Here is a 72,089-nt window from a genome sequence, read left to right as displayed (position 1 = left end):
GTTTCTCTCAAATCTACTGCCAATCAATTTCATTGGTTTCCCCTGAATTCTAGTATTTTGTAAGAGAGATAAAAAGTTTTCCCTCTGTTTCTGCCTCAAGGATAATTATATAAACCTAATGTCCCCCTGGTTGTCTCATTTCTAAACTGAAACATACTCTTTAGCCTTTCCTCATGGGAAATTTGCTCCAACAGTTTAAGCAGCTTAATTTGCTCCAACAGCTTAAGCAGCTGAGCCCTTTGGGGGAGGGAGGTCTATAAACCCAATAAATAATAATAATAAAAATAATAAATTAATTGCCCTCTTTTGTATTTTGTCTATATCTGCAATGTCCTTTTTGATACACAGTGCCCAGAACTGAGCACTGTATTCCAAGTTAGACCACACCAGAGACCTGACCAGAACATTATAATATTGGCTGTTTTATTCTCAGTTCCTCTTCCTAATAATCCAGCATAGAGTTGGCCTTTGCTCATCGCGTTAGTTTAATCTAGTTGTTTTCAAGTAAGAAGGTAGCCAGTTTGCTCCAGAAGGCCTATAGGAATCTCAATGCTTACAATGCTTACAATTTTAAAGCAGTGGTCCTTCCAGTAAAACTCATTGATATTCTAGCACTAAAAACTAGATTTCACAGGGACAAACCTACGGATTATGATCTTCCACAGGTTGGCTCTCGTCTGGGTTCCCTGACCTGCCTTTACTGGAGGCCAAATCATGCTTTATACGAATTCACCATGCAGATTTTTAAACATGCTGCAGATATGCATCCCTAATTCCAACTCCAGTGTAAAAGGACAGAAGGGACCTGATTCAGATTGGGGCCAAGAACCATGATGAATGGAAAGGAGGGGCTCCTTTCTCCCCCCTACACACACCATTTTTGGAAGCCAAAGTAGGCTGGAGGGGAAGCCATGAACCCTTCCTCCCACAAGCCATGGTCTCAATTCAAATCAACCCCCTGACACACTTTTACACAGGAGTTGCCACCAGGAATTTGCAGCTTCAGTACAGCTACCAGTCCTCATTTGGCAGCTCAGTTTGGCCCTCAATCAGTCATAGGCAAGCAGTGAATTTCCTGCTGGGTACTCAGTTTCCAACCAGCAGGAGCCCCATTTAGATTCGGACTGTGGCATGTGGAGTGGTGCATAGACACCACAACATATAGTGGCATGGTGGAAAGAATGACTAGAACAGGGGTAGGGAACCTGCGGCTCTCCAGATGTTCAGGAACTACAATTCCCATCAGCCCCTACCAGCATGGCCAATTGGCCATGCTGACAGAGGCTGATGGGAATTGTAGTTCCTGAACATCTGGAGAGCCGCAGGTTCCCTACCCCTGGACTAGAATATTGAAAACCACTTTTAACAACACATAGCTCAGAAAACAAATTTGAAAAATCCAGACACTTGTGCATTTGGGTTATGCCACAGGGAAAACTGAAGCTCAGCCACTGGCATAATGCCCATTGGGCAAGGTGGGCAGCTGCCCAGGGCATCACCTTGTGGGGGGCATCAAAATGCTGGGTTCGTTTTTGGGTATTTTAATGGTTTTCCATTTTTGGCCTGCAGGGGGCGCAGTTTGTAGGCTAGCGGCACCAAATTTTCAGTGTATCATCAAGAGACTGTCCTTATGCTACCCCCCAAGTTTGGTGAGGTTTGGTTCAGGGAGTTCAAAGTTATGGACTCCCAAAGGGGGTGCCCCTATCCCCCATTGTTTCCAATGGGAGCTAATAGGAGATGGGGGCTACAGTTTTGAGGGCCCATAAATTTGGCTCCCCTGAACCAAACTGCACTAAACCTGGGGGGGTATCATTAGGGCAATCTCCTGATGAGACCCTGAAAGTTTTGAGAATGTGCCTTTAGAAATGTGCCCCCCCCCCCCCAGCCTGCAACCCCCATTGACAGCAATGCAGAAAACTCAATGCAGAACAAAGTTTCTTGGAAAAATTTCGGGATGTTCTTGCAGGGAGGGCATTCTTGGATGTATCAGCACCAAAATTTCAGGGTATCATCTGGAGACTGTCATGATGACAACCCCAAGGTTTGGTGCAGTTTGGTTCAGGGGAGCCAAAGTTATGGACCCTCAAAAGGGTAGCCCCCATCTCCTTAGCAAAGAATATGGAATGGGGTACCCCATTTGAGGGTCCATAACTTTGGACCCCCTAAACCAAACTGCACCAAACTTGGGGGAGTCCCATTAGGATAGTTTCCAGATGATACCCTGACATTTTGGTGCTGATACATCCAAAAATGCACCCCCTTCAGGAACATCCTAGAAATTTGCCCAAGAATCTTTGGTGATATGTCTAAAAATGCACCCCCTGCAGGCACCAATGTCCTGGTGCAAAAAAATTTTTGCTCGTGGGGGAGTGGCCGCCCATGGGGGGGGCATCCAACTCAGGTTTTGCCCAGGGCTACAGTTTGCCCAGGGCTGCCTCGTTACGCCCCTGAGCTCAGCCCATTCGAGGCTTTATATGGGAGGCCCTTCCCTGTGTCAAAGTCTCTCTAGGGCCGATTTTTCTGGGATTGTGCCTGTTGCGGGGCTTTTTGCTCTGCTGTTGACTGTGCACTGATCCCCGGTTCTTCGTGGGATTTGTGGCAGGGCTGGCACATTATGTCCCAAATGTTTCTTCATGACCCCGGTGCTTCTCCATTTGCACCGTGAGCTCTACTGCAATGTCTTTCACGAGTGTGCGGACAACCTGATTCCTGCATTCTGATTGGCTGAATCTCCACCCGTTTCCCCCACTCACTTTCATGATTCTAGTTTTAAATGACTCTGAACTCAAAACAGGCACTGAGGATTGGCACCCCCAGGCCCCCCATCTAAAATCCTTGTGTGAGCAACGGAACCGCCATCCCACACACACCCTGTGTCTAAAATCTGAATCTAAAATCCTTGCATGTGCGAGAAAACCACCGCCATCTCGTTTGTGGCATCTGCACACGCCGCTTTTCTGTCCAAGGTTTCTCCCTCCTTTCTAAACACCAATATTTCTCCCTTTGTTTTTTTCCCACTGCAAGGGGGGGGGCACCGATTCTCAGCACCTGTCCATTGATGGGGCAGGCCAGAGTGGCAAGGCTGAAAAAATGGCCCCGGTTCTGCTACCAAGGAATTTTGCACAGCGGTGGAAGCCACCGGAGCAACAAAGGGGCATTCCAAAAGAACCTCAACCTTTGCGGTTCTGGAAATTCATGGAGCAAAGCCAATGCCGCAGGGTGGCACCAGGGCAAAAATGTAGTAGACACAATGCAGCACTGGGGGCTGTGTAGAACTCCCAATTGTATCAGGGCAGTCATCGTGCCAACAGAGGAGCAATTTTGCCATGCAAAATTGTCCTGGGAGAACCCTTTGGTCCTGGTAAACTAGGTCACCACTCAATATTTGCAGCAGCTATCTGTCACAGTGTCCTCTCTTCACAAAGATTGTAAGGACTCATGGCACCGCCTATCCTTTCTCTCCTGATGATTTGGAACTTCTGAAGGCATATAAAAAGTTCCTGCTCCAACCCTGCTGAAAAGATTCTTATCAAGTGCTTCTCATCTATGAAGCTTGAGGGAGTGTGTCTGTGGATTCATTACACTCATTTGAAGGTGTAGTCGTGACCGCGAGGTCAGCGCAAGAACGAGACGAGACGCGGTGATAACATCTGGTGGAGAGTGCCAGCAGCGGGAGCGCGGGTGTCCGTGTTCCTAGCGACTCTGCCGCGTGCTGGTTCCTGGCACCTTTTATTATGATTCTAATGGGGGCGTGTAGAAGGGCGGAACGGGGGGAATTCCGGGAGAGCGGGAGAGCGGGAGACTGAGAGATCATCATGTGATGCATGATCTCATCTGGCTGCTACGTGCGGAGAGGAGCATCAGCGTCTGGGCCTAATCCTCACCTGGGGGCAAGACCATTGTCCCTTTGTCCGGGAACACCGGTGGTTGTGAGCCAGGTAGTTCATGACCCGTGACTCATTGGGGATGAGGGTGGGGAGCGGTGCGACCAGACGGCCGTAGGAGCGCCGGTGTGCCAGCGCTCTACTTACCGTGCTGCTGCGTCAGCAGTGCATCCCTACATCTCCTCCTTTTTTACATTTAGAAGGGAGGCCGAAATGTTAGGGGGCGATTTAAGGGGACGTTCTTCTCCTCCGCCGTCTGGCCAAGCTGGCCGAGCTGCTTGTGCAACATTAGAACTTGGTTGCGATGTAAGGGAAAGTCGAGGGGTTTCTTACACATGTTACAGGCAATATTAGATATACATTGAATGAAACAAGCTCCGACGATGAGGGACACAATCAAGCCAATGCAGAGCTGTACAATAGCATAACCATCCCCGGTAGCCAGCTCCAGAGGGCTGACCACCAGTGGGGTAAAACGTCATACTTCAGATTAGATACAACATCTTGCAGTTCACGCACTTTCATATGAATCAAATGGGAATTATCAGAAAGATTAAAACAACACATATCATGTACATTCTCACAACCTTGGTGATGCAATAACAACAAATAATCAATAGCTGCACGATTATCTAAAAGTAAACAGCCGAAGTTCCTGCTGCTCGGCCTGGGCATCCAGAGCAATGGAGGTGGAGTTGATGGACTTCGCAAGGGCACAGGCCAGCCCGGCCAATGGTCTTAAGCGTTGTAAGAAGCGAGTCCGGGGACTCCCACTAGGAAGTCGCGAGGGAGGCTAACTCCGCCGGAGAGGGCAACCGCGTCGCTCCGGCAAGAGGGGTCGAGGGCAGAGTGGAGCGGCGGCGACGGCGTCCGGGCTCCCGGGGTGGAGCCTGAGGCAGGACGATGGTGAGGCGGCTAAGGCAACAGAGAGTCCCGGCAGAAAGCCGAGCAGGGATGTAGTTGAAAGTTCTCTCCCCGCAAGTCCAGAACCAACCCTTGGGGAGCAAGATATTTCCATACGCGGGGGGAATGTCCTCCGTGCGCGTGCAGTTCCAATTGGCCGAGCCGGTGAATGGGCCCGGGTCGGTCTTCGTCTTGCAGCCGCTACCGGCAATGCGGGCGCAAGTATTGGACTTGTGATTGGCGACAGTCTTGGTGACAAGGGAGAGAGCGCCGGCCGGGAGGGTTTGGACGACGGGTCCCCAGTCAGCGCTCATAGAGTACTTGATGGATGAAGCATTCATAAAGGGGCTTAAACCAGACTCCGCTAGGAAGTCTCCAGGGGCTTTGCAAACGGGGAGCAGGCAGGAGCTTAGCAGGCTCCCGACTCCTAGGTACTGGCCCAGGCAGAAGGACGAAACGTTGGCAGCAGCAGCAAATTGCTTCCAGATGTTGGTTTGGTCAAAGCTCGTCAGGGGGTGGCTGACTGCCACTGGCAGGAGGCAGCAGAGCAGGCAAAGGATGGTGGTCGCCGAGTTGGCAGTGATGATTGCAAAGAGGGCGGCACAGAGGTTCTCGGGCGTCTCAGGGTGGCCTTGCTGGCGCAGCAGTTCTTGAGCTTGGCTGGCGGTTGCTTTGACATTCCCCCAGGTCATCCGGGTCCTTGGACCGTCTGGGCGTCGGTGGCGGCGTTCCCGTTGGGGCCGCTGGGCGGGATCTTCCAGAGAGATCCGTTCCATCTCCGGGATGGGATTGGTTTCCTCCTGGCGCCATTCCATGGGCTGGCCGGTCATGGCTGGTCGGGATCCACAGGGGACCTGTAGGAAGAGGGACTGAAACACACCCCCTTCCCCAGGTTATAGGAGGGGGCCGGGTCCTGCCAGGCTCAGAGAGCGGATGGCGGGAGGTCAAAATCAAGTTTTGTTTGATTTAGTGTTTGATATAAAAAGGCTATATAAGAAGGCTTATTTTGCAGCCTGCGTAGGGGTTGCTTTTAATGCAATCTGTTGGGGGCCGCCCACTCCTCTTTCTTTAAATTGTTTGACAGGAAGGGCAGAGGGTAGGCGATCCTGATGGAAGCTGGCTTCAGAGCGTCATCAGGGTGCGTCAAAGCGAGGGTCCGAGCCTCGGGGGAGGAGGGGGCAAGCGGACCCTGGGGGAATTGTGGGTATGCATGCTAAATTTGCAACACAAAAGAGGGCTTGGATGCGCTTTTGGGTGGTGGATGCATCCAGGAGACAAAGCAATCAGGCGGTTAGGGGTAAACTCCACACACACAAAGGGGGAGGGGTCCTTTCTTTGCAGGGAAAATGTACTTACCGTGACCTTGGTGGTTAATGCCGAGAGGCTGGAAATGGTGCTGAATTTGTAATCGAATTATCTTGGGGAATTGCCGCCCGCTGAAACCGCTCCTTAAGGGGCGGTTTCAGCTAAGCGCCTGGCTTTGGACGTGGTATTGGTAAAGTTGCCAGGCGCTAGGCAGCCATAACCCAAGCAGGTTTGGGTATTAGGGGCATAATGGTGGCAGCCCCTTTTTAACCTGGGGCCTGTCCTGGCAGTGCTGCGGTACCAGGACTGGCCCAGATTTTAATCCAGGGAGGGCCAGTCAGCCAATTGGCCCTCCCGCCTTTGCTGGTTGAAAAATAGAGGGAAGAGAAAAGGAAAAGAAAAGGGGGAATAGTTTCCTTGCAGAAGTTCGAGAATGAGTTCAGAAGGCACAATTAGGATCAATAATCTGTGTGATGGGTTTATCCATCCCAGACTAGGGTCGTTTTGACCTGGCTCATGAGGTCCCTTCCCCAGAGATTGACATGGATGTCCAGAATGATGGGGCGGACTGTGAGCTGCCGCTCGAGCCCTGGGCTGTGGACCATGAGCGGGTGGATGCTCCGTCTCGCGGTTTGTTTTCCCCCCACCCCCCAGATGTGCGGACAGGTCTCGGTTGGCCACTGGTCAGGCCACTCGGCTGCTCTGATGACAGTCACATCAGCGACGGTGTCCACCAGGCCCTTGAACAGACACCCCTCCACGGTGAGCTCCAGATACGGGCGGGAGCTTCCGATGGGTGTCTCCACCGCTGCGATGGTAGTACTGGCTGCACCCTGATGGCTGCCGGGGCTCGCGGCCTTTATTGCGTTGATGGCGGGCAGCGCATGGGGCAGGAGGATCAGCTGTGCGCAGCTGGTTCCGCTGGGCAACCCCTGCGGGATGTTCGTCCAGACTTGGAGATGGATGGGTCCCTGGTGCGTGGAGTCAATTACTCCGGGGACGATGAACAATCCCTGTTCAGCGGCGGAAGCCTTTGGCAGCACCAGTCCAATGGTCCCGGTAGGGATGGGGTCGCCATACTGGGTTGGGGCGACGAGGACCTCGTGGGGGAACTTGAAGGAGATGGGCTGGGTGCACGTGAGCGAGATGCCACGAGAGGGGGGTGGTTTGGGTGTGGGTCTTGGCGTTTGGGCCTGTTCTAGTACTCTCCTCCTTGGTCCTGGGCTGGGGAGATGCCCGGGCGCGAGTTTCCCAACGGGCAGTCGCTTCTCCAGTGGAAGCCTTTCTGGCACTGGGGGCATCGGGTTTTTGGCGGTCTCGGGGGCCTTCGTCTCTTGGGGGAAGACCCTCCTCCATCGGGATTGTAGGCCCCCCCGCCGGGCTGCCTACATTCCCTCCAGAAGTGTCCTGACCTGCCGCAATTAAAGCAATCATCCTGGGGCTGTCCCCTGGCGGTGGAGAGTGCTGCGGCGAGGAGGCTAGCTTGGTGGGCGGAGGATCCGATGTCCTGGCAAGCCTTAAGCATGTCGGCCAGTTCAGGATCCTTGCCTAGGCCCGTGATTGCTCTGCGGCACTCAGTGGAGGCGTTCTCCTTGGCGAGGCGCATGAGGAGCTCGTTTTGGGCCTCCTCGCTATCTACCTGCCTCTTGAGAGCCTCCTGGAGCCTGTTCACAAATTCAGCGTAGGGCTCTTGGGGTTTTTGCCGGACGGCGGAGAAACTTTAGGTTGGCTGGCCGGCATTGGGAACCTTGATAAACGCCTTGTAGGCGCACTCAGAGGCGACCGTAAGGGTGGCCTCTGGCAGGACAATCTGATCGTTGGGGTTGGCGAAGGCATCGAAGCCGTAAAGTTGCGCGGCGGTGTAGGCGCTGCCCGAGGCGGCTCCCCTAGCAAGACATTGCTGGCGGAACTCGCTTTCCCAGATCACATATTGTGCAGGGCTCAAAAGCATGCGAAAGGTGGTCTTCCAGTCATCCGGAACCATTAGGTGATTCCTTGCGACTGCTTCCAGCATGCCTCTCACATAGGGGCTGGTGACTCACGTCTCCGCGACGCTTATGAGCTTCGGTGAGGATGTTATAGCCTAAAGGGCGGTACTCGACAACCCGCCGAATAACGCCATCCTCCCCCTCGGTATCCGTGAAGTGAACGGGGCATAGAGCGAGGATATCGGCATCGTCTTCCGTCAGAGTTTCCTTTTTTCACAGGTTGTGGCTAATACGTTCTGCGAGGGTTTTGAAACCCGTGCCATTACGTGGCGCTGACGGAGGTGCTATGGCTTCAGAAAATGAAGGCGGAGCAAGGGGAGGGGGCGGCCGAGCCGTGGGAGAATTTGAAGGAGGCAGGGGAGCAAGGGGGGCAGAAGGAGGACAGGCGTCCAATTTAGAGGATAGAGAAAATTCCGGGGGTGAAACTGAAGTTGAAAGATCGAAAGGAGGGCGGCCTACAGCAAGGGAGCCATAGGTCTGCAGGCTGATGGCGACATAGCATTGTCTTACCGCCAGTAGCAGTGACACCGCGGCGAGGCTCTGCAGCGCTAAGAGTGCTCTATGTTTTCCCAATCCTTAAGATTCAATGTCCCTCCGGGTACCATGGACATTGAGCTTCAATCTCCTCAACCAATTTGCGCAGCTCCCCTCTCTTTACGGGGACCCTGCCGCGTTTCGCTAATGCTTTTAGCTCGTTAACGTGCTTGTCATAAGCCCTGCTTTTGCAAGCTCCCATACTTACCGTGTTCCGGCCGGACGAGAGTGTCCTAGGACTCGGGTCCCTGGATGCGCCGATCCAGCGGACGGGCGATACCGAAGGTGGGTCCCTGGATGCGCCGATCCAGCGGACGTCGGTACCGCAGCCCTTTCCCAGGCGACGGTAAGTAGGGTGGAGGTTCGAGGATTCCCGGGTTTCGGCACCAGCTTGTAGTCGTGACCGCAAGGTCAGCGCAAGAACGAGACGAGACGCGGTGATAACATCTGGTGGAGAGTGCCAGCAGCGGGAGCGCGGGTGTCCGTGTTCCTAGCGACTCTGCCGCGTGCTGGTTCCTGGCACCTTTTATTATGATTCTAACGGGGGCGTGTAGAAGGGCGGAACGGGGGGAATTCCGGGAGAGTGGGAGAGCGGGAGACTGAGAGATCATCATGTGATGCATGATCTCATCTGGCTGCTACGTGCGGAGAGGAGCATCAGCGTCTGGGCCTAATCCTCACCTGGGGGCAAGACCATTGTCCCTTTGTCCGGGACACCCGGTGGTTGTGAGCCAGGTAGTTCATGACCCGTGACTCATCGGGGGATGAGGGGTGGGGGAGCGGTGCGACCAGAAGGCCGTAGGAGCGCCGGTGTGCCAGCGCTCTACTTACGGTGCTGCTGGGTCAGCAGTGCATCCCTACAGAAGGTCACAACAGCACCTTCTCCAGTGAACTTGCAGAATGAGTCAGTACAGTGGTTGAAGATCTTATGTTCCTGTTCAAAAGGCATCCAGTAAAGAAAAAGCCCACATGAGCTGAAGAGCAGCCCTAATTGCCCATCTTCCCCAGAAAGATGGTGAGACAGCTCGACAGGCACACATCACACAAATGGATTGATACCAAGGGCTCACATATTTCTCCTACTTTCACTCTTTTAATCTTTCTCTCCTTTCTCTCTTTTCACCTATCCCTCCTATCTCTCTTTTCACTGTTCTTTCTGTTTTTGCTTTTCTCTCTGTTTATCTCTCCTTTCTCTGTTCATCTGTCTCTCCTTCTTCCTCTCTTTTCAACTGTTCCTCTTTCTTTTTATCTTTCTTCATCTTACTCTCCTTTCTCTCTTTTCAACTTTCTCTCATTCTCTCTTTCCATCTATCTCTATATCTCTATTTTTTCTTTCCCCCTTTTCCTTCCCTTTCCAGAACTGCAGATCCTATCTTTTCTCAGAACATCATGGCATCATTACCAATATTATTAGATCTCAAGAGCGCAAAATAAAGTTCCTCACCTGCCCACAATCTTAGCCTTCACAGACTTTTCTCTTGCAATAATGGGGGAGAATTATGAGAACTGTTTTCTTGGGGGGAGGGTGGGAGAGAAGAATTATAACAAGGAGATGATCGATAATTGAAAATTTCCTAGGAGTAGAGATGGTCTTTTGATTGATTGATTGATTGATTGATTGATTGATTGATTGATTGATTGATTGATTGATTGTATTTGTATACCGCCCTCCCCGAAGGCTCAGGGCGGTTTCCAACAAAATAAAAATTTAAAACATCATATATATATAAGTTAATTAAAATACATAGAATACATAAAATATTAAACTAGAGATGGCTTCAGCTATTCTATTCCCCCTTTTATGAACCCACGGGAGGCCAGATGTTTGCTTTTTATCGCGGTTGATATCATCCCAGCTGGCCAAACGCCTGGCGGAACAGGTCCGTTTTACAGGCCCTGCGGAAACTTTGTAAATCCCGCAGGGCCCTGATCTCACCTGGAAGCCTGTTCCACCAGGTAGGGGCCAGAGCCGTAAAAGCCCTGGCCCTTGTAGAGGCCAGCCGGATCACCTTGGGGCCAGGGATTACCAGTAGGTCCACCTCTGATGAACGGAGGGGCCTAGAAGGGCGATATAGGGAGAGACGGTCCCTTAGATATGCAGGGCCAAGGCCGCAAATGGCTTTAAAGGTCAAAACCAAAACTTTAAACATGACCCGGTACTCGATCGGCAGCCAGTGCAGTTGGTATAGGACCGGAGTAATCCGGTCCCTCGCTGTTGCTCCGGAAAGGAGTCTGGCTGCCGCATTCTGTACAAGTTTCAGTTTCCGGATCATGGCCAAAGGTAAGCCCGCGTAGAGCGAGTTACAGTAGTCTAATCTAGAGGTGACCGTGGCATGGATCACAGCATATGCAGCATATGAATGAAGACACGTGTGTGAAAGTATTTCAGGGAACAGGAAATGTTGTTTTGATACAGTTATCTAAAAAGTGGATGTCTGATTTGGGGGAGGAAGTGCAATTTTAGTTCTTGCCCCAGTGCCATTTTCTGTAGCTACCCCCTGCCCTGAAAGCTTTGTCTCAGACATCTTCAAATGCTACATGTTGGACTAGATGCTGTCAAATTGATTTTGCTGCAATAACCCAAACCAGTTGATGCATTAGGGTACACATCTGAATTATTATGGGTACACATAGGCAAAAAAATATACTTAGCCATTTTTGTAGCTAATTAAGGTCCTCAAAGCAAAACACAGTTTTAAAAGTACAATAATTTTAAAAACAATATGTATGAATAAAAGCAAGAATTAAAGATTTGGCTTTTGAAATTTGTTGAGGATTAAATTCTTCTTCTTCCTAGCATTGTCCCACTAATGCAGGGTCCGCTGCTTGGAATTTTAAACACCACTTCTCTCGATCTGGTTGTAGGCCTGTAACTTTCAGATCCACATTGATGGTATCTTGCCATCGTTGCTTTGGCCGTCCATGTGGCCACCAACCAGTAACCTCAATGTGATCGGTGATGCTGGCGACAGTATCTGGGACTGTTTGTCAGACATGGTCAAACCAGCACAGGCATTGTTGAGGATTAAATTATCAGCCTGAAAAAAGATGTTAACAGCTGAATTTTGGGAATGATGGAGGGTCACACCAATGCATTTGACCCACTCCACTGGTTATACTGGCATCTGAATGAATGCTGGCACAGGAGAAAGGGTAGGCCAGGGCATTCCCTGGGGTGGAGCTGACTGTAGTCAGCTTCCACCAGCATTCCAGACTGGGAATGCTGCCCTCAGAACCTGCTGACTTGTGCCACACTTTTGTGCAGTCTAAACCTGTTTGAACCATGGGGCAATTCAGGTGGCAGGAGGGTTTTTGAATTACCCTCCTTTCTCTACTGCCCAAAGCCCTGTGGAGGCAGTGCGGTGATGCCCTTGCTGCACTGTCCCTGGTTGCCTCAGTACTCCCTCCACATCTGGATTGCATTGTAAATCTTGGGTTAATAAACTGTGTTATGCATTTCTCAATATTAAAAAATATGTTTTTTCTTATATTAGCTATGGCTCCTTTGATCCTATATTGATTGATAGAATTAAGTTCCATTTTCTCTACTCGCTGGTTCCAAATGAATGTTCAGTACGCTGGGATTGTATCATTGAAGGCCTTCACAGCCGGAATCAACTGGCTGTAGTGAGTTTTCAGGCTGTGCTGTGTAGTCTGATAGTTTTACCTCCAAACGTTTCAGTCACATCTATGGCTGGCATCTTCAGAGGTATGTCATGACAATATGTGTTACCTGACATGTCTCTGAAGTTGCCAGCTACAGATGTGGGTGAAACATTGGGAACTAAAACTACCAGACTACTGTGTGGACAGCCGGGAAAACTCACAACCTCCTCACTTTCAATTATAAAAGTGGAGAAACTTTTCTTCAGATCCTTACACTAAGGCTCCTCCAGAACAGTTTTTATATTGCTTTTACATAAATGATGCCATATTTGTTTATTTATTTATTTGTTTGTTTGTTTGTTTGTTTATATGTTGCTTTTCCCCTTGCAGGCTCAGGGTGGCTTCTAAGATATGCACATCACAAAAACTAAAGCTATAAATTAATAATCCAATTAAAACCCCAGATGGCAAATAAAATCAACTTAGTACATTAAAACATAGCACTTAACAATCCCAACTGTATGAACAGCAGAGGGAAGGGCAGAGAGGGAGACAATTAGAATGAACCAACTGTAGCTGCCTCAACCATATGCCTAATGGATCAGCTCTGTCTTACAGGCCCTATGAAATTACATCAAGTCTCGCAAGGACTGGGTATCACTATTTATTTGAATAGTGCTCCAAATAAAATCATTAAAATCATATTTTCTTCTTTCTGAATAACCACATTGAAATGGAAAAGGAAGTGGTTGGAGAGGAAAAGATGAAGCCAAAGGGGAGGGGCCAAATGGAAGGGATGTGATTAGAGGCAAAAGGGGCTGTACCAAAGGGGAAAGCAGCCCAGTTATACTCTTATCACCCAGGGCCCAAACAAATCTGGATCAACCCTGGGTGAACTAATACTTTGATGTTCAGTACTTTTGTAACATCAATGTGACACTGGCAATTGACATATTTTGTGACATTCTGTAAATTTTAATTTGGGGTTGTAAGGAAACAGCTGTCTTAAGCAAGTATAGAAGTCCAATATTACTGTTTCAGTCTTTGCTGCTGATGACAGCCAAAAATTTCAAAAGTGGTAAATTGTTTCAGTAGCCTGAAACATCAAGATAGAACCACTATTCTGTATTTTCATTAGCTAATTAATATTTTGCTTTTATCATAGTGTACAGGAGCTCTTTAAAAATGTTATGTTTTGAACAACTAGTTAATAAAATGCCATATGTGTGAAAACCTATGTGGTGCTCATCTGGGGAGGATAAGTTCTAACCCTTAGCCCCAATTAAGAATAAACCTTAGCCACATGTTTAATGAAGATTTAATAAACTCCCATCCTGCCATTTGGCTTGTACACTAAAACAACTGAACAGTATCTGGAAAAACACAAAGGCAGCGGATACTGCTGCCAACTACCTTGGCACAAAATAGGTCAATTTATCTTCATCATAAGCCAATGTTATTTATTTCCCAGAGGAAGAATGCAAATTCTCAGATTCCTACGAAAAGCAGACATTCTTAAGTTCTTCTTGATAGAAGATCAAGATTCTCATGCTTGATTCTAAATATCCAGATTCTTTGGGAAGCATAGGGAGGACAATGATAATTCCTAGATTGTCCCCCATTGTCCCTATTCCTTCTCATTGATCAACAGAGTGGGAAGTCTGCAACCCTCCTAGCTTTACAGACAAGCAACCGGTGATTCAAGACCACACTAGGAAAAGGCCATCAGTTTCGATGATTGGCATTTACAGAGGGATGATCAGGAACCTGGGGAACTTAGCAAAAGGAGATTCGGGTCGTTCTTTTACGGCTTGTGTGCTGCCATTACTTCCCGATCACTTCCTGCCATAGAAGACAATCAGTGATTAGGCAAAGTAAGCAGATACTGTATTTGAAATGTTTATGTAATAGTTTTGCTTTTTATATCAATATTTTGATATATTGATATGAGAATTTTAAAATTAAATTAAAAATTAAAGCATGCATGAGCAATAGAGAACCCACGAAACAAGCAGAGATTGCCCTCTCCTGAAGAAGCAAAAAGCTAGCCAGTGGGCAGTGCCTGCCCCACTGCAAACAGTGCCGTGGTAATAATGCTGAATATGCCCTCAAACAAAGGGCTGTAGCGAATTCTTTTTTGGATGGTGAGAAGCTTGCTGTGCATAGTCAGCCAGAGAAAACTTTTTTTATTTTTCAAACATGTAGAACTTGAGGGTATTGAAGCAAGTTGTCAGTCAATAAATTTAAGATGAACAAAAGTAAATACTTCTTTACTCAAATTAGAATTTGCTGATTTGCTAAACAACCAGTTATTAAATTATTTGAATCCCACCACCGGTTGTTAAATTATTTGGATCCCACCAGTGGTTATAACACATCTATTGCCACCACCCATAAGCTAGTGGCAACGAAGGAGGCAATTGGTGAGCTGACACTAATAATCTTTGGCCAAATGGCTGCTAAGGTTCTGACAGAGTTGCTGGAACTGGGCTTTGCTGGCTCCTAGCTGCCACTGACCTACCAGAATTTTCTCTATAAGTTAAATAGCCAGCCTGCTCCTAACTAATAATGGCATGGTTGAAGCCTTTTCTTTCTACTCAGCAAATATACTGAGAAAATGCCATTAATTCCCTCTGGCTGGTTGGGAAAAACAGGTATGGTGGGGGACAAGGACTGAAAATTGAAAAGAAATTGAAAAGAAAAAGTTGGGAAGGATTACTAATGAGGGCCATTCTGGTAAAGAAAACTGGTCTACATCACAGACATCCTGCTTTTCCTTTGAGTGTAATTTTAACCAAGCTATGTAGTGTGAGCGGCTGCATCGACATTTTCCCACTCATTTTAATGCAAAGAGGGCATTAGCTAATGGACTTCCTAATTATTTTCTTTTGTCATTCCATGTATCACCTAATCCTAGAAATGTAACCTGATAATGCAGGAGATCTGCAATTTTACCCTCCCTGGATTGAGCTGTGTTGGGTATGGAATGCATTCTGCTGTCTGGATGGGTATTGTACAAGTGATGAACTTGAGGCAGACAGCATTGTCTTTATACTTACCCTCAGTAATGTTACTATTACCTGTAATGATGGCATTTAGCACAATGATGGGAAAAGTAGATTCCTCTATAATTTTCCAAAACAACCACTAAATCCTCAGTTACCAATTCACTTCCTAGCCTGTCAGGACATCTGTTTGTGGATCTGGATAGAAACTCTCATGGAACTTAGTATGGAAGAAAGCAAACCACTCTCCTGGAATTCCATAAGTCAAGGGAAAGGGAAGGGGCAAGAAGGGGGGGGGCTTCTACTTATCAGTAGGTAAAATTTATTCTACCTGCCAACACTACTAAAACAAAGCAAAGATGGAATGCAGACTCAATTAACCAGGGGCAGTTCATGAAATCTATACTCAGCCACTTCATGATATCAATTAACAGACAAGAAACTGTAGATGAAAATGGAACGAATCGCTCATGCAAGAAAACCCTCAGCAAAGAAAGAACACAGTGTGTCTAATAGGCGGCATTTTCATTTATGTGGGCAGTAATGATGAATGAGTCATGAGGAATTGTATAGATGATGGAACTTTAATATGACACTTTAATCATGTAAACACATAATAAAAGAATACTTTTCACCGGTTCTCTACATTGCATTGAGATACAGGAGTTGAAACTCCTATGTACTGGTGTTAAGTGGTGAGAGAGAGAGGGGGGGGGGGTGTTGAGCTGAGCTTCCCAGCTTTTTTAAAAGACTGTAGCAGCTGCACAACAGTCCCAGTTCAAACTGAGGCCATGGTGCAGGGAATGATCGGGTTTAACTCTCCCACCCCATACAGTTTGTTGATTGAAAGTACCACTACCCCACCTGTGCTGTTACTAATCAGTGAAGGGGATGAAGATATACAAAAAGAAGATGACAAACATTTCTCCTTTCCAGCGCTAGTAATAGTATGGAGAGATCTATTTTTATTAGCTAAACTGCATGGGCTGGAAAGGGTGAAACCTCCAGCACCCTGTAGTACAGCCATGAACCATGAAGCGGGGGGGGGGGGTGTGTCTTCTAACTCAAGTTTCCCATTTAAAATGCTGAGAAGACTCCTCCATGCATTTCCCAGCATCATGTCTGCTTTGGCTATTCATAGAGCTGATCAATGTACCCTAGGAGGACCTTATAATGACATCATTGTGACCCAGCATAATGACATCAGCAATTATTAGTCATAATAGATTTCCCAGTAAAACTGGTACTTCCTTTGATGTGTGTGGTGCTGATTTGAGTGCTGGAAATCCAAAGCTGAGTGCACACTGAACCGGCAAATACCAGTAATTGCCAGGAAGACATCCTATGGGAGGTATATGAGGAGGAGAAAATCCTAGAATATATAGAACAAATCCTACCAAAATATCCTGGCATTGCTTACAAAATGTATTATAGCTTCATGGTCAGGATGATGCTTTCCCCTGTCTTATACACACGGAGTAATTATTGACTGACATAGCATGATATGACATTTTGTTAGCACATTCTTATTAGAGAGAGGAATCTGGCCTGCAGCTGTCTTTCTCTGTCTCTCACAACCACTTCCCCTTTTTAATGAGACCTACAGTATCATACGTGCATGAGATGTCATCTTGCTTCATAAGCAAAAATAAGTGTAGCAGCAGCAGCCCAGAAAACAAGTGGGTTTTCAAGTCTGTTTCCACCTAATAAATAATGCATCTGTGAACCGGGGGGAAAAGAGATCTCGTTCCCTTTGTGTGTAATGTTAACAAGTTTCATTGGCAATGCTCTCCGTGAACTCAGCAAAAATCTGCTTGATTCTGCAATGAAGAATTTTTGCTTGTAATCAGTTCCCTTTGGAGACTTTTGTTTAGCCGTCAGTCATAGATGACAATTGATAACGTATTCATCTGCAGTGGCACCAAAGATATTTATACTTCCTCTGAAGCAGCACTTAAGTGTAAACAGTATGCAGGCATTCTATACATGGAAGAGCATGTAAAAAACACAGCCTCACAATGATATCAATAGGCAGATTTTGGTTCAAGTCTACGCAACTCTCAGCGGAGCAGAGACTATTGAGAAAACTCAGCAATGAAGGAATAAGAGGGGAAGTCCTGCTATGGATTAAAAACTGGTTGAGGAACAGAAAGCAAAGGGTGGGTGCAAATGTGAAGTTCTCACAATGAAGAGATGTAGGGAGTGATGTCCCCCAAGAATCCGTGTTGGGACCAGTGCTCTTTAACATATTCATAAATGACCTGGAAGTAGGGGTAGGTAGCGTGGTGGCCAAGTTTGCGGATGATACAAAATTATGTAGGGTAGTGAGAACCACAAAGGATTGCGAAGAGCTCCAAGGGGACCTTTATAAATTAGGTGAGTGGGCTAAAAAATGGCAAATGCAGTTCAGTGTAGCAAAATGTAAAGTGATGCACATAGGGGCAAAAAATCCAAACTTCACATACACACTACAGAGGTCAGTGCTATCAGTCACAGACCAGGAAAGGGATTTGGGCGTCTTAGTTGATAGTTCCATGGGAATGTCAACTCAATGCATGGCAGCTCTGAAAAAGGCAAACTCTATGCTGGGAATAATTAGGAAAGGAATTGATAATAAAACTGCAACGATTCTCATGCCCTTACATAAAGTAGTGGTACGACAGCACTTGGAGTACAGTGCTCAGTTCTGGTTGCCACATTTCAAAAAGGATATAGAAGAGATAGAAAAAGTGCAGAGAAGGGCAACAAGGATGATTGAGGGATCGGAGCACCTTTCTTATGAGGAGAGGCTGCAGCGTTTGGGACTCTTTCGTTTGGATAGGAGACGTCTGAGGGGGGATATGATTGAAGTCTATAAAATTATGCATGGAGTAGAAAATGTCGTCAGACAGAAAATTGTCTTTCTTTCTCACAATACTAGAACCAGGGGGCATACACTGAAAATGCTGGGGGGAAGAATTAGGACTAATAAAAGGAAACATTTTTTTTCACACAACGTGTGATTGGTCTTTGGAATATGCTGCCACAGGAGGTGGTGATGGCCACTAACCTAAATAGTTTTTAAAAGGGCTTGGACAGATTTATGGAGGAGAAGTCGATCTATGGCTACCAATCTTGATCTTCCTTGATCTGAGACTGCAAATGCCTTAGGAGACCAGGTGTTCAAGAGCAGCAGCAGCAGCAGGCCATTGCTTTCACATCCTGTATGTGAGCTCCCAAAGGCATCTGGTAGGTCACTGCAAGTAGCAGAGTGCTGGACTGGATGGACTCTGGTCTGATCCAGCAGGCTTGTTCTTATGTTCTTATGAAGATGTAAAAATATGAGCAGACTAAGAACAGCATATTATCTCCAGGACTTCTTCCTTGTCGACCACTATCTTCGCTAATTCAGGTTCAGGAATTTTCCTCACCTCCTCTTGGGTGAAGACAGATGCAAAGAATTCATTCAGCTTCTTTGCAATCTCCCTGTCATCTTTTAGCACACCTTTTGCTCCTTCATCATCTAACGGGCCTACTGCTTCCCTAGCTGATTTTCTACTTTTGATGTACTTGAAGAACTGCTTGTTGCTGGTCTTGATGTTCGCAGCCATGCAGTCCTCATAACCCTTTTTTGCCTCCCTTACAGCTAACTTGCTTCTCTTTTGCCACCATTTGTGATCCTTCTTGTATTCTTCATCAGTCGAGCTGGACTTCCATTTTCTAAAAGACATCTTCTTTTTCCTGATAATTTCCTCAATCTCCCTTGTTAACCATGGCTTTCTTTTGGACTGGGTGCTGCCTTTCCTAACCTGCGGGATACATTCCAGCTGAGCTTTTATTACTGCGTTTTTAAATAACCTCCAAGCATCTTGGACAGTTTTGACTCTCTTGATTTCCCTTTCAGCTTCCTGCGCACTATCCCCCTCATCTTTGAGAAATTTCCTCTTCTGAAGGTAATGTAACTACATTAGTACTTGTCACTTGCTCGCACGCAGAGATACTGAATCTGACAGCGTGGTGGTCGCTGTTCCCCATTGGCTCAACAACACTGACTTCCCGTACCAGTTCCTTGGTCCCACATAGAATTAGATCTAGGATCACCTCTCCCCTGGTTGGTTCTACAACCATCTTCTTTAAGCCACAGTCATTTAGCATACCCAAGAATGCTCTCTCCTTACTATGACCTGAACATGCATTTTTCCAGTTTCTTTTTCCATCTCAGAATCCTCTTGTGTGCTTTGGTCAGGGGGACGATAATATATTCCTATTATTAGACCATCCTTCACACCTGGTATCGATATCCACAGTGCTTCTGTAGGGGAATCAGCCTCCCTTGCATTGTCTATTTTATGTGACATAGAGGGCAACACCACCCCGATATGCCCTGCCCTATCCTTCCTGTAGAGCTTGTAACCTGGGATAACAGCATCCCACTGGTTCTCCTCATTCCACCATGTCTCTGTGATGCCAACTATGTCAATGTCCTCCTTCAAAACTCTGTACTCCAGCTCCCCCATTTTAGGTCAAAGGCTTCTACTATTAATAGAGACAACAGTATACCTACAAGCTACAAAGCTACAAAGCTACAAAGCTACAAGCTACAAGCTACAAAGCTACAAGCTACAAGCTACAAGGGTCGGTGCTATCAGTCACAGACCAGGAAAGGGTATCTTAGTTGATAGTTCCATGGGAATGTCAACTCAATGCATGGCAGCTGTAAAAAAGGCAAACTCTATGCTGGGGATAATTAGGAAAGGAACTGAAAATAAAACTGCGAAGATTGTCATGCCCTTATATAAAGCAGTAATGCGACCGCACTTGGAGTACTGTGTCCAGTTCTGGTCGCCGCATCTCAAAAAGGATATTGAGGAGATAGAAAAAGTGCAGAGAAGGGCAACGAGGATGATTGAGGGACTGGAGCACCTTCCCTATGAGGAGAGGCTGCAGCATTTGGGACTCTTTAGTTTGGAGAGGAGACGTCTGAGGGGGGATATGATTGAAGTCTATACAATTATGCATGGGGTAGAAAATGTTGACAGAGAGAAATTTTTCTCTCTTTCTCACAATACTAGAACCAGGGGGCATTCATTGAAAATGCTGGGGGGGGGGAGAATTAGGACTAATAAAAGGAAACACTTCTTCACGCAACGTGTGATTGGTGTTTGGAATATGCTGCCACAGGAGGTGGTGATGGCCACTAACCTGGATAGCTTTAAAAGGGGCTTGGACAGATTTATGGAGGAGAAGTCGATTTATGGCTACCAATATTTGATCCTCTTTGATCTGAGATTGCAAATGCCTTAACAGACCAGGTGCTCGGGAGCAACAGCCGCAGCAGGCCATTGCTTTCACATCCTGCATGTGAGCTCCCAAAGGCACCTGGTGGGCCACTGCGAGTAGCAGAGAGCTGGACTAGATGGACTCTGGTCTGATCCAGCTGGCTTGTTCTTATGTTCTTATGTTCTTACCCTATCTCTGAACTTAACCTGGTATTTATGTGGTTTGCCCTCTAGCCCTTTGTAGACACTATCACTTATCACATGCACATTGCTATGTTCCATGCTTGTATGTGGTTGCTTTAGAAAAAGCTCCCTCTCTGTCTGCATCCCCATAGATACTGTATTCCGAACCAAGTCACCTCAGCTCCTGTCAGCTTCATTAATTATTTGAATGGAAGTGGACATAGACATCAATAAAACTCAAATAGGGAGACTGGTAACACCAAGTGATGCCAAACTGAGGGAGACTGCAAAGGTTACATAATATCTAATTTTGGGTTCATTATGCTCTCAGTATCCAAGTACAGTGGCTGTTTTGTTTTGTTTTTAAATACCATCATGAGAGAAACAGTTTGAGATTAAAAACAGTTTGAATGCTGGGAAGATGAATCACTTAAACTAGAAATGTATTTTCAATTTACGTTCTTCTAAGAAAAGCTTTGCCCATCTTTTACTTTATCAAAAATTGTGTTCCTGTCAGATTCTTTTTATTCACCTTAATTACCTCTTGAATGTGGATAATGACCAGCAGGGTAAGGCACCAAAGATGTGCCGCTGTAAATATATAAATCAAATTCAGCTCACACTGATGAGCAAATCTGGCTCCCAACAAATTTCACAGGTGCACTAACCATCCACAGAACATAATATGTCTCTTTAAAAGGAGATTGCTCTGTGCAGGTTGCTTTTTAGTAATGGTGGAAAGTTGCCTGTTGATTTATTAGTTTGTATTGATATTTCTAATGATGTTGAACACAGCTAGATCTGTGAGTTAGATAATAAAACCTCGTTTCATTCTTTGTTGTCCATACATTGCTGGCAACTATTCATAGTAAATGGCGATCCTGAACTGTGGAGAAAAACAGTCAGCCATAAAGGAATTTTTTTTTGTTCTTTCCTACATAGGTAACGGAACAATATTGCAATGATAGAATGTTATCATTTGTGTAATAGGCTCTCTAATTTTCCAGATCTCATTTCTTAAGTATGTAGCTCCTTTCATTATGGAGGCTGAAGGCATATCTGTACAATAAGGTGGCTAGAGACTTTTTTTTAATGAAAGTTTGGCCTTTCCCAAGGACATTATAAGGAATTAATTTCCCAAGGAATTAATGTTACATAATGAACCCAAACTTGGACTGGTTTTCCCTACTCTGCGAGTCCGATGTTGACAGGGTCCTAGCTGCTGTTAGACCTACTACCTGTCCTCTGGATCCGTGCCCCTCCCGGCTGATAAAAGCTTGCCAGGAGGAGTTACGACCCCATCTGTTGAATATAGTCAACTGCTCCCTTGAGCAAGGAGTGTTTCCGGATGGGTTGAAGGAGGCAGTGGTCCGCCCACTCTTGAAAAGACCATCTTTAGATCCTAGTGATCTGGCCAATTACCGCCCCATTTCGCATCTGCTGTTTCTGGGGAAGGTAATTGAGAGAGTGGTGTTGGAGCAGCTTCAGGGCTTCCTGGAGGACGCATCGGTGCTCGATCCCTTCCAGTCCGGGTTCTGTGCTGGGCATGGGACGGAGACCATCCTCATCGCCATCACAGATACACTCCGCATGCAGCTAGACCGAGGCAGATCGGCGCTGCTGGTGCTACTTGATCTCACAGCAGCGTTTGATATGGTCGATCATGACCTTTTGATCCACCGCCTGGCTGCCTCTGGAATGCGGGGCACGGTCCTTCAATGGATTGCCTTGTTTCTCCAGGGTCAGGGTCAGCAGGTATGGTGCGGGGATGAGGCCTCCCATAGGGCCCCACTTAGCTGTGGGGTCCCCCAGGGGGCCTTGCTTTCCCCGCTTTTATTTAACATCTACATGCGACCCCTTGCTCAGCTGGTGCGGAGTTTTGGGCTGGTCTGTCACCAATATGCGGATGACACCCAGCTCATTCTGTTGATGGAGAGGGGGCGGCCTCTGCCCCTGCAGCTCTACAGCACTGCTTGGAGTCAGTCGCTGGTTGGTTGAGGCAGAGTAGGTTAAAGCTTAATCCAATGAAGACGGAGGTCCTTTGGCTGGGCCGGGGGGAGAGACCGAGGGAATTCCAGCCACCTACTTTGGAGGGGGTCATGCTGGCCCCGACATCCCTGGCTCGCAGCCTGGGGGTCCGCCTGGACTCCGCACTACCAATGGAGGGCCAGGTGGCCCATGTTACCCAGGTCATGTTCTTTCATCCTAGCCAGGCATGGCGGCTGGCTCCCTATCTCTCCCAGTCCAACTTGGCCACCGTGATCCATGCGACGGTCACCTCAAGGTTGGACTACTGCAACTCGCTCTATGCAGGCCTTCCCTTGCGACTGATCCGGAAGTTGAAGCTGGTCCAGAATGCAGCGGCCAGGCTACTGACAGGTGGTGATTATTCAGACCACATCACCCCTCTGCTACGCCGTCTGCACTGGCTCCCAGTGGAGTTCCAGATTGTTTTCAAGGTGCTGGTATTGACCTTTAAGGCCTTACACGGCATGGGGCCCGCATACCTCCGGGACCACATCACCCCCTATGTCCCCCATAGACCACTCCGCTCGGCAGTGGCAGAACTGCTGCTGACCCCTGGCCCCGCAATGATGCGGCTGGCCTCGACCCAGACCAGGGCCTTTACGGCTCTGGCCCCTGCCTGGTGGAATGCACTACCTCCAACTATCCAGGCCCTGCGGGACCTTGGTGAGTTCCGAAGGGCCTGCAAGACAGAGCTATTCCACCAGGCTTTTGGAGGGGCTGGCCGCGGTTTTACTGCCTCCCACTGAAGCTGGAATTGCAACTGAGGCTGTCTGTGTCCATCCTTTCCATCCCGGTTGGGCCTGTTTCTCGGATACCATCACACACACACACACACACCCCCGCTCCCTCTCTTTCTGGCCTATAGATCGGGCGTCAATTTTAACATTTTAACTTTTTAACTTTAACTTAATTAATGATTTGATCAACTGTCAAATTATTTCTGTTGTTCAATCTTAGTTGTCATATATAATTGCTGCTTAATTTTAATTGGCTAATAGGTTAAGTTTTATGTGATTGCTGTTTGAATAACAGCCGTGTTGTGAGCCGCCCTGAGCCCTTTGGAGATGGGGCAGCCTATAAATTGAATAATAAATAAATAAATAAATAATAAAAATATAATGGTATCCAATTTCCAGTAAAAAAAACCCCAACAACTGAAAAAGTCCAGGTGCTGCAGGGGAGGTAACTGCTGCCAGGGAACCAGGGCAGGGGCAGAGAGCCACTATGGTATAGTGATTAACAATGTTTGACTAGTATCTGTGAGAACCAAATTCAAATCCCCACTTGTGCCATAGATTCTTACAGGGTGACCTTGTGCCAATCATGCTGTCTCAACCTAACCTCCTTTAAAGGGTTGTTGTAAAGATAAAATGGAGGAGAGGAGAATGATGTAATCTGCCTTGGGTCCTCATTGGGGGGGGAGGCACTGTATAAATGAATTAAATGAATCAATTAAACAAACTATGGGGAATCCTGCCACACAAGGATTATGTGGAACGCATGGCTGTGAACATCAAGACCAGCAACAAATAGTTTTTCAAGTACATCAAAAGTAGGAAGTCAGCTAGGGAAGCTGTAGGCCTGTTAGTTGATGAAGGAACAAAAGGTGTGCTAAAGGATGACAGGGAGATTGCAGAGAAGCTGAATGAATTCTTTGCATCTGTCTCCACCCAAGAGGAGGTGAGGAAAATTCCTGCACCTGAACCAAGCTTCTTAGGAGGTGAATCCGAGCAACTAGTGAAGATAGTGGTAGACAAGAAAGAAGTTCTGGCAGCCACTGATAAACTGAATGCTACCAAATCCCCTGGTCCAGATTGCATTCACCCAAGAGTTCTTAAAGAGCTCAAGCATGAAATTGCTGATCTTCTCACTTTAATATGCAACTTATCTCTGAAATCGGCCTCCATCCCTGAAGACTGGAAGATGGCCAATGTCACACCAACCTTTAAGAAAGGATCTAGGGGGAAACCCAGAAAATTACAGGCCAGTCAGTTTGACATCTGTTCCCGGTAAATTTGTAGAATCTATAATTAAAGATAAAATTATAAAACATTTAGAAAAGCAAGACCTGCTGAGGAAGAGTCAGCATGGTTTTTGCAGAGGCAAGTCCTGCCTTCCAAACTTACTACAGTTCTTTGAGGGTGTAAACAGGCATGTAGATAAAGGGGAACCAGTGGACATTGTCTACTTGGATTTCCAAAAGGCTTTTGACAAAGTTCTTCACCAGAGACTATTGAGAAAACTCAGCAATCAAGGAATAAGAGGGGAAGTCCTCCTGTGAATTAAAAACTGGTTGAGAAACAGGAAGCAAAGGGTGGGTGCAAATGGGAAGTTCTCACAATGGAGAGATGTAGGGAGTGGAAAAAAATTTCTCTCTTTCTCACAATACTAAAACCAGGGGACATACATTGAAAATGCTGGGGGGAAGAATTAGGACTAATAAAAGGAAACATTTCTTCACGCAACATGTGATTGGTCTTTGGAATATGCTGCCACACGAGGTTGTGATGGCCACTAACCTGGATAGCTTTAAAAGGGGCTTGGCAGATTTGTGGAGAAGTCGATCTATGGCTGCCAGTCTTGATCCTCCTTGATCTGAGTTTGCAAATCTCAGACTAGATGCTCGGGAGCAGCAGCAGCAGTAGGCCATTGCTTTCACATCCTGCATGTGAGCTCCCAAAGGTATCTGGTGGGCCACAGCGAGTAGCAGAGTGCTGGACTAGATGGACTGTGGTCTGATCCAGCAGGCTGTTCTTATCTTCTTATGTTCACATGGAAGTTGAATTGCTGCTGCACAATATTGCAAATAATGCCATTGAATGCATGAAGCAGCTCCGCTGTCTGAGAACAGGTTGATGCACATTGCCTGGTATGAAAAGTTAACAAAATACAGAAATGCACTATATAAACTGAACATTTCCTACAACATCAAACATGAATACTAATCAATGCCTGGAGCACAAAACATAAATCAAAAACAAAAAAGACGACAATGGTTTTTTTGTGGTGAGAAAAACAACCCTAATTATTACTGAAACCTTGAGAAAAACATCCCATTTGTTAATGAGCTCCAAGTCTGCAATCTCTTGGGGTCCTTTGAAACACTAGGGCATATGGCAGTTCACTCCACTGTGCTCCCTTGGCAATATTCATTTGCATGGGGAGATTCTCTGTCCCAGTATTTGACCAACTTTTTAGTGTGTGAAAGTACAAAAGAGTAAAGTGTGTTTCAGTGTGTATATATAATACACACAAATGCAAGTATGTGCGTGCGCGCACACACATATACACTTATGCATAGCGTGATAGAGAGAGCTAAAAGATCAAGGGCATGCTTTGTTAAATTTACTCTTATTTGAAGTCAGGTTTTAATTGCAGAGGGTTTTGTGTTTACATTTGTAATGAATGTTATCTTTGGGTAAAGTGGGCAAGTCTGTTGCTAATAGCTTTCAATTAGATTCTTTTTTGCCTTTCCTGTTCAAGAGTATGTTTTCTACAGATACTCTCATTTAACTGTGCAAATAAGAAAAGAACATCTGCAAACAATAGCAGGACCTGTGAATTATGTGAACATGAAGATCATTAACAAGGTTATTCCTTTGTATTCCTTTCTGAAGCAGAAGATTTTAATGGGCTGTTTCTTTTGTAATTACTTCAAAGCTGGCATTTTCTTTAACCTTGTCAATAGTCTGCATTGTAATATTATTTGTGCATATGGAAAAATACATATTAAAAGCTGAGGACCATAGAAAAGATACACGCTCATTGTATCGATTCTGTGTTCTGAAAAATGTGTTCCAGTTACTGGGACTTTGCTAAGAGATGCATAATCCATTCTCCCAAATGTTGTTAAACAGGTCCTTTATGCATGTTTGCTTTGCAGGGTGTTCTTGTTCTTCTTGTTTGTTTGTTTGCTTACACAGGGGATTCTCCTGCTGGGAAGTGTCCCTTGCTGGGCCAATCCACTATTTTGCCCGCCCCTTGCTTCCTCATTGTCTTTGTGCAAACTGTGTCTGGGGAGGTTGCCTAAAACCTTCTTTGGGTGGGGGAGGTCAATTTCAGGGTCTGGCTGCTCCAGCAATAGATGCTCAGCATGAAAAAAAATTGTCTCATTCTTCCTCACTGCCTGACACGGAATTGTCATGCCTGGCCTCCAGGTGGCGAATCTTTTCTTCCAGACAGAGCTCCAAAACTGAGAAACCATCTGGAGGGGTTATGGAGAACCCTGGCTTGTATTCTGTCCCTGCCTCACCAGCTCTCCCTCCTTATACCTTTTATGCTTGCAATTACTACTATCTGTTTGGGGGCTCTTTCTGTTGGTGGCTGGAAGAGCCCAAGAAACTTTTGTTATATGGGTCAGAGAAGGTGGAGAGAAGTGAGAAAGTCCAAAGAAAGCAAAATGCATATTGATTCCCTTCACTCTCCCTGCAAAGGGAGAAGAGTGACACTTTCAGAGGTTTCAGAAACCACAGATATTCTATGATCTCAGATACGGCAAGTTCAGGAGAGGGGGAAATGTTTGCTTAACCAATTATTCAACCTGAAGGGGTGAATGCTGAATGTGAAGGAGATCACAAATGCACCAAAAATTGCAGGGACAAAGAAGATAGTGAAGAAGAGGGAGGGAGGGAGGGAGGGAGGGAGGGAGGGAGAGAGAGAGAGAGAGAACATTGTCTGGCGGACAATTCAAAAGGCAGTAGTTAATCAAATGTTTCTTTAGCATTTAATGAAACCCCCATTAATAAGTCGTTGTTAGAAAAAGTAGGAGTGTGACCAGTGGGGGGATTCAAATAATTTAACAACCGGTTCCAGTGGTGGGATTCAAATAATTTAACAACCGGTTTTATACAAGCACCATTTTAACAACCAGTTCTGCTGAATCCCACCACTGAGTGTTACCTATTAACCAAAAGTTTATTCTAACTCATGGCCCTCTGTATTTTGTACTAGTCTTCTGCACACATTTGGCTGCTTTAGTAACACAGCACTAATATGTTAGTTCAGAAGACAATGTTTTAAGAAGCTGGATTTTCAACAAATCCAGGGGAGTAGCCGAGAACTTTGGCCCTTTCCCCACTTACCCTTGTCGGAGGGTTGCTGCGCGCAATTCCCAGCGTGCGCAATTACTGGCACACGCCCCGGCTTCCCCACAACATCATCAAAAGGCGCCATTTGAAAAGGCGCCAGGAATTATACGTGCTGAGGGGGCATGAGAGAGGCAGCATCGGGGCGGCTGCGTTCTCGCCGCCCCTGAAGTGGGGAGTGCAGCTGGACCCCGTGCTACTTTAGGAGAGTAGCGCGGGGCTTAAGGTAAGTGGGGAAAGGGCCAGAGAAGTTTGCAAATGGTAATCCAAATGTATACCTTAGAGATATATCTTGTGATAATGCATCCAAAAATATATTTTCTCTAAGCCTCTTGAGGAATAGAATTCTGATTCCTTGCAAAGAGACCAAGTGAGAGAATCAGGGTGAAGGGAAGGGAATGTGGCCCCATGATACAAAATCTGCTTTGCATGCAGATGATCCCTGGTTCAATCTCCAGCATTTCCACTTTAAAGCACCAGATAGAAAGTGATGCAAAGAAACTCTGCCTGGCTCTTTCCACACATCAAATGTAAAGTGTGTTGCAGCAGGGATAAATGAATCTTGCATGGCCCCGGGCTGTTTGCATGGGTGATCATCCCACAGTCAGCGAGCGAATTGGCCGAGACGGGCACCTTCGTACAAAGGCACTTTTAAAATTTTACCTCCGACCGATGTGTAGCTATGCAAGCATGCACGAGTGAATCCCTACAGCCATGCTGTCTGATGTTATGACCCTTTGCACCTGCATGACTATGCAGATGGGCACCAGGAAAAAAATTTAAAGGAATGTACAGTTAAATAAAATGCCTCCCTGCACAGCCATTCACTAAGAAGTGGCTGCAACTTGGGATTTTTAAAAAGAATCGTGGCTAGTGCGATTCTTGAATAACCCATTTTGGGAGAAATAACACGGGGCAGACTCGCTTTAGGGGCAGGATCTATGCAAAGTTCCCCCGCAAAACAGGTTTTTTACCATTGTTATCTCAGGTTTATTGGCCCATGCAGAAAGGCACCTGAGATCCTGGAAAGCTGCTGCCAATCAGAGTACTCCTTGCTGACCTTGATTGACCAGTGTTAGGTCTCAGTGTAAAACAGCTTCATATGTTCAAGGGTACATAATCCTGAATGGATAAAATCCTAGTTTGAGGCAGTGAAAGCAACCTTGAAATTTCTACTTTGACTTAGTGGCTACATTGGAAATGTGGATGGATGGATGGATGGATGGATGGATGGATGGATGGATGGATGGATGGATGGATGGATGGATGGATGGATGGATGGATGGATGGATGGATGGATGGATGGATGGATGGATGGATGGATGGATGGATGGATGGATGGATGGATGGATGGATGGATGGGTGGGTGGGTGGGTGGGTGGGTGTAGGGAGGGAGGGAGGGAGGGAGGGAGGGAGGGAGGGAGGGAGGGAGGGAGGAAGGAAGGAAGGAAGGAAGGAAGAAGGAAGAAAGGAAGGAAGGAAGGAAGGAAGGAAGGAAGGAAGGAAGGAAGGAAGGAAGGAAGGAAGGAAGGAAGGAAGGAAGGAAGGAAGGCAGGCAGGCAGGCAGGCAGGCAGGCAGGCAGGCAGGCAGGCAGGCAGGCAGGCAGGCAGGCAGGCCGGGCTCAGGGCAACATACAGCATTAAAATAACAGTAATTAAAACCTACCATACAATATTTAAAAACAAAGAACCCTAAAAACCCTCCCTTCCCCCACCCCACCTCCTGAGCTCACTGGAGGCTGGAACGGTGGAACATACTTCAGCCTGGCTGGCCAAATGCCTGGTGGAAAAGATCTGTTTTGCAGGCCCTGCAAAAGCTTGTCAAGTCTTGCAGGGCCCTGATCTCCTAGTCTGTTCCACCAGAGAGGGGCCCTAGCCCTAGTGGAGATCAGTGAGACATGTTTTGGGCGAGGGACCTCTAATAGGAACTCCTCCGAGGATCAGAGAGTCCCAACGGGGTACTATGGGGAGATGTGGTCCTTCAAGTATGTAGGCCCAAGGCCGTTTATAGCCTTAAAGGTCAAAACCAGCATCTTGAACATGACCTGGAACTCGATCAGCAGCCAATGAAGAAACACACCAGCACACCTCACAGTCTCACACTTACGCATAGCCTCAGCTACAACTGACTACAGGGTAAAGTTGTTCCTATCATTAAAGTACCCTTAAATCTGGGTAAATGGCTATGTCTTTGTATTCCAGGATCATCAAGGGTATTTCATTGTAGCATAAATAATGTATAAGAATGGTAACGTATCTTGCATACTAAAAGTGCTGCAGAAATTATTAACATTAGCAAGAACTTATGCCATGATCCACATTCACTGTGATCTGTATGCAGTGTATTGATCACAATTCAAAGCTCCACAGTCATCCAGACATTTCAGTGCGGGCAGACAGAACTTCTTGAGCATGATGTGAGACTCTGTTACTCTCTATATCCAGCAATGGGGAAATCCCTACATCATATTTTTTCGTTGAACCTATTGATATTGGCTTGCATCTGTGCAACTTTTAAAGGTATTGCATGGATTTTTTAAATTGAATTTGGCAATAAATGCCAAGGGCACATTACCTCAACTTCCCCCCCCCCCCACCCTTCCTGGTGGTGCTTTGAAACAGTCAGAGAAAAAATGCTACATGTGACACTGAATAGGGAATTATTCAACCCACTCCTCCTGCTCACTAGTACCGCACATTTATTGCCCCTTACATTCATGCATATGTTATTTATATTACCCAGGATATGGGTCTACCCTGTTATTATTTAGCCTTTAACTTCAGAATAAGTGAATAGTTGCTCATTGGAGGAAAGAAAACTATTGGCAGCAATACCTTATCTACACAGCCAAAAGACAATTAAATGAGGTCTCCCTACCTCATGAATATAGTGGAGAAATTACATTCTTGTACTAGGTATGAATGTCATGTAGAACCTTGCCTGCTCCTCCTCCTTCTTTTAGCATGGCTGAAAGGGAACTTGCGGACAGATACCTTTCTGTGCTTTGGAATTATTCCATTCCCACCAACTCTTTTATAAGTCCATCACATTGTGGGGAGTTGCTGCCAGCTTCCCACAGCTTTTATGAGATTACCTACCAGGCAGTTGTCAGGGATGCCTTTTCTGAATAAGCTACAACTGTGTAAACCTATGAACAGTTGGGTGACCTATTAAGATTTAAGAACTCTAAATTGTGTTCTTGATTTGGAGCCATCTATGTAACAACTCTTGTAGCTCATTTTCTTCTTTTCCCTCTGATTACTTTTTTGTCTTATGGTGAAAAGGGGATTATTTGGTGAAGCATATGTGTCTGGATTGAGAACAACTTTTGTACTGCTAAAAAGGGAATTCTGTCACTGCTGATGACAGAACAATAATGCTTGAATGAGAACCACTGGGTATGCTAGAGCAAGCTGCCATTTTGACTGAGCTGTTGGCATTCCCCATTTGCCATAACATTTATTTTATTATGTTTTATGCTGTACACCGCCCAGAGCCCCTAGGGGATGGGGCGGTATAAAAGTTTAAACAATCAATCAATCAATCAATCAAGCAATCAATCAATCAATCAATCAATCAATCAAGGATGCAAGAAGGGCAGGATTTACACCAGGTTCTAAGTCACCATATGTTTGTCTCTGGCCCACACATGCAGAATAATGCACTTTCAATCCATTTTAATGTACTTTGCAGCTGGATTTTACTGTGCAAAATAGCAAAATCCACTTGCAAACAATTGTGAAAGTGGATTTAAAGTGCACTATTCTGCATGTGTGAAAGGGGCCTCTGTGTTGATGGGCAGTCAGGTTCTTTACCTTGCTGCCTTTCAGTTATGTGGTGTAGATGTCTGTTTGCTGCTGCTTCATTACAGACCTGGGAAGGTATGTTTCCCTCAGCTACAACTGGTGATGGCAGACTTTTTCAAATTTATTTACTTTATATCTCACCTTTCTCCCCATTGAGGACTCAAAGTGGCTTATGCCATTCTTCTCTCCTCCATTTTATCTTCACATATCTGTGAGGTAAGTTAGGTTGAGAAGATGTAACTGGCCCAAGGTCACCCATCAAGCTACCATGGCAGAATAGGGATTTGAATCTGGCTTTACCAATATCCTATCCTAATTCTAACCACTACATCATGCTGGCTATCCATTGATTTGTAACAATGTTTTGCTGGAACAGTGTGGCAAGATCCTGGGTCTGATTTTGGAATAATGCCATTACCTGGTATATAAATCTAGGGCTAACATTCTACATTCTTCTATGATTCTAGACTTGAGGGTATGTTCTATCTGAAGATTAAATTTACCTTCAATTCAAGCCTTACTTTAGAGTCAGGGCTTGCCAGACTCTACTTTTAGGTTCATAGGATACCCAAAAAGAAGACAAATCTCTTATGATAAGGATGGTGTTTTTTGAAGTTTAACAAGGTGGTATAAGCAGGGAGCTTTTACACTGCATGGCAAAACAAGCAAAACTAGGCTTACAACATCCCTTTTTGAAGATTGGACCACCCTACTAAATTTCTTGAGATGTCACTCTGTAAGGCAAATTGCTAGTCTCGTGTCTGTGCAGTTCCCCATCAGACAGTATTCTTTTCCTTTTGGGTTATGGTGCAATATTCAAAACCTAGCAAATGATTGAAAAGGATAACAAAAAAAAGCTACACTTAAGGTCAGAAGAATGGAGAATCAAAAGAGGGGAAAGGAACATAAAGTAGTATAATGCGAATTGGTGGAAAAAGAGAAACAGAAAAAAGCTATTTTTAATGGGCCTAAAATGAAGAGTTTAAAATAAGTAGAAAAAAAATCTTCTCACTTCTGCAGGGATGGGTGGAGGAGTAAGGAAAAAAGGAACATAATCAGCATGAAAAAAAACAAATAACTCCAAAGGAATGAATGTATCAAGAGACAAAAAAAATTGCATTAAGCAAGGACCAGTAACAGAATCTTGATGAACACCCACAGACAGAAGAAAAGAATAAGAAAGAGCCTGTTATTGCTAACAGTATAAATATCTTTCTCAAAGTAGCAATGGGGAAATAACTCAGCTTGGCAGTGTTTTGGGGAGAGCAACTCAACTTGGCAGAGCTTTTTGGGGAAGAAACAACTTAGCTTAGCAATGTGAGAGGAGGCAGGGACCTTTGAGACTATGTATACAGGGAAATTGGCAAGGAGCATTCCGCAAAGTAACACAAGGAGTCCAAATTAAGTTTAAAATGTTTATATAAATTTGGTTTCAAGCAAACATACAGGAAGATATGGAGGCACATACACACAAGTTCCTAGAGATATAAAAAGGTGAGAAAAATAGGTTTGGATGATAGAAATGGAATTGGGAGGCAGCAGGGTGATACGTTACCTAAAGGTTCCATTGCAACAGACGAAGTAGAAGGCAGGGACTCTATGCCAGCACAGAGATCCCGTAGAAGGACGATATCGTGCCTCACACCAATTTGACCAAGAGAGGTTCAGGTTAGAAATGAGCAATGAGCTTAAGGTGAGCAGGACTTTTATAGGGTGGATCGCTGGTTTGGCGGGAAAAGAGACCCTTTGCATTAGGTTTCATTTCTTGCAGCTGTGCTGGGTTGCAGGGCTGAGCTAATTAGCAGCTCTATCTATTGTCCTAAACCCAGGGGATTGGTAGCCAATTGTTCTCTTGATTACATTAGAAACACCTTGAATAGGTGGCCAGCAGAGTGAGTCTCTGGCTATTGTAATTTAGCTGAGGCAGTGAGATTACATCAGGGACGGGAGCACTTAGGAGGTTTTAGGAGCATCTGAAGGGAAGGAAGGTAGCAGCATCTCAATTCAAGGGATAGTGCACATTTACAACTCTATCAACTGTAGCTCTGGCTTGGGTGTGGACATCAAGGAGCAAATGAGTGGATTTATTTTCTACTGACTGTTTGTCATTTCTTAAGCTTGCTTTTAGCCTATTTTATCCTGCGCCACACTATATACCTGTTAACCTTAATATATCAGAAATATATCTCACATATATATTCTATCCATAAATATCCCAGCTTGGATGCGTGTTTTAAGATGTGGGGTGGAAGGGGAGCATAACAAGCCCCTTATTATAAAGGCACTTTTGTTCAATGCAGAGAATTCAAACATCAAAGGGAGAATCAGGCAAAATACACTATGGATATTTAAACGTGCTTAGGAAGCTTAAAAAGCAAAGAAAGAATGGGGAAGATAGCTGGATACTCAGGATGGAGAGGTTGGGAAATAATTAGCTGATTAAAATGCTGTGCAAAAGAATCAGTAGAAAAAGAGAGATAAGGCAAATCTGCAGAGATAGCTAAGAACAAGTGAAAATAAACAGCTGACTGAGCAGATTGTAGGTGGAAGAAGCAGGAAGGTGAGTATCTCTGAAAGATATGCAGGGAATGTTTTAAAAAGGAGGATGAAGTGGAGGTGGCAGTGAAAATAGCCTGGAGAAATATTACTAGAAGAAAATAGCCATTGGTCTTTTGGGCAGTAGATCTTAGATGCGTTTAAGAAATGGCTTATGTAACAGTCTTATTCTTAAGAGAGATAATATATCCATAGCTCATATCACCATTTGCTTTACAAATGGCTATGCTGTTTTATCAAGAACCAGACCAATTAATTTCACCATGATAATATACAATAATGTGTTTGCCTACATCCGTGGTGGCGAACCTTTGGCACTCCAGATGTTATGGACTACAATTCCCATCAGCCCCTGCCAATTGGCTGTTCTGGCAGGGGCTGATGGGAATTGTAGTCCATAACATCTGGAGTGCCAAAGGTTCACCACCACTGGCCTACATGATGCTTCATTCAGTTGCCTCCTTTTCTCTCTTTGATGGCCACCAAAGTAAGTGGAAGTTTAACATGGAAAAATGTACTGCACCAGGAAGTGTCTTGTAAAGTCAGAACAGCATCATGTATAAGTGGTAGAGCGAATGAAATGGGATTTGAAACAGGCTGGTTTGGAGTTATTCAAAGAGTATCACTCAGCACTAGCTTTGTAATCATGACCACCACTTTGCTGGATAACTCCCCCTTCCGGACACAGTATAGTTTGCTCCCAATATTTGCAGGCAAATAGAATGGACCCTGAAATGTGCCCCGTTGAAATTTCCATTACTTGCTTCTGATCCACAAACATTTTAGAAACAACAGCAAAACATGGACAGAAAGAGGCAACTAGTAATCAACCTGCAGCCTCTGCAAAACGTACTCTATAATTCTAACCCATGGAAAGGGTATAATCTGTAGCCTCTACCCACATAAAACACAGCATTACAACCCCCCGCCCCCGGCCCGATCTGACTAAAAATCAGAAAACTAAGTTCTTAACAGTGGGAGGGAACTGCTGAGGAGGCAGCATGATCCTGGCAGGGGCATAAATGCTATTTACCCTGGTGTAAGGGGTGTTTATGTTGAATAAGAGGTGCTTATGCTGGTCCTGGGGAGCCGCACAGCATCACAATGTCTAGGCACCATCGCAGACGTGAGTGCTCCTCCAGCATCGCTTTTGGCTTGCTGGCTGGGGCACAGCAAGCCTCTTAGGAGGTGATATGGCTGTGCCATCCCTAGTTGTCCTCCCCTCAGGATTGCACTGGTACGTGTATTTCACAATAGGTTTACCATGAAGCCACAAACTAGAGATTACCATATCTCTACGCAATCAGAGCCACCATGACAGGGGTTTCAGCTGCTGCTGCTGTGTGTTTACTGGCTCTCTATTTCTACCTATTTAAAACCAAGCTGTGAGGACAATCATGCCCGTTGTACAGAGAAGATCATGCTCTCTGCATTCACAACATATTATGTACTCAACGGTATGTTTAATGTTTCTAGGTAATTTTGTCCTCATCTGCTTTGTAATTTTGTTTTGCATCATAAATATAAAATGAGTTTTATTCCTTTTGTATATGACTTGGTTTTACTGCATTTACATAGACCTAGCTTTCATTATGTGGATTCTTTTTTTACACCTTTATTAAATGAACTTGTTGAACTGCTAGGGAGGTGCTGTTGCCATGGAAACTATGTCATTTCTCAAAGTTCATTTTTGGATGTCATTGGACTCACTGAAGTAATGAACTTGTCATTAAACCCAACATTACTTAGAATCTTTAAGGTTCCACTAATGGGGAACCACCATGAAAGAGGGAATACTGCTGAGGATACTGATAGCCCACCAAACGAAACTATTTAAAATATAATCCTCAGGAGCTATTGAATGGTCTAAGAAGTATAGAATTGCTTCATTAGGGCACATGATCCAAGCATATGACAGAGAAAAATTACCTCAGAACCTTGGTTTGCCCTCTGGGAGAAGACTTTATTGAAAGCTGCTGCCGCCAGACCTGGATATGTGCAAACCTCCAACTGTTTCACAATCCCCCCCTTCCTTCCTGCTCATTGGCATCTTCCACAGACTGAATATTTCTCTTAAGCAATGTGTTCTTGTCAGAAACCTTTTCTGCTCTGGTGATTTAAGTTGTATTCTGACCCTCAGGGTCTGGTTGATCTTCTAGCATGTCACAAACAATGTCATCAGAGCAATTCTAATGCAGCAGAAAGACTATGTTAAAAATGGCTTCCAAAAGCTTGCTCACTAACTGCTAACACAAAAATGGTGGCCAATTCAAGAGTTGCATAGGAAAAAACAATTTAAAAAAGAACCATTAACCTACCTTTTAGGTTCAAGCATGTCTGGTGAAATGTTTGCAAAATCACAATTATATCTGTTATTCCATTTAATTATAGCAGCTCATCTTACTTTGGCAAAATTATGGAAAACGGATCTACTTCCAATGAAAGAGGACTGGAAAAACAAAGTCCAGAAATTGTTTATTATGGACAAAAAACTGCATCAAGTTAAATTACTCCTGGTAGAAATGTATACAGGACACTGGCAGCTATGGATTATACATCAAGAGAATGAATTAGGAGCTCCTTTTTTCCAATTGATTATCAATGCAAATTAATTTCTTTGTTACCTTTTACTTGGTTTGAAATAATATATATTGTACTGTGTTAGCACTGTAGTTAATAGAAAGAAATACAATGTAAATGTTATAGATTACAATAGAAATTGAACTAATAGCTTTAGTTGACTGTAATCAGTTAGAGAAGTAACTGTAATTTAAATGTTGTAAGTTTGTTATAAACTTGAATTTGAAGGAGAAGCTGTCTATTAGAACTTTAGCATAAGTATAGAAGTGTGACAATTAAAATTTTCTCTTTCTCTTCTCTCTTTTTTCTTCTTCTACTTTAATTATCTTTTACTATCTTTTCTTTTCTGTTTCTATTATCTTTTTTAACTTAGTAGAAACGATATCTCACAAAAATGTATTAACATACCACTGATACAAATGAGATTAATTGTTCTGATGTTGTTTCTTCTGCTATTTATTTACTTGTAATTTTTTAAAATTTTAATGAATAAAAAATATATTTTTTAAAAGAGTTGCAAATAGGGCCAGATCCCAAAACGTTTGGACATACCAAGCCCTTTGGAATCACTTCAATTCCATAATTATGCAGGGGATGACAAGGGGTTTAATAAGAACATAAGAACAAGCCTGCTGGATCAGACCAGAGTCCATCTAGTCCAGCACTCTGCTACTCACAGTGGCCCACCAGGTGCATTTGGGAGCTCACATGCAGGATATGAAAGCAATGGCCTTCTGCTGCTGTTGCTCCTGAGCTCCTGGTCTGCTAATGACCTTTGAATTTTATCTATGAAAGTCTTTTCAAGAAAGAGACAGGAAACTAAATTGTAAATGTGGAAAAGCATTATTATTTTATTAATGGATGCAAGAAAATAGAGCATCAGATTAAAGAATATGAAGACAATGATCTTAAGGTGAATTCCAAAGCTATTTTTCACTATTTGTAGGGGGAATGCATGAAGGAAAGTGATCCAAAGATACAAATTTATTGTTAGCCCAAAGCCTGGCTTGTACATATGCTTTCCAAGTCACATGGACTTCCTCTGCTGCCATGTTTCTCAGGACAACTCTGCTGCCATGTTTCTCAGTGACAATTTTCATTCCTGTGACTGCATTGATATCTGCAAAGCTAAACACCATAAAATGTAATGAGGAGATGAGCCTCTCCAAACAGAAAAAATGCATAATGCAGTTGTCACATCTCAGAAAAACATAGGCCAATTATGACTCTCATGCAAATGCTTTCCACGTGTCCTGAAGTCACATGCATGGTTCTTTCACACTGACCAACATTTACAGAGCTATTCCAAGTAAGCCTACACAGAATCCTACTCAAGTTTATTCAATGAAGATTACTAAAAAAAATGTGTTCTTAAGGTGGCATTGTTACTTTTCATGAACAAAAAGTTGCTTGCTCCCTTTAAAGGTTTATGTTTTGTATTTTTATACTATAGTATTTTTATTATGTTTTTCTTTTTAAGCCTCGAGTCCCTTGGGATATTGGCGGGATGAAAATGAAATAGATAGATAGATAGATAGATAGATAGATAGATAGATAGATAGATAGATAGATAGATAGATAGATAGATAGATAGATAGATAGATAGATAGATAGATAGATAGATAGATAGATAGATAGATAGATAGATAGATATGCACCCTCTTGGCCAGTTGGTCCAGAGATTTGAGCTGGCTTGTCACCAGTATGAACCTGTATCTGTTGACAAGCAGCTCGCTGGACACTGCCCCAGATGTATTGGTCAGTTGTTTGCAGGCTGTGGTGAGATGGATAAGATAGAGTAAGTTGAAATTAAATCCATTGAAGATGGAGGTCCTGTGGCTGGGTCAGAAGGATTTGGGTTTGGGTGCCAGCTTCTGGCTGTGGATGGTGTGCAATCAACACCTATGCTGAGTGTCAGGGGCCTGGATATGATCTTGTATGCCTCCCTTTCTGTGGAAGTGCAGGTCACACATGCAGCCAGACTGGCGTTTTTCCATTTACACCAGGTTAGGCAGTTGGTAACGTACCTTTCTTGTCCTGGCCTAGAAGAAGAGGAGGAGGAGGAGGAGGAGGAGGTGGTGGTGGTGGTGGTGGTGGAGGAGGAGGAGTAATTTGGATTTATACCCCACCTTTCTCTCCTGCAACGAGACTCAAGGTGGCTTACAAGCTACTTTCCCTTCCTCCCCCCACAACAGACACTTTGTGAGGCAGGTGGGGCTGAGAGAGTTCCAAAGAAGTGTGACTAGCCCAAGGTCACCCAGCAGGAATATAGGAGTGCAGAAACACATCTGGTTCAATAGATAAGCCTCTGCCATTCTGGTGAAGGAGTGGGGAATCAAACCCGGTTCTCCAGATTAGAATCCACCTGATCTTAACCACTATGCTGGCTCTCAATATTAGACCGAATATTCCAGTATAAAAACAAACAAACACTGGAGATGAGAAAGACATTCAGGGCATTATGGGAAAACCTCAAGCTGTGCCATCAAGAACCTTAAAATGGAATCCTGAATGTGCAACAATGACACACTCTGTATTCCATTTTACAATTCTAGAAGCTGTCGGTTGAAGCTTTTTCCTAATGCCTTAGATTTCTTTCTCTCTTCACTTTTTTTGTTTGTACTGAAGATTCAGTCTGACAAAGAACTTGAAAGCTTGCTGTTATGTGATATTTTAGTTGGTCCTCATAAATAAAAGCATTACACAATTTTTGTTTTATGTTTCTGTTAGTATCTCTCCAAAATATTAGGGTTCTCCTAACTAGTTTTCTGAAAATTCAGTATATCCTTCTCATATAAAAACTGGAGTTAATTGTCTACTGATGTCTGCTGACTTTGTTTAGATTTTTTTATAGAGCTTAATAGATTCTGAGCTATCCATCTATCATCAGTGGCATTTTCCTGTGTGAAAAGACAGTGGATGCCGTCAAAGAGTACATGGGAACATTTCTCATTTGAATTTGTTTGGGAAATGATTAAATGCTACTGAAGCAGAATTTTTAGAGCAATAAATGGTACATTTACAGGCAGCTGGAATGATTGATGTGAAAGAGCAATGGCCTGGTTTTAAACTATAAACATGTGGCAATTAATTTGCTTGGCTAATCTAAATACACAGAAGGAAGAGTCTATCCAGAAACGTTTGTGTTTGTAAGCAATTTGATGTGTAAAAATAATATTTTGTGTCCAAAGAACATCTGAAGTTTTTTTCCAGGCACCACAAATTGATCTAAAATTAATTTTCCAAGTACAGACTTGCTCTGGACTGATTTCATGCTATCTGAAAGGATTTGTTCTCAACTATCATAGAGCCATTACTTGACTGCAGACAGTCTTTCCCTTAGAGTCTGGAGCTGGCAAGACCATACTGCTTTAAAGAAACTCTCAATCTCCAACATAGCTCAACAGTAAACCAAGAAGGCCCAGATATATGTGGGATCATCTAAAATGCACACCTTCCCTTACATTGCTAATCCTCTTGGACTGCATTCTTTCTGGAAACATTATAGTAAACCAAGTCTGAGAACAAAACATGCTGAGGATGATGATAGCATGGAAGGTGGGAAGTGGTTGATTTGAGGAGGGTTTCATGTTGAAAGATCACTGCAATGTGGAAATCAAAAGATATAGAAAGTCACCATTTAGAATGAAAATTTGTTTATATTCTAATGTGGCCCAATTTGAAAAAGATCCCATCCGGCGCAATTGTTTATCCGGCAAACAGGGGCAGGTGAAACCACTGGGGGGATTCGGGGCGGTCTACAGACCCAGTGGCATGGGGCTACCTACTTTCAGGGGCAGTGCTTGCAGGCTGGAGCAGCAGCAGGTGGAGTGTAGGCTGGGCCCTGCCTTTCCAATGCAGCCAGGCCGCCCTTTCCCCGCCGCCAGAGCCGAGTTCCCTTGGCAGCACCCGCCCCACTGAGTGCCAAGAGCCTGAGAGAGTGCTGGCAACCCGCATGTAGCTCCATCATGTTGCCTCCTCCTTGTCCTGCTGCACCTCCTTGGCGTCGGGCAGTGCAGCTGGTACCGGGCTCTCTGGCTCTGGGGCTATGCTGCCGGGAGCGGGATGAGGCTGGCAGCTGTGACGAGGCGAGCATTGTATTCCTCTTTTCTCTTTGCTGTGCATAGTTCACAGCCACAATAATTATTATACCATATATCTTTTATAGCGACCTTGGTACTGTTTCCCGGGAATTGTACACATGCAGGGAATAAATTAAGGTGGTTCAAAGTAGAACACATTACACTATGACACAGTAGAAGAGGACACTGTACTTTGTCTGGAAAAAAGGAGATTTTGAGCAAAGACATGGCTGGCGAGAAAGAGGCTAAAAAGCCACCCCTCACTGACAACCCCCACTTAACTTAAATCTACCTGCAGCGTTTTTTGCATTAAAAATTAAAAATAAAAGCTTTTTTTCATAAAAATTGAAAAATAAAAAATAAAAGGAAAAACAATCACCTAGTTTGTTTCCTGTACAGAGTACCAAATCTAGGAGAAGAAGAAATTTGACTGACTTCAGCACCCAGCCATTACTGTTGTACTACTAGATTTCTAAATCATTCTGCTCACTTCAGGGAAGTTCTCCTAAATGTATTCCAAGATAGAATGTGGCTATTTGTGCTTAAGATTGATTAAAATTAATCCTAGCAATTTAAAACTAAATAGTTTTCAGCAAGAGAAATAGAATGTGGATTAATTGCAATTTATTTGCTGAACGCTCATAACAAATGAAAGTGACAGATAACTGTTTAGACACTTTGAAATTTTATAAGCATCATATGTCATTAAACTAATGAGATCCAATGCATCTGAGAGACAAGATATTTTAAAACACAAAAAATGTGCATACATCACTTGCAGTTTTATATGTAGGCCAACCTCAGGATTATATTGAAGTCCCAGTTAGCCATTTCCATACCCTTGAGTACAAATAATTTGCTTTGTATTATATAACCTTTATACAAGACATTTGAATTGTTTTCTCTCTGTGGGTCTGCTTCATTCAGAGGGATTTGACAAGGACTGAACTTCAAGAATATATTTTGAGGAATATGTTAAGAGTTCACGTTAAACTAAAATTTATTGTGCTCAATTGATTAGTTTCACATATTAAATGGAACTATGGTTTATTTTATCTGTTGTTAGTTTATGAAACCAGGTTTCAACCTACAAGCCTTTGTTTGCCTTAGGAGCAGCGGTAGCGTAGTGGTTAAGAGCAGGTATACTCTAATCTGGAGGAATTGGGTTTGATTCCCCACTCCGCCGCTTGAACTGTGAAGGCTTATCTGGGAAATTCAGATTAGCCTTTGCACTCCAACACACACCAGCTGGGTGACCTTGGGCTAGTCACAGTTCTTCTGAGCATTTTCAGCCCCACCTACCTCACAGGGTGTGAGGGGGGAAGGGAAAGGAGTTTGTCAGCCCCTTTGAGTCTCCTTACAGGAGAGAAAGGGGGATATAAATTCAACTCTTCTTCTTCTTCTTCTTCTTCTTCTTCTTCTTCTTCTTCTTCTTCTTCTTCTTCTTCTTCTTCTTCTTCTTCTTCTTCTTCTTCTTCTTAGCAAATGTTGCTTTAATTGCTATTACTCTTCCCTTGCCACCCTAACAGACACCCGACTGGGATCCCTACCTGCATTTCCATGAGTGTGGCACCTGTCAGCAAATATGCTTACTAATCTCCACATGGGGCCTGGAGATCTTGTAGAATTTACCTAGGGACATGGTATCCCATCCTATGTCCCGTGCGCTCCCATTTGGTCACGGGACGGGGGGGGGGCAAAAATTTCAGGTTTGTTTGTATGTGCTTTGTATTTTTTAGTGTTTTTCCAGTTTGTGGCCTGCAGGGGGCACAGTTTTCAGACTAGCAGCACCAAAATTTCAGGGATTTTTTTCAGGAGACTCTCCTGATGATACCACCCAAGTTTGGTGAGGTTTGGCTCAGGGGGTCCAAAGTTATGGACTCCCAAAAAGGGTGCCCCCATTCTCTACTGTTTCAAATGGGAACTAGTAGGAGATGGGAGCTACACTTTTGAGGGTCCATAACTTTGAACCCCCTGAACCAAACTTCGTCAAACCTGAATAGTATCATCAGGAGAGTCTCCTAAAGATACCCTGAAATGTTGGTGCTGCTAGCTTAACAGTTGCACCCCTGATAGCAGGCACCCCCCCCCCAAATTTTCCCAGATTTTCCTCTTAAATCCACCCCCTTAGGCATGGACTTAAAGGGAGAATCTGATGTCCCCAGTTTAAACATGGAAAGTGATACTGTTTCAGGGTGGGAGAGAATCCACCCCAAAACAGCATCACTTTCAATTTTTAACTGGGGACCCCAGATTCTCCCTTTAGGGTGGATTTAAAAGGAGAATCTGGACTCCCTAGTTTAAGCGCCATTGAAAGTGATGCTGTTTGGAGGTGGATTCCACTAGAGGTGTTTTGTGAGAGATGCTGCTGATATTTGTTTAGTAAATGTTTTGCTGGGGATGATTTATGAGAGATTTACATGCTTAATGCCCCCTTCACTGGCTTGGAGCTGTTTCTCAGGCTAACAACCTACCTCATAGGGTTGGTGTGAGGACAAAATTAGGAAAAAGAGTTGGTGGAGAGAGACAGCCATGTTTTGCTGGGGGTGGGAGGTGTTTTGTGAGCTGGTGCAAAAAATCATTGTTTGGTTGTGGTGGGGGAGAGTAGTCACCCATATTGGGGGGGTGCCAAACTCAAGTTTTGTCCCCGGGCTCCAGTTTGCCTAGATACACCTCTGGAAACCAGGTTGTAGTATGCAGACACTTAAAACAGCAAATTGCTGAGGTTCAGCAGATAAGGATGGCTTGAATGTGACATTACTTAGAACTATGTGTGAACTACCTGGTATTCTGTGATGGAGGAAGATAATTGATTTTGAGGTCTTGGACCCTCCCCCACTTTCCCCTAAAAAAAGTATAGAAATAGTTAATCCCCCCCCCCCCCGGGTCATTGAGAATCTGGGCTTGATTCAAGAGATAATGGGCAATGATAGCAGATAATGCAGTAGGCTATGATAATATAGATACAGGTAGTTTAGTGCTAAATCTACAAAAACATTTTTGGTTGAGGCTTCATATCTGGTCATCTGAGACTTTTAAAGAGGTTACCGAAACAACAACATGTAAGTGAAACCTTCTCCCATAAGACGTATCCATTGCTCATGCACAAACCACCCTACTGGATTTCACTAAGCTACAAAACATTAATTGCTATTAACAGACATATCAGACTAGTGGTCATGAGGGTGGATAATTTGAAAATAGTGTATGTAGCACACCCGATCATGTTGAAGAGCTCTGGGGAGACATTCTGCTTAAATTAATTTCAAGGTAAAAGAATGTGTATGCCAATGCTGCTGCTGTTCCCCCCCCCCCCCCCCCGCGTTCACCAAATATTGAGTGTGCTTGAAAATGTGCCTGTATCATCAGTGGACCTTTGCTCACCATCTAAGAGCTTTATCTAGCATTATTTTCCTTTCAGCAAATTCTTTCCAGCTGGCCTTGATACTAAAACTGTTTGATTTGCTTTTTCACTTCCCAATGGTCAGTGCTTACATAGATAAGCTTGCAATAATTCCACAAAACCTCCAGGATCTGACCATTTTGATTGTTCAAAATGCACTTCGCTGGCTACTTTTATTATTTTGACTGACATAAAACCAATGTCATTGCTGTGAAGCACAAAATTTGTTTTTATTTGCCCTAAGTCTAATGATTTGCCCACTCACTCAGGAACAGTTACTTTAAGCATACACAATAGTTTAGCAAAGATTAGTGGAGAAATCCCCCCCCCCCTCTAAAAAAAGGGAGAAGAACTGATAAGGCTTTACAGAAGTGCCACAGAACACCAAAGGGGCATGTCTAATGAAGATGTAAATGATAAACAAAAGGCGAGTCTCAGTGTAGCAGTCAGATTCATAATTATGCTTAAGCAGCATTGCCGCTAGCCTAATTAATCTTCCTTAAAATCTGATTACTAACCTGCTATATCAGCATTTTGATAATGACTTTTTTAAAAAATCTACTGGCCATCTGGAAGGCTGTTGAAATAAACTGGTGTCAGAGCTGTACCTCTTTATTAGGAATGGAGAATTACATATTACTCTATGAAGGAACTCAAAATGGCACATTTAACTATGAGATGGCAGAATGGCTCCGGTAGGGATGAAGGGATGGGATTTCAGTCCACTCTAACAGTTCCATTCATTTTTACTTAAAGCAAGTCCCACTGAGTTTTTCTCAGGCTCACTCACATATAAGTGTAGGATTGCTGCCTAAACTGCTGTTAGAAGCTAGACTGTCTCTGTTGATATAATGTTAGTAGGGTAGCTGGGCATCTAACTGACTTTTGTGTAGCAAGTCTAAGCAGGTCTACGCAAAAGTAATTCCCATGTTATTCAAAGGGGCTTAATCCCAGGAAAGCACCCTTATGTTTGCACTGGATATCACACAAACATTTAGAGCCAGAGTGTTGCAGTAGTTAAAGCGGGGGACTCTAATCTGGAGAATTGGGTTTGATTCCCCACTTCTTTTTAAAGGGGCTATTTAATGCAACTAGATTATGTTGTGAAGCATCTTTAAGAAAAATGCTACATCATTTGCATATAATTATTCTTTTTAGTTAGAGAGTTTGAAAGCTTGAGATTAACTGGGGCACAGGGGAAAAAACAAATTTATAAAACTTTTTAAATGTAAGCCTGCCTAGCAAATCAAGACAAAAATGATTATTTCACAAACCAGCAACAGTTTCCAAAATGAATTTTTGTATGTGGTGCAGATAAAGAACAAGATGGAATATTCAGTGGTAGCCATAGTTACCACCAGCCTTATAAAGTTACAGCAAATACAGTTCTCCTTTCCAAAAGGAGTTATGGAACACTGTAAGATCAAACCACAAGAAGTTTCCATTAATTTTGATCTGTTCCAAAAGTTGCCATACTAAGCAATAATTAACTTCCCAGGCTCATTTCAGTGTCTTAATTTTGAATGCTGTGGCTTGCATTATATTATATCCAAAGTGGAACTTGAGAAAATCCTTGCATTGTAGACAAAAATACATTGCAATATTCCACTGAATATAAGCTCCTTCTTAGCAATCTCTGCTAATCAAGAACATATCTACTAACTAGCTAGCAACTGGCCAATTATGCATAGCACAAATAAGACATTCTTAGTTAGGATGTCTTAAAAAGAACCGTCTTGGCTTTTTCTTTCTGTACAGCACTAATAAAATGGGGTTTTCTTTCTGCATAGTGAACGTTTCATTTTTCCTGCCTTCCACCCCTTCCCCCCATTAGAGCCCTTCCTTTCATTTTGGCAACAGATTGCGCCCACCATTTTCTGCAGCTTGAGAGTCCCATTTTCTGCATGCCTGTTTCCCACAGAGGTTTCCTCTGCTTGCAGCTCATTCGATTGCTCTTTCCTTGTAAAATGTTAATTAATGAAGTTCATTTTCCCTGGAGATCATGCACATGTGTCTGTTTTTATATTTTTCTTTTGTTTGTTTACAGGGAGGTGTCTTTGTAGTTATGCAGACACCATACAGTGGTGGCGAACCTATGGCACTTCAGAGGTTCGTGGACTACAATTCCCATCAGCCCCTGCCAGCATGGCCAATTGGTCATGCTGGCAGGGCTGATGGGAATTGTAGTCCATGAATATCTGGAGTGCCATAGGTTCGCCACCACGGCAATCATGGCCACTTAGAGAACTGGTCTACTGCTCATTAAGAAGCATTAAGTAGACCTGTCTGGAGATGGTAGATCAGTGGGCAGTAGATCAGCCCTCCTAGCGGCCACAATTCTCAGATGGTGCCTGCATAGCTATGAAGATACCTCCCTCTAAACCAAAAAAAAAACAACAACCAGAAAAACAACAACACATGTGTGGTATTGCCAGGAAAAGCAAACTTTATTCATGAACGTTCCACAAGGAAATAGCAATCGGATGAGCTAGAAGAAACCTACAGCAAATGGCAGCAGCACAGACTCTCAAGCAGCAGAAAATGGCAGGCACAAGCTATTGCAAAAATGAAAGTTAGTTCCCCAACAATGGGGAAAAATAAGATGCTTCCTGCTTGTTTGTGTTCGCACAGCCAAGCAGGCAACATCTTTAAGACAATGTGGGGAAAAAGGCTACATTTTAGTGACTTTGGCCGTTTCCGCACGGCCAAAAGCAGCGACGCGATGACGTCGCAAATTGCGACGCATACGAAAAAAAGCGTTCACACAGACAGGCGGGGCTGCGGGCGTCCGCATTCTCAAGAGAAATGTGACGGTTACCGCACTGAAGCGCGATGAGCGGCGCCTCGCTCGACGCTAAGCGCCTGCGCGACTTGCGGCCGTGCAGGCCCGGCGTCCATGCCCACGCAGCAGTGCGATGGACAACGTGACTGCCCTGATGTCCTGCCCGTCCCCCATCTGTCAGTGCCTCCCCTCCCAGCTACTGTCAGTCCCAGTGCATGGGTCTGGGAAAGGTGCTTGGCCACGCAGGGAAAGCACCAGGGCCGCACGTGTGTCTGTTTGGGGAAAAGGTGACCCAGCTTGGCCGTCTGGCAGTCGCCATTTGAAGACGGCTCCCTTGCGGCTGTTCGCACGAGTGCGGCGTCGATGCGTCACATGGGGAAAAAGAGTGGTTTAAAGCGCTTTTCTGAATACGGCGCTTGGCCCGGGTTTAGCTGCTTTCGCGACGGGCGGCGAATCGCGCATCTCCGCTGCGCGGCTGCGCTGCGATAACGCTTCTCGCTATGGCGGTTCTTTTTACCGTTCCAATGACGGCGTCATATTATTTCGCCCGTGCGGAAACGGCCTTTGAAACAAGACATCTTGAGCAAAAATAAAATGTCCTGAGGATGTCTTGGGGAAAAACCTGTGCAGACTTCCTCCCCAAGATGCCTTTTTTCCCATCCTCAGGACGTCTTATTTGTGCTGTGCAGAAAGGGCCACTGTAATCTGTGTCAGCCTAACTATTCCTGACAGCCCTGTTCTTCTCCCCTCTTTCTGGCCTTTTCAAGATAACTCCAGCATGCTCTACCAAAGTTGTCTAAAAAGAGTTTGACTTCTAAGGTGTCAGGGATACTTCTGCTGCTTCAGCTGTCACAACAGGAGTTTCTAAGGCTCATTCCGCACACGCAAAATAATGCACTTTCAAGCTGCTTTCACAACTGTTTTTGCCATTCCGCACAGCTTCAAAGAGCCCTGAAAGCAGCTTGAAAGTGCATTATTCTACGTGTGCGGAATGAGCCTAAGAGAACTGTCAACTTATTTTTATGCTCAGTAGATTTGTTTGGGGGGTCTGTAAGTGCAAAGCTTCCTGGACCAAGCCCAGTCATCCCATTTGTTTTTATGGCATATAAAGAGTGTACTCTACACGTGTATCCAGCTTCAAAATATTTACTACTCATCAACCTGTTTCAGCTTTCAGGAGCATTGCAAGTGAGGGCAAACCAGGTGCTGCTCTAACTATTGTCCATATAATTCCTGCTTCTAATGTGATCTTTTTGCCACACAGAAAACATCAGGCCAGAAGTGCTGCATGAGTGGCCGATCTGCCCTCCTCCAACTGTTTCATCTCTTTTGCCTATACTGAGATTCTGATCACCCCTAGTTTGATTTGTGGGCAGAGAAAAAGCGAATGAGGCCATAGCACTATTCTAACCAAGGCTAAGCAGCACTCAGTGCCAGTACTGGTCTGAAGGATGTATCAGAACCCATCATTACATGTACATTTCCCAACGGAATGAATAGGGGAACAATTTCAAGTTGGGGAAAATGGGGGCAAGAGGGGGCAGCGGATTGAACAATAGTGCTGCAAGATGCGTGTATAATGTAAATTGGCCTGAGGCGAGGTCTGGGAGCCCTATCGACTAATTCTAATATAGCAATTAGTTTTAGAGGATTATCCATTTATTTGTTTCTCTGCAATTTACATACAAACACATGCTCGAACAGACGTGGAGGACAACCAGAGCACAACAAATCAGGTCTGGTTTCCTGAGGACTGGTTTTCAATAGCATATTCTGATAAGCTGGGAAGCTAGCCAAATAGTGGCTCATTCTCCTACTAGGTATATTAAAATAAATATGTATAAAATAAATATATTAAAATAAAAAAGATGTTGAAGCTGGCTTCTGTTATGTAAGTTGTTCAAATCTGCTCCAAAAGAAGCAGATGGTGGTTTGTGCTCCAAGTATGAGCTTTGATCAACAGTAATGTCACAGCCAAACAACTGCAGTTGCAACTCATTAGTAGGCAAGCCCAAATATTCACAAATCCAATCAGAAATCAGTCTGCATTCATAATTTCTAGTCTTATATGGGGAGAGGGATTCAATTTCTGTCCATTTTCATTAGACAATACTATGTTACATCTTACCAAACTGGCAATCGTTCTTTCAGAGACAGTAATTATCTCTCAAGTCAATACACAGATCATATGAATAATTCAGTGTGCTACAATTTGTTTGATTTTCTGCTTCACTGCTTAAACTATTACTCTAACAACCGAGCAAATGTGTCATATCTAAGAAAATCTAAGAAAAGGTAAAAGGATATAGACAAAGGCAGTCACTTTGTTGACAGAAAGCTGCCAAGTTTTGTCCACTTAGAGGGGAAAAAGTAATTGTGAGTTATATATAATGAAAGGTTTCATTCAGTACAAGCATGCTGATCATTTATTATACTAGACATGATACAATTTCCTTTTATAATTTCTTCCATTCACATTTATTCCCCAAGAAAAGAAATAAAAGACATCTAACTGTAAAATGCATATTCCTAGTTCAACACAATTGTTTCCAGAGATAAAAGCTACTATACCTATGCTGATCTCTGCTAATTCAAAACAGCAATCAGCCAAGTACATTTTGAGTAATGATACTATACTACAGTGAATAAAGTGTTGGACTGGTGGACTGCAGAGCCAGGATTTATCATTCTCATCCTTCTCCTGGCCCTCTTTTTAGTCTCACAACAACCCTGTGCAGTAGGTTAGCTTCAGAGTGTCTGACAGATCCAATGTCACCCAGCTTGCTTCTTTATTCAAGTCCTTATTTAGCCATAAAGCTTACTAGGAGGCTTACCCTCCTTGAAGTGAATCTCTATTATATAATGGTTGAAAGGATGAATCAAAGGACCCAGCACTTTGTACACTAAAAATGAATCCAGCCTCTATCCCCCAACTCTGATCGTATGTTTCCAATTCGTTCTTAGATGACTTTCAAAATCTACTGCATAAGAACAGGGCCTTCTTACTAACAAGCTCAACATAAATTGTGTGTTCTTGTAAAAATAAAATCTTATTTTGCAATAAAAATAAATGCTAAAAAATAAATCATGGACCAATGTATTACTACATCAGAGATTATGAGACAAATGATGAAGGTCTGAGGATATGTTTATAATACAATTAATTTGGAGCAAGAGTTTCTTGCATACATTAGCTACAGAATAACATCAAATCCAATATATTTCATGCTTTCACACAATTCTTGCAGAGGAACAATTAATTTGACTAATTAGAGATGTCACAGTCATGCCTCTGAAATAATCTGTGGTGGTATATTCTTCAGGACAACTGTGGTATCAGCTGTTTGGTAAACTGAGTGTGTTATTTATGACTGTGTAACAGAAGGACAGTGAACAGACATGAAGGTAAGAGAAAATACAAGCACAGAAAAGCAGATAAGAGATTGTTTTTCTTGGAAATGTGTTTGTCTAATGATTAGTGTAAAGAGAACAAGTCCAACTGATCTCATTTCCTTGTTGATAGCATACCACAAAATACAGGGTTGCAGTATATCAGTACAGGGAAGGCCATCTTTGGCAATGGACTGAGTCACAGACATTTCACTGCATAAGAAATAACATTACAGAAAACTGAATAGCAGTATAATTTGGACCAAAGCAATACAGTGATAAGTATGTTTTTTTCTGAGGCATAGGAAATTAAGGCTGACTGGAAAAAAATGTATTCCTATAGATCTCTACTATTACTTACTAGAAGCTGTACATCTTATTTCCTTTGCCCTCTAGAACTCACCGGGAACCACCGAGAGCCAAGCCAACTACTAGATGACTCAACCCCTTCATCAGCGCAGCCCCAACATGGGTTCTGTTATACTAGAGTGCGATAGAACCCTCAGAAGCTGACTAATATATGATCATACTGCCATCCATGGAATGACTCAAAATGCTCAAAGGGGAGTTAAATGTTACCATAAGCCTTCAGTCATATTTCAGCCATCATGCTCTTCAGTATCTACCCTGCTCCCCCATACCTATGCACAAGAAAATGTTTTCCCAGTCCCAGTGTAATCTGACCAGTATAATTTGACATGATACAACCAGTTCTCTGTGTCCTCAAGCTTTAGCTAGAGATCCACAGTAATTTGGGTAATGTGGCAGATTTAATTTTGATATTTCACCTCCAGTTCTGTAGTATCATCAGTAGTTGAAATATTTTGCACTAATTGTATTGGGTTGTGGTTGGGTGACCATAGAGTGCTTGGCTGGTTTCTTGTTTAAATTGCTTTAATTGCTGTATGATTTCTATTAAATAATCTGTTACAGTAACCCCTCCTTTAGTGGATGCAGTTGTTTTAAATTTCTTGAGCATCATTTTCTTTTATCCAACTGATATCTCACCTGGTGCAGAATTGTGATGTTCAAACTCAGTCAACATTCAGTCATTAAACTGGGATAAAGCTGGAGCAGGATGTACTCAAACCCAGCTTGTATGATTTGCTGTCTCTCAGTAAACCCCCCCCCCCAGCTTCCCTCTTTCCTCCTCCCCTCTGTCCTCCATGAAAGAATTGTGGCTTAAACAAAATTATTCCCCACAATAAATAAATGCAGAATCATGTATTAACTGTTCCCTTCCTCTCTCCCCAAAAATTGGGATTCTATTAAGACACAGTCTTTCTGATCTCTTTGTTTCACTCTCTTTCTAGGCAGCTCTTATTTAAAATACAAGATTATCTGACAGTAGAGTCTGTGAATATATTTGCCCAACAGGAGTGGCACTAAAGGTCAAGAAATCCACTTGATGTCATAACAATCTACTCCATGCTTTGTATAAATTATTTTAGCTTGTTATTGAAAAAGAGCTATATGTAGTTGTGAAACTACATCTATATGTAGTTGTGAAACTACATTGTTGTGTTTGTACCTATGATGTATAATGGCATTTTTAAACCAATGAAGTAGTACACAAACGCTTGACTTGGTAGAGGCAATTAAACAGATATATTACATTTTGTCCAATAATCATTTTTCCTAATACATAATGATTACACTAGTAGTGGTATTTTTATTATCTTCAATTTCCACAATATTTTCCACAAAATATGGTGATAGCTACTAATTTAGTTTACTTTAAAAGGGATTTAGACAAAGACATGGAGGATTAGTTCCATCCAAAACTATTGGGCAAGATGACTAAATGGAATTTCCATGTTCAAAGACAGTTCTGAATACTTGCAGGAAAGTGGGAGAGAAAGGGTGGCTTAGTCTTCATGCCTTGCTTGTATACCTTCAATTGACATCTGATTGGCTACTATCTGAAACAAGTGCTGAACTAGATGGACCGTTGCTCTGATCCAGCATAACTGCTCATTTCTTTTTATATGAAACAGGCTAGATGAGTAATATTACAATTAGTAATATTAGTAATATTATCATGATCACAAAAAGTAATTAGTAATATTATTATGATCATAAAAAGGAGGATTTGTACATACATTTGAGTAACCCTACCAGTTTTAGTAGGATGAAAGCTGCTTAAAACTAAGAAGCACTTCAGTTTACACACTGTGTGTACTGCATTTTATAATCCAGTGCAGCTGTAACTAAAGTACCATACAAAGAAGATTTCCATGTCATGGGAATAGAAGAGATAAGGCAAACAGACAGGGAATAAAAATGTAGTTCATTTTTTAAAGGAAATAATACATTTGAAAATCTAATCAGTAGAACCACAGAGGAAATATTTTGACTTGCTTAATATTGCTGTAGTATATTTCTAGGGATGTCTTCTGGATTTTGAAGAAAAACACAGCTAAGAGAATAGAGCTGTGGCTCAGTGGTAAATCACTGAGTTTTACTTCATGTGCAGAAAGTACGAGTTTCAATCTGGTATTTCTATTTAAAGAATCTCAGAGAGCAAGCAGATGGTTAGAAACCTGCTCTTTTCTTGAAAGCCTGAGAAACCACTGCTAGTCAACGTAGAAAAAATACTGAATTAGCTCAATCAATGCCCTGGCTTGCTAAGGTATCTTCAATAAGTATAAGAATTGAGTTTAGTCTGTTACAAGTTGGCTCAAAACCTCTAAGCACTGCAATAGAGTCAACCACGTTTTAACTCTCAAGAATTTACTGTTTCCCAGGTACCACTGCTCCTTCAGTATCCAGACAGTTTTGGGAACGATTGCCACATTTAATTTAACTTCTGGGTTACTGTCATAAGTATTTTCCAAACTTCTAGAGAGACACTTTATTTGGCTCTGGAAACTTGTTTTTCAGAATTATACCTCATTTGTAGAGGAATATTGAATGTATGTACTATTCCTGTTTCCCCCAAATAGTTTGTGAGTACATTATTCATTATTAATACAATATCAGTCCTGGATCTCGTACTCTTGGATGGTTAAGAGACAGCCAAAAAAGAAAATATTGGGCCATGAGAAGCTAAAAAGCATTAAGATTTTTTTGAAAGCTAATTAGAAAAACAGCTAACAGACCTTCTGACCTTGGACTGCTCTGCAATCTGAGTATGAGTCAAACCATATGCAATACTAGGATAACATACATAACTGGTGAGAGCTAACTGGCAAAGTCAACTCCATTTGGGGAAACTCCTTTAAAAATGCTATTGCAATAAACCATGCAACTGGAACTGAAATAGATCCCAAATCTTGTCACATTCATTTTACAGCCAAGATTACCAACTTCAAACCAACGAAAAGCAGCATGGCCATGGAACTTGTTGCCACCTGTTATTCTGTCCAGGATTGTAAATCCCCAGGCTTTCAGAACACACTGTGGATCTGGCCCAGACACTGACAATCTTTTAGAGAAATCCTAAACACCTCTATTCAAAATCCTACTCAGGTCTGTTCAGTTGGGCTAACTCTCAGGAAAGTCTTCTTAGGATTTGCTGAACTATTGTACGCAAAAGAGATGAGCTAAAAAGCCTGGATTAGATCAGAGCAGGAAGTGGAATGGAATCCAGCATTGGGGAGCAGGACAGGAGGGCCAGGTAGCCCAGATTTTTCCTATCCACCCTCTGTGCGTGTGGGTACCTAAAAGAGAGAAGGTGAAGAATGAGGGATTAGAATGTGCATGTGTTTATGAGTGGATGAGATAGAAAGAATGCATTCTGGGAAACACATGCTGCTGCCTCCATGGCAATAGTATTTCAAAGGCTGTGGGGGTGAAAAACAAAGTCACGGCCTTCCTGTTCTATCTTTTACATGTTTTCCAGCTTTTTAGTTGAAATGTAAGCTAAGACTGACCTGACCAATTTTGTCACAAACTTGAACCCCTTAACTATGGGCAGAGGTATAGGACCCAATTCAGGGACATGTAGAATATCCAAAATAGGTTCATCATCAATGGGGTAGATGCCTGCAAAGGCAGCTTCAAGGCTTTCATCATCCTGGTTAATTGTTCAGCATAAATCCGACCATCATCTGATAGAGGAAGCTATGAGGAGTTTCCAGGAGGATCCTCCAGGTGAGAAGAATTTTGTTGAGTATTATTCTCCAAAGCAGGACCCTCTAGTTCTGATTCTGAGTCGGAATTCTGAGATCTCTTGATCCCAGATCTCTTTATGGGATTATTGTATTAACAGTACAATAATGCATCTATGGTGATGGAGAAGAGGATCGATGTCTCCTCACTGCAGAATCTTCATGATGCAGAGACATCCCTAGATTTGCACTGGCAGTAGGGTGAGACTCATCCCATGCATTCAGCAGACTATCAAAATGTGAGGTCCTCACAGACTCTGAGCACCAGGTATCATCATCAGCATATGCTTGCTGAGTCAGGGTAGATGAGGATAAAGGAACCTCCACTACATCTTCCATGGATAATGGCAAAGAAGGATCTCTGAGAGACAGTGTCAGTGTTGAGGGCCTTGTCAACAGTGATGGAGAAAGTTGCTGTTGAGGGTGCCTCAGTGACAGACTTCGGCAGCGAACTGGAGGGTTCTGACATTGATACATTGCTGGGGAGATGGTAACAGGCTCCTGCAACCTACTGGTGCTGGCTGAAAGGCAGAAAGAGGTTTCATTGGCAAAAAGAGCTCGTCAACGCATTCACCAGGTGGGTGAACGAGAGCCTCGGCAACCATCCAGTGCCAGGCTCCTCCCCCTAAATGTCTTCATTGGGGAAGTCATTTGCCTGTTAGGAGCAGGCAAAGTTGAATGCCAGCAAGTAGCCTGAGCCAGTCTTGTGGCTGCTGCTTCCTTTGTTTGCCCATGAGCTTGTTTAACAGGTTTTGAGCCTTTTTACATTCCTTTTTTTTTTTGTCTTCTTAGTGAGGAGTATATATGAAATAAATGTGCTATGTTCAAAACAATATAAGATACACAATATAATATATACAAGATTATGGACATTGTTGGTTTAACAATTATATGATTATGGACTTGAGAGAAGGTTGTCTTACAATAAATTGTTGCATGAATTAGATTTAAAGTGGTGATATATGTGTCATGGAGATATAATAGTTTGATAAGTCTAATAGCCAACAATTTGGCATACTTTACAAGTAACTAATAGGTAATATAAATTTCTTGAGCCGGCGCCTATGTGCCACGTGTGTTTGTGTATCTTATATTCTTAGTGAGGAGCTCAGAAGAAGCTCAGGCTATGGCCACAGATGTTGACAGAGGATTAATCAGGGCAATAGGAATGAAGAAAATGGAGGGGGAACTCAACTACTTCTAGATGCCATCCCCTGAATCTGATCCCAGCAAGTGTTTTCACAAAGTTGCTCTAAACCTCATTTCTCTATTATGTCTGGTCTGGGGCATTCACAAGCTACAGGCCTTACGTTTGGAAGGAACATGGCCCTCTCCAAGACACAGAAGGCAATTTGTGTGACTATTATTACGTGTGATTTTGGTACTGTATTTCTCACACTTTGTGAAGAGGGTTTGCCCCTTACTCTCCATCCTGATCATAAATATAGAATTGAAGTAATTTCAGAAAATGTTCACCTCAGGAAAAATATACTTCAAAGCTCTAGGTCAGTGCCTACTGTTGACCTTTCACGCACAATCAAATATCAACTGATACTTGCAAAATAGCAAACGCAGTGGTTTGTGTATTTCCCAAAATAGCAAACGCAGTGGTTTGTGATTTCCCAAGTGAAACCGCAAAATGTATTTTCAGCTATGAATATTTCTCAACTGTGGTCTTGCAACAAGTTTATAATTTCTATATCACAAATACCTCAAATAAATCTTTTCTTCACAGTAGCAGAAGGAGAATTGAGGGATACATGTTCTCCCCCTCCCTGTCACATGATCACTAGGCAGGAATTGTTTTTAAATATGTTGTACACACCCTTAGCCCGACTTTGGCCAGAGAGGGTGGAATATAAATTGAATTAAATATATATATATATATAAACATGACATTCTGAGAACAGCATTAGTCATGCATTGTCAAAGGCTTTCACGGCCGGAATCACTGGGGTGTTGTGTGGTTTCCGGGCTGTATGGCCGTGTTCTAGTAGCATTTTCTCCTGATGTTTCACCTGCATCTGTGGCTGGCATCTTCAGACTGAAGATGCAGCCACAGATGCAGGCGAAACATCAGGAGAAAATGCTACTGGAACACGGCCATACAGCCCGGAAACCACACAACACCCCAGCATTAATCATGTCTCCCTCTTCATTCATTCACAAATCATGGCAGCTTCTTGAGAACCATTTTTCTCTAACTCAGTAGCAATACTTGAGCACAGGTACTCGATATCTCAAGTTTGCAAACCACTTCATCACCCACCAGTTCCAAAGATCCCTTTGTACTGTTTCATTTGGCAGAAATGGAAAATATGTCTTCCTATTGGGCTTGCTCTCTCACACTAATTGTCTGGAATATCAAGCAAACACTGACTCTTGAATGTGTGGGAAGGATTTCTGGAAATAGATGATAACGTTATTTATACAAATATGGGAAGCAAATGATTAGAGTGAAGGATGAAAAGCAAGAACTAATTATGTGAGAAAGGCTAACAGATATCTTCAAAAATTATTCTCAATTTGTGTTCCATTTGGGTGATAGTATTAGTAGGCAGACTTCAGAAAAGAGCACAGTTTTGGAGTCTTTTCAAGCCTAATAATAATTTTGAATCTTCCTGGTATTTCATTAGTTAATAGAGAACCATTGTGAAACTGGGGGGAAAAAACCAAGGGAGCGATCTAGGCAGTTTGCTTCAAAAGCACATAGCCTACTTCAAAATGCATCTATTTTATTTACTCTTTATATGAGCCATAGTTACCTTTGCATTGAACTTTGCTGGCCAAAACCCAGCTGTTTGAAAATATTCATCCCTCCAGCAGTGAAAGCTAGCAGTGTAAGCTGCACACTGAAATGCATTGTTTTCTCCTGTTTTCCTGTTCAATATCTTTTTATTTGCATCCTAGAAGAAGTATTTTTCATTATCAAGAGTTTCCGATCCGGCTCTGATTATTTTGCAAGTGTTTTCATTACAGTTTCTTGAACAACCTTGGTATATAATGATATTTAAAACCAAACCACTATTCATGAAAGGTGACCCATGTTCACCTTGTCAGTGAAAAAAAAATCATAGAACAAGCACATCCTAGATAGTAGCAACAGAAACATTGTCATGTAGGCTATCCTGATTTTGTCAGACCTCAGAAGCAAGCAGGGTCAGCCCTGGTCAGAATTTGGATGGGAAACCACCAAGGAATACCAGAATTGCTATATCCAGAGGCAGGCAATGCCAAACCACCTCTGAATGTCTCATGCCTTGAAAACCCTACAGGGTCACCAGAAGTCAGCTGTGAATTGATGGCAAAAAAGAAAGGAAAAGGAAAGAATATATAGGGTGGGAAGTGCCATCATGTCTGCTGCCCCCATCCCCACATGTCCATCAGACTCTGCCAGTAGATCCTACATATGAGCAAGCTGGATACTTATATGCTCTGCACAAGCAGATGCAGACCCTGCAACATCTAAGATCTTTGATTATGGGGCAAGACTCTGGGTTCATCAAACTGTACAATTATAGGCTCTGTTCAGAGCTCCAGATGAATGTGTGGAATTGAGGAGGGTAGAAGCAATGGATAGAATTCTGTTCTCATTATCCGAACATTAATATCTATGTAGATGAACATAGCTATTGTCTTCACAGCAATTGCTCCACAGCAATTTCCTCATCCAAGAGAAGAATATAGCACATTATCATGCATGCCTAGATTTTTGAATCTATTTTTAATAGCAAATTTCTAGATATATGGAATGATTTTTTTAAAAGATCAATGGTAGCTAATGTTATCATGTATAAGGGTATCCCACTAGGAATTAATAATTGTAAGCCTATTTTTCTAACCAGTTGGATTAGTTGTCTCTTAAATACAAAATATTCATTAGGTAAATTGGCTCCACTTCTTCCTCTGTAAGTGTAATAGATCTCCCAGATTTGGCACTTCATGAGTCTGCACTCTCTATTAAAGTCACTGAGTGTCTAGAGATCCGTTTTGTGGTGACACCTGACTCCTATACAGAGACATCAATAATCATCTGCACTAATTCCTCAAACCTCTTAAGGAATTAAATAGGCGATATCATTGAAGTCAACTCTAATCTGGTTTTGATTAGAAAAGGGAAATAAAGTGAATCCCAAACTTTAGTCTGCACAGTATTGCTCCATACAGTTTTGGGGCATATTGCTGAGAGTTCTGAGAGTTGCCAAAAAATTTTTATGACAGCTGTGGGTGATCACTTAAAAAATGATGTGCAGTCTGGAAATCCCTTATACAGTCAAAGTTATTGACTCCTATATTAGACATCAAGAAAGGCTATTCAGACCAACAACAAATCGCCTATTTTCTGAATAATGATAACTGTAATGTAACTGTGATAATGACCAAATTCTTACCATATGTCATCAAGATGCGTGGATAAACAGGGGTTGGGTACAGGCTGTTCATGAGTATGTTTTATCACTATCTCCTTTTTTCTTGCTTTTTATTTGCGTGCAGATGGTGAGAGCCTTCTCCGGCAAAACATCACACAACAATGACAGGCTTGGAAAATGGATTGGGCCGCAGCCCAATTTATTAATTATTAACAATAACTATTTACACAGAAGCTGGACAACAAACAAGTCGCAACATCAAGCATTCCCCAATCCCTATTGAGACCACCTGCAGGAAGCTGGGAGCTCCAGGGGCGAACCCCCGGCTTCAACCCTTCCTTCTGCTGTGGGAAGCAGGAACCGGCGAAGCCTACCGGCCCGCTGTCCTCCCCTCTTTGCTGGGGTGTCGGGCACCAGCTAAGCCTACCGGCCGCCTACCGGCCAGACCCAACCCCTCCTGCTGGGGTGTCAGGCACAGGCTAAGCCTACCGGCTTGCCTACCAGCCCGCCACACACCCCAGCCCTTTGCAGGGCACAAGCATGGAGAAGACCGGCCACCTGGCTCAGCTTCTCCCCCAGATGTTGCGACTCCCGTTGTCAACCCGCCGGACTGCAACGAAAATGTACATAGCAAAGCATAACAGCATAACAAACAATTGCAACAATAAAATAGGGAGGGTGGGTGGGTCACGCCGGTCCTGAGTCTCGGCAGCCAAGAAGGCTGAGCTCAGGGTGTGGCGCTTTATATACCCTTGCTCCTCCCACCTTTACGGCTGGCAGCCAATCACTGCAGATCCTTGCAAGCCTCTTGCCAGGCATTGCACCTTGCATGCAACCACCCTTTGCCTATTCTGCTCACCACAGCCGCAATGGCTGCCCCCGTTGAGTCAGTTGCTGCTATATCATACCAATAAAGGTGGATCAATTGATTTGATATTATCCTAATCATAAAAAGGCAAGATCTTGATCCAACATCAGCAAGTGTACTGACAACACAAAATAGCAGTGGCAGTCTTATTCGGAATGGGGGATTGAAACTGCTGACAGCAGATTCTCACTTTTCTTTGGCAGAGTAGTCTTAAACGAATTTTACATTTCATTGAACATCTTCCCCAAAATTATATCAGAATGCACAAGACAACATCCAGAATTTATCATATTAACAAGTCAACTTGAAAACTGACCTTTATTCTTGTGCAGAAAATGCTAAATATCACCAGTTTAGAGCATTCAAATGAAATAATTACCTGGCAATAATGTCTTGATCAGATCATCCTATGACTTTATTGAATCAAACAGCAACACAAGAATTGACCCTTGTTCTGCAGCAGCAAGATGGCAAAGCATACTGCAGCACAGTAAAGATTAACTAGCAAGCAATTAGGGCAACAAGCAACTTTATTAAATGGATAAACAAGGTATGTTTAGTAAATATATACACAGACTAATCTGTTGCCACAAATATTTTCATGAGAGATGTGTCACAGGTGAGCTTTCCTTTGCATAAACCAATCCAATCCTTTCATTGTAACCCATGGAGATGCTTCTTTGAGCAAAGGAGTGCCAGCGGCTGATCAGAGTCTGAATCAGGGTATTTCTCTTTTTACATCTCTGTACTATCCCTAAATGATATTACATAGTTTTTAAAAGTGTCAATTATTTTAAATATATATTTTAAAGTCTTTTGCTGACAATATTATAAAGGCCAACAGAGTCTTAGATTCATTCCAAAGTAAAAAAAATCCTCAAAGCCAAGGTTTAGAGAGAGAAAATAATCAAAAGTAATAAGCAATATTGTCTAGTGTGAAAAGAAAAAAAACCATTTCTTAAATTCAAGCACAAAATCCATTCCATGCACACAAAATGTATGCTTCAAGAATGACCAAAAGAAAAGAAAATTGGCGCTACATCAAGAAATGTGCCAGCAAACCAAAGAAGGGAGAAAAACAGTTCTTATGTGCAGAACCTTCCCACAGCAATAGAATTTAATTGCTGTGGGAAGCTTCAGCAATGGGAACTCTGATCCCCTGGATGAAGATGATACAGCAAAATGCATAGAGAGTTGACATAATAATAAAGTGGTCATTTGTACCCTGCATCTTTTTCCTTTTTTGGTTTACTTCAAGAATGTGACTGAAATTCAGGTAGATTTCTGTTCTAGGTTTGATTAGTTAAAATAGCAAGTTAAATAAAAGTGATTTAAACTTTTTACAGCAGGTTATGTTGAAACCTTTTCAAGTCACAAAAGCAGTATTTTCACAGCAGGATGCAGTTGATAGCCAAGATTAGAACCTCTAGTTTAAGCACTGTTTCATATGACATGATGTCCTCAAAGCTACCATGAGGATTTGGGATAATGTTGTCCTGAGAGCTTTGAGCTTCAGCTTCCCTACACCACATGCTGTTTTCTTAGTAGGAAATGGTCCCAGGGATCTGCTGTTTGCTCAGTTGGCATAAGTATGTGTCAGTATCTCTATGCACAGGTTTCCCAGTGGAGCAATGAGGTAATTTCCAGCCCCCCCCCCCCCAAAAAAAGTATGCAGCATGCCTGAAGACCCTTTTTCAGACATACCATGTTTGTGATCCATATTAAATCCCTGCACACTTAGGGAGTTCAGGACTCCCAGCGCATGTGTGATCCAAAATCCTCATGCTGGTGAGGACTTTGTATTGTGTGAACCAGAGAATCAGCTCTCAGATATTACAGATGTCAGATGATTCAGATGTACACACCAAAATTCATTTTTTAAAAAAGATCCTATATAGAGAAGAGAGGTCCCATAGGGTCACTTAATTCATCAAAGAGTTTCATGGATGTTGGCATCAAAGGCATATTCTAACACAGGTTTTCTAAACAAGGCTAAGCTAGACCATTACCTATGCAATTTAAATTGGACTATTCAGCACAAGAAAAAGTATGAGTGATCACTGCAAGAAACTAGATTAAATGCAAAATGTTCTTGTATGACAGCAGTTTGGGGAGTCTTGAAATTAACACATTGTGTTGTCTTATACCCAAAATCAGAAAGCTGCAAATTCACTGGTATTGTAATCAGCAGCTGAACAGCCTAATCTTTTCACCACTGCTTTCACCACTGCAGTCATGAACACAGGGATGGAATAAGAGGACAAAAGAAGAAGAGATTGGATTTATACCCTGATTTTCTCAACCATGAAGAGTCTCAAAGCAGCTTACAAACCCTTCCCCTCCCCACAACAGATACCTTGTTGGGTAGGTGGAGCTTAGATAATTCAGACAGAACTGTGACTGCTAGCCCAAGATCACCCAGTAGGCTTCCTGTGGAGGAGTGGGGAAACAAATCCAGTTCAACAGATTAGAGTCCACGGCTCTTAACCACTACACCATGCTGGCTCCCTGCTAAGAAGTCTACCTACAACTCCTCCACAGAATGAAAAATGAGAAGGTGGGTATGTTGGCGACAGCTGGATATGTGGAAAGGTTGCTTGCAGTGGTGGGATCCAAACATTTTAGTAACAGGTTCCCATGGTGGTGGGATTCAAACAGTGGCATAGTGCCAATGGGGCTGGGCGGGGCATGACAGGGGTGTGGCCAGGCATTCCAGGGGTGGGGCATTAATAATTTCTCTGTTACTGTAAAAAACTCTTACTGTAAAAAAAGTTCCTATTTTCCAGCTAGTATCTTTCTGTCCATAATTTAAACTCATTATAGCAAGTCCTATTGTCTAGTGCCAACAGAAACAACTACTTCTCTTCTAATTGACTGCCTGTCAAATACTTAATACTTTCAAATACTTAATTTTGTTTCTAGAAATCAAAAGAAGGATACTTTCCTTAAACAAGGAACTTTACCATATTTCTAAAACATGTTTTTAAAACAGCCCAACAGGGAGAATTATCCCGTTTTCTACCTTTGCTAACCAGCCACATAGGAAACAACAGGACTTTATGCCAACTGTGAAATCATGAGTGGTCGCTACAGTTTAGTGAAGACTCACCATCACCACTGTTTGTTAACTATATTCTGAAGGGCTAATACATTCAATACTCAAAATAATTTGCACTTTAGATTAAGACACAAATTCATTAAAACATGGATCTGATGGACCATTCCTACTGCATAGGCATATTCAAGAGCTAGATGTCAAGGCTATTGCCAGGACACACAGGTCATGACTTTTTTAAAAATTGAGTAAGCATTAGTAGTTAGTACCTTTAACCTTTCATTTATACAAAATGTTTTGTAATCCTTTAGCTCCATAAATACCTAAAATCAGTCATTAACACTCCCTTTTTATTCCTGGGTGACCTTGGGCTAGTCACAGCTTTCAGCCCCACCCACCTCACAGGGTGTTTGTTATGAGGGGGGAAGGGCAAGGAGATTGTGAGCCCCTTTGAATCTCCTGCAGGAGAGAAAGGGGGGGATATAAATCCAAACTCTTCTTCTTCTTCTGTTTAAAGTAAAAAATAAACCAGAACATCATCCATTGTGAACTAGAATTTGCAATCCATACTGTATATTCTGCAAATATTTCACATTAATCAATCCAGTATTAGAGACACAGATTAGCATAACATTCTCACATACAGGAATACAGAGCTTTTAAGTGGCCAAGCATCATGGTAAATCACAATTTATCATAAAATGAACAGAGTGCCAAAATAAATAGCCTACCAAGCAAGTAAAGAGTCCCTTGGACCCAACAGTAGTTAAAGGGTCCCTCCTCTTACTAGCCGGCAAGCTCCGGGCTACGAGAAAGAAGAGAGGGGGAGGCGAAGGCGTGGAGATGGGAAAGCGGGCCCAATTAGTAACCCCCTCTCGGCACACACAAATAATTAGTAACCCACTCTCGAGAACTGGTGAGAACCTGCTGGATCCCACCTCTGGTTGCTTGGATAAGATGCTGAGTCACATTGAAAACTGGGTTATGGTGACACAATCACATGGTTATGTCATTGCATACTCAGACTCTGCCAACATTTCCTCAACTCACTTCACATTTCAGCCTGCTTTCAAACTGCATTCCCTACCTCAAGTCAATGATGTAATGCTAGATAGATATGAGGAAATGCACCCTGTGATGATGACATGTTGTGTATTTTGTCATGCCAGGATGAAAGAAGGGACCCAGAAATATAGCCACCCCATGTGTCTTGCAATATCTGTTTTCTATCCTTAACCATTGTGCCTCATGAACATACATGAATACATGAAGCTGTCTTTATGAACCTGGGACCTTCTGCATGCAAAGCAGACACTCTATCTCTGAACCACAGCTCCTTCTATCCTTAAGCACAAGAAGCCTACAAAGTCAATAAGATGTCAGGTGATCCTATTGCCTTCCCATCAGTACTATGCAGACTGGCCTTAGTCTGATAACCAAGGGCAGCAACAGTGATGTTTTCTCAAATAGGGCTATTGGGTCAATTTAATATATCCTACCTGGCTCCTATGGAACCCAATAATGTGAAGTAATCACAATTCATGGCAATAATTTCTTGAAGAATGATTCTTAATGTGTATGGGTGGAGTGGAGGGAGAGATGTGTATAAAAGATAGTCATCTGTAACATTATAAGGAAAGCAATTAGACTTCAAATAGGTTAATAGTCATATGGTCCTCAAAAGGAAGCTTTTTTTCGAGTTCTCTGCCTGGCTGCTGTTGATAATTACTTCTAGACTTGAGAACCATTACAAATTACCAGTACATTTCAGGTTCAGGGTTTTTTAAACCTGGAAATTATCATTAAAACCAAATAAGGCCAGTATCCATTGCCTTTATTCAGCTGTTACAGAAATTATTCAGGTTAAAAATCCAAACTCAAAATGCAGGATCTGGCTGATCTATTCCCGTCAGATGCTTTACAAACCCTGCAGGACTTGAAAAGCACCAGCTGGGGGCAGGGGTGTAGATCCTGCATTCTGGACTGAACTATCTTGACAAGCATCGGAGGGGGGTAGATTTTGCATGAGAGGTTGAGCTAACTCAGCCCTGAATGCAGAATCTGGTCGATCTATTTCCCCTCCTAGGCTTTTCATGACATGCGGGGCTTAAAAAGCATTAGCAGGAGATAGATCCTCCATGGATGGAGATATCTCTTTCTCCTGCCCCCCTCCACTGGCTCCCAAGCTCACATGGGAAAGAAAAGTGGAGGTGAGGGAGATTTAAAAAGCTGAAAAAGCTGAATGTTATTTGGCCTTTTTGGGGGGTCCTGGCTATATTTGGCTTTTCAAATATGCCTGAGGATTTTTTGTTGGTAAAAGAAAAATCTCAAAAAAGCCGATATGATTCAGGTTTACCAAGCTTATTACTTCACCAAGCCTATTACTTCCTGCCTCACACCTGCATAAAACCCAGCTGTTTGCTCTGGCAGTTAGGCAAGAATATAATTGCAGCATCAGGATGCAGAGTACAATCAAAACAAAATATTGATTGGTACATCAATCAGAAATGCAGCCTACCTTCCAGTTTTATTTACTGGAACTATCAAGAGCCCTTTAAGAAAAACTATCAGAACCAACATCCCATCTTTTAGACCAGTTTTGTAAGCTTGCTCTGACAAAGCCTTTACCAAACCTATAAAAACAGGTCTGCTTTGACATAGAAGGCCAGTGCTGCTCTGCTCTTCCCAAAATTCCTTGGGACAGTGTATCCTTTAGCTTCCACCAGCCAATGCCTACACTCTTTCAGCTTTCAGCTCATCTGCTTTTTTCATTTGATGGTGGGATTGTGAATTAACTTGTGCTGCCTCCAGAACTCATGGGAGAGATGTAAAAGAGTCAAAGGCTCATTCCGCACATGCAGAATAATGCACTTTCAAACGGCTTTCAGTGCTCTTTGAAGCTGTGCGGAATAGCAAAATCCACTTGCAAACAGTTGTGAAAGTGGTTTGAAAACGCATTATTTTGCGTGTGCAGAAGGGGCCTTTAAGAGCCTGACTCTTCCTCATTTGGATAAAAGTTTTAAACTGTTTGTTTTTAATGTCTTTTGCCAATACTTGAGCATCTCACACAACAAGCTAAAATTAGTTTGAGTTTAAGCTGCAAACAAATTATTGTTGCTTTAAATGTATTTCCCATTCCTTGCTAGTCTTCTATCACATATCAGCAATATTAACATGTGGCAGAAAAAGAATAAGAGGAGGAATAAATTCAGTGTTCAGTATCATGTATGGAACTGTGATTTGGTTTTGTTTCAGTATTATTCGCTAGTGACTTGCTTTTTGCACCACACATGAAGCAAACTTTCTGAAGTACTTTCTCTTTCCCAGCTGTGTGTTCCAAATGCTAATCTTCCTTTCACAAACTAATCCTGGATATTCTTCTTTTGCTGATGTTTTTGAAGTCAAAGGAGGTTCTATCAAGTGTTCTATCAAGGGTTAAATGATTAGTGGATGCAGAGTCCACTGCATAACAATGAAGGAGAACATTCCAAAGCATTTCATCTTGGAAACCTGGGTTTCCTAGACCCTACTTGGGCCGAATTCCCACTGAAAATTTAATCTAGATACAAACAAATTTCAAAAGAATCGGCACCTTTTCATCCAGGTTCCAACATCCTCACTGCAACATATTTCTGGTGAAGACATCTAGGCCTGCCCCTGGGGGTGGGGGGCTGGTACCTGCTGTCAGGGGTGAAATTGTTATGCTAGCAGCACCAAAATTTCAGAGTATCTTTAGAAGACCCTCCTGACAATACCACCCAGGTTTGGTCAAGTTTGGTTCATGGGGGCCAAAGTTATGGACCCTCAAATGTATAGCCCCATCTCCTATTAGCTCCCGTTGGAGTGTTTTTTTTTTCTCAAAAAGGTGCATATACAAGCAGGTCCAGGAAAATCCCGTGATTGGGGTGGGGGGGGGCGCCAGAAACGGGACTGATCTGTGTTCCACGGTTTGGCTGTGAGGAGATCTTGAGGGAACCTTGATATTTTGGGTGACTATCATAGGATTAATCGCCAGTGAGGAAATCACCTCTAAAGCTCCAAATGCTACACCCCAATGACTTTCACAGAGTGGTTACTGTTGAAGAGTAGCTAGCAGCCAGAGTCAGGTGAGTCAGGTGGTATCAGTTCACCCAGAGATTGCTACCAGGCCTAGGGTTGCCAACCTCCAAGTAGGACCTGAAGATATCTGAGAATTACTATCAAACTCCAGATGATAGAGATCTGTCCCCCTGGAGAAAATGGCTAGTTTGGAGAGTGAACTCCATGGCATTGTATCTGGCAGAGGCCTGCCCTCCTCAGAATCCAAAATCTCCAGGGATTTTCCAACCTAGAGATGGTAACCATAGCCAGGCATGACCCCAGTGAGGCCTTCCTCAGAATGGGTCTGGAAAGGATCCTCTCCCTGCTTTTTACTTACAGAACCAAGCCTGGAAACTGTGATCGTCTATCAACAGCCACTGAGTGAAACCATTGTTTAAAGCTACAGGCTCTCAATTTATTACTTTGGGTCTTTTTCAACTCACCAATATATGTTTTTTCAGAATTCACATTTTTCTGCAAACCTGGAAAGATATGTCTTGCTTGTTCACAGCTCCAGTCATCAGATTTAAGTATCCAAAGGTCTGTCCAACTTCGCTATTGGAATATAAGATGATGATCTTTAGTAGACAGGTTCTCAGATTGTTGTTGCAAGTTGACAGTCCTAAGAGAAGAAATTTGAGAAAGCAAGCACAAAATAAAATAGAGTTGAATAGACTGGAAAGAAAAGGGCAACCAAGTTAGGAGGTCAGAATATAAGTTATTAATAGAAGGAACAAGAGTCCTAGACATGAGCGACAGGGTGGAGACAACTACTGAAGAAGACAGGATAAGGAGGAGAGATATAGAAGCAGGGGAGGAGAGTGCTATTTTTTGAGAAATGAAATTAAGCATCCCAATTGCCACTGAGGGAAACTACATGAATGTGTTCCATCATTGGCTTTCAAATGGGCTTGAAAAATGGGCTAGCTCTTTGTTTTAATCTAGCTCTTTATTTTATTTGGTGCGTATGTCATGAGTGGCTTTTCAACCCAAGAATCTGTTCATTCATGTAGCTAAATGGCATCAGTGTTTCAGACAGCTTTTTGATTGCCCTGAGGCAGTTCGCTATATTCACTGCCTGTCATTGGTGTGGCTTTCTTACAACAAACATCTGCCAAGACAAAGAAAATAAATAAATAAAAGAAGCCTTATAATTAAGCAAATAACAGGCTTTCTCCACTACTGTTCTAGAGAAGAGAGTAAGCAGAACGGCATCTGTTGTTTCAGGCTGAACAGATCTTTCCTTTTCCATGCCAAAAGTGTACAGTATATACAAGTGCTAAACAGTTTATCTGATCTAGACATATCCTGACTTCCGGGAAGTACGGGGTGGTCTTTGAATGAAGAGAGAAGTTGTCAAAGATATCCTGAGCATCAGGGAATGCTGAAGTGTGCCAGTTCATTCAAACAACCTTCCAGCCAGCCAGGAGGCCAATAATTGTGCTTCTCATGTTTTTCAAGTGATGTATTGTCTGATTGCATCATATGCACTCAGAGGGACAGCAGGCCCATGACGCACTGAGGGCATTGCTTCATTCAGATGCACTGGGAATTTCTCCATTCATCCAGTTTTTTGAACAGTCAATATTAGGTGTGCTCTAGAACTGACTCTGACCCTCTTTGCCTGACACAGAAAACTTAAGTAATTTAGTGGGATTATGCTGTGAAAACAAGATTATATGAAACTAGAACAGCATGCAAGCATAACCTACACCCCCAATGTTTTTCAGATGTCTATTAGGAGGATTTTTTTTTTTGCTGAATGGCTTTTCCTTAATTTAAGCAGGCATTGGTGGTTTAGGCATGTGTGTTAGTTCATGTTATAAACTCAAAAAAGTATTTTAACTATTATAGGTTTTTGCATTGCTTTCTGAGCAAGGCTGTTAATGATAGGACATTTTGGATGTCATTAATTCATAGGGTCACCATAAGTCGACATATAATACACACATGTGTAAAGCCTAAGGCTGTGCTAACTGTTCTAAATAAATGAAAGGCCAAATAGTAAAAAAAAAATGGCAGTGAGTAGGAGGTAGGTTTGAAAAGTAGATATTTATTTGAAATATATATATCACCCTTTTTAATCAATTGACCTCCAAGGTAGCTAAAAATATATTGATATATAATGCAAGTAAAACGGGCTGTAATGTGATGTGGCTCCTGGCAGTGGTGTTGTGCCTTCCCCCCCCCTTTTTTTTTGCTGTCAAGTCATTCCTGACTAGGGTTTTCAAGGCAAGAGATGTTCAGAGGTGGTCTGTCATTGCGTTCCTCTGCATAACGGCCCTGGCATTCCTTCGCAGCCTCTGGCCAAATGCTAACCAGGGCTGAACCTCCTTAGCTTTTGAGATGAGATCAGGCTAGCCTAAGCCCATTGTGTTGTAGTGACTGGAATATCCAATTTAGTCATAGGAAATATAAGTTCCAATCTATGCTTGGCTGGGAAGCTCGTTTGGTAACGGTAACATTTTAAAATGTTATATGTGTGGTTCTTTAAGTTGTAGAGGGAAAGGGGGATAAAAGGAGGATATGAGAGTGAGGTCATTGGTTAACACTGGAAATTGACTGAGCAGTGGCTGTGCTGAACTGAGAGAGAATCAGTCTGTTTTAAGCTGAACCGAAAGACTGTGTATAACTGGGGAGAAAGCAGTCAATGCTGGAGACTGACAAGGGGTCAGTCTGAGCTAAACTAAATTAAACTGTGTACAGAACTCAAGAGAGAGAAAATGTTATGTGCTGAACTGAGAGAGAGAGAGACAGTATTCTGAGCTGAACTGAGAGTCAATCAGTCTGAGCTGTAATGAGAGAAAGAGAAGCTGCCTGAGCTAAACTGAGTCAAAGTATGTAGAAAGCTTGGTGGATTCCACACAGCAAATGTATAACGGGTTGCAGTCATTATAAAGGAACCCATTTTTCTTTTTCCCATTCACATGTGTGTTATGCAGGCAGTGACTGGAGCCTATGGAAACAATATGGGTTGCTTTTGTGCCTTCACACAAAGATGCTTCTCTCTCTCTTTTTAAAAATTTCCTGCAACATAAGCGTAGCTGCGCAGGCATACTGAAATGAACCCCTGCAGCCAAGCTGATTGTCCTACAATCTGTTTGGCTGCACCTGTGTAGCTGCACATGTGCAACATGCAAAATAAAAAAAGGGACCTGCCTACAATAACAGGGCAGTAATGAACGTGTTTCTGTATAACAGTCATACTCTCACTGCCACAGGGAGAAAATGTGCTTGGAGGATCTTGTACCCTCAGAGAATCCCTCAGAGAATCTGCCTACAACCTGCTGGGTGACCTGCACAGATGGCAGGTGGTTTGATTCTCCCTGATAGTGGACAGCATGGAACTTACAGTGAATGGGGTGGAAGGGAGGGAAATAAAGTACCTCCTGCCTGGCCATTCACATGTGAGCAGCTCCAACCTGGGATTTTGCAAAAGAATCGCTAGTTTAGCTATTTTCAAAAAATTCAAGTTGAGAGAAATAAAATGGAGCAAACTTGTTCTCGGGGTGGGACCTGTGCAAAGTCCCCCCCCCCAAAAAAAACTGGTTTGTATTGAACCCTACTCACATTATATTTGCCCTGTGCAGAATCCACCCTTGAGAGACCACGAAAGGAGTACAATCCTATGATGGTCTCAGAGATGCAAAGGAAAGAGTGGATTGATGTAAAGTGAAAGTCACCTCAGAAATTGTTGCTGCAGTTTGTTTTATTTTATTTTATTTTAATTATTTCTTGAAATGTTTAAGTCAAAGAACATGTATAAATAAAAATTTTATTTTGTCAAATTTAACTTGGAATCCCACGCTAGTAATTTTCTCAGGATCATGTAGCCCTTCAAATCTCCTTTAAAGCTCAGACACACTATTTCAAGGGAAAGTAGAAAGGCGTTTGGAATTAAATTCCTGGTGGCAATGAAATATAGATGGAGCAAGAAAGCAATAAACATTATTTTGCACTGATTATATTATATTTTATTTCTAAAGAAATAAAAGTGGGCATTGCAGTAACCTTATGCAAGTTATAACTGCTCAAATTAGCCTACTTCCAAGGATATTGTGAAAATAAAATGTTTCTATGAGGTCCCTGGAAGATTTACAGGATATAAATAAACTTGCCTATTGTTTCTTCTGCAGTGTGTAGAGTGTTCTGATTTTGCTCCATAACCAATTCACACAGGTAGAAAATTTTTTCATAATGTTTACAGTATTGACAAGAACGATCTCTTTATCTGCACTGGAATCCTAAGTGTGGTGACCTCTTTTCTTCTGCTATTTCATGCAGGTTTTTCTTTTGAAAAGGTACTGATTGAAGTGCATATATACCAACTACCAGGACCCAGTTTATAGTTGAGAGTCATTGTTAAAGGGGGTAGACTTGAACAGCAACTGTGAAAGAAAAACTACTGCAATTTTCAAGTACATCATAAGCCTTCCAAGAAGTATGTAAATAGGGACAAGCTTGGTGCTTGCTGTAATGCATTTCTGTGATGTATCTCTGGAAACTCTTTATCCCTCTCTATACCATTATTATCTAATATTTACAGTATTTATACCTCACCTTTCTGTTCTTCTCAGGACCACCAAAGTAAGTAATGGATTAAAAGCACAGCTGATAAAACATGCTTTAAAAACCATTAAAATAAAACAAAATAGATAATTTACACAATTAAAAACAAGTTCAAATACATATATATTACAATAAAATACACATACATAAAACAATAATTACAAACATGGCAGAAAGAAGGGATAACTGAGGAAATGCTAGACGAAACAAACAATTTTTCATTTGCTGATGGAAGACAATAGCAGAAGGAGATAGGTGAGTCTCTCTGAGGAGAGAGATTTAGAATTTTGGTACCACAACTGAGAAGGCGGTATCCTGGGTTGCCACCAACATAATCTCAAAAAGCAGGGTTTTATAATCCAGGAAATAGATATTTCTAGTTTTTGCTATTGTAAATAGTCATATCTTCTATATATATAAAAAGCTAACCATCCGTTTGTTGGTGACTCCCTAACATCGAAATGGCTGGACGGATCGCCCCCAAATTTTCACATGATGTCCCTCCCTGTTGTGGGCAGGTAACCGGACCTTCAAATCACCAAAAGTCCATACCTGAGCCAGGTAAAACGTCTTTTTCCTGGCACACCAGGCCATGAAGCTGGCTGTGTTTAACTGTCACCCTTAGAATGTTTGTGCAGCCTGTCTGTCTGTGGCCTG

This window comes from Sphaerodactylus townsendi, linkage group LG06 (genome assembly GCF_021028975.2).
Source record: "Sphaerodactylus townsendi isolate TG3544 linkage group LG06, MPM_Stown_v2.3, whole genome shotgun sequence".
Lineage (NCBI taxonomy): Eukaryota > Metazoa > Chordata > Lepidosauria > Squamata > Sphaerodactylidae > Sphaerodactylus > Sphaerodactylus townsendi.
Note: the sequence above shows the minus strand (reverse complement) of the source record.